Source organism: Triticum dicoccoides, chromosome 7B (assembly GCF_002162155.2).
Source record: "Triticum dicoccoides isolate Atlit2015 ecotype Zavitan chromosome 7B, WEW_v2.0, whole genome shotgun sequence".
In the NCBI taxonomy this organism is placed as follows: Eukaryota; Viridiplantae; Streptophyta; class Magnoliopsida; order Poales; family Poaceae; genus Triticum; species Triticum dicoccoides.
In genome coordinates, this window is record NC_041393.1 from 17042796 (window position 1) to 17114884 (window position 72089).

A 72089-nucleotide genomic window follows, 5' to 3' on the forward strand; every position below is an offset into this window, starting at 1 on the left:
TATTATGCTCAAATTGCAAATTCATAAAGCTTCTAATATTTGACTCAATCTCTTTGAACCTCCTAAGAAGGAGGTCGGTACTCTTAGGCAAGGCCATGAGGACAAACAAGCACACAAGCAAACAGAAAACGACAAATGGAAAAGAGAGGAGAAGATTGGGAAAGAGAGGGCGAATAAAACGGCAAGGGTGAAGTGGGGGAGAGGAAAACGAGAGGCAAATGGCAAATAATGTAAATGCGGGGGAGATGAGTTTGTGATGGGTACTTGGTATGTCTTGACTTGAGCGAAGACCACCCCGGCAACGGTGCCAGAAATCCTTCTTGCTACGTCTTGAGCTTGCGTTGGTTTTCCTTGAAGAGGAAAGGGTGATGCAACACAGTAGCGTAAGTATTTCCCTCAGTTTCTGAGAACCAAGGTATCAATCCAGTAGGAGGCTTCTCAACAAGTCCCACGAACCTACACAAACAAATAAAGAACTCGCAACCAACGCAATAAAGGGGTTGTCAATCCCTTCACGGCCACTTGCGAAAGTGAGATCTGATAGACATAATATGATAAGATATATATATTTTTGGTATTTTATAATATAAATGCAGAAAATAAAGATGCAAATAAAAGTAGATTGGAAGCAAATATGATAAGAGATAGACCTGGGGGCCATAGGTTTCACTAGTGGCTTCTCTCAAGAGCATAAGTATTACGGTGGGTGAACAAATTACTGTCGAGCAATTGATAGAAAAGCGAATAATTATGACGTTATCTAGGCATGATCATGTATATAGGCATCACGTCCGCAACAAGTAGACCGACTCCTGCCTGCATCTACTACTATTACTCCACACATTGACCGCTATCCAGCATGCATCTAGAGTATTAAGTTCATAAGAACAGAGTAACGCATTAAGAAAGATGACATGATGTAGAGGGATAAACTCAAGCAATATGATATAAACCCCATCTTTTTATCCTTGATGGCAACAATACAATACGTGTCTTGCAACCTTTCTGTCACTCGGTAAGAACACCGCAAGATTGAACCCAAAGCTAAGCACTTCTCCCATGGCAAGAAAGATCAATCTAGTAGGCCAAACCAAACCGATAATTCGAAGAGACTTGCAAAGATAACTCAATCATATAAAAGAATTCAGAGAAGATCCAATTATTATCCATAGATAAATCTGATCATAAACCCACAATTCATCAGATCTCGACAAACACACCACAAAAAGAGATTACATCGAATAGATCTCCACAATAGAGGGGGAGAACATTGTATTGAGATCTAAAAAAGAGAGAAGAAGTCAACTAGCTAATAACTATGGACCTGAAGGTCTGTGGTAAACTACTCACAACTCATCGGAAGGGCCATGGTGTTGATGTAGAAGCCCTCCGTGGTGGAATCCCCCTCCGGCAGAATGCTGGCGACGGCTCCAAGGTGGGATCTCGCGGATACAGAAGGTTACGGTGGTGGAAATTGTGTTTAGGTTGCTCCCTGGACGTTTTTGGGGTATGTAGGCTTATATAGGAGGAAGAAGTACGTCGGTGGCTGCCCGAGGGGCCCACGAGACAGGGGGCGCGCCCTATAGGGGGGCCTACCCTCTCGTGGCTGCCTCGGCTGCTTCTTGACTTGCACTCCAAGTCCTCTGGATCACGTTCGTTCCAAAAATCACGCTTCCGAAGGTTTTATTCCGTTTGGACTCCGTTTGATATTCCTTTCCTTTGAAATACTGAAATAGACAGAAAAACAGCAATACGGGTTGGGCCTCCGGTTAGTAGGTTAGTCCCAAAAATGATAATAATGTATAAAATAAAGCCCATAAACATCCAAAATAGGTAATATAATAGCATGGAACAATCAAAAATTATAGATACATTGGAGATGTATCACTTACCAGCATGTCATACTTTGGTTCGGCGGTATTGTTGGATGAAGCGGCCCGGACCGACATTATGCATATGCTTACGCGAGACTGGTTCTACCGACGTGCTTTGCACATAGGTAGCTGGCGGGTGTCAATTTCTCCAACTTTAGTTGAATCGAGTGTGGCTACGCCCGGTCCTTGTGAAGTTTAAACAGCACTAACTTGATGAAATATCGTTGTGGTTTTGATGCGTAGGTAAGAACGGTTTTTGCTCAGCCCGTAGCAGCCACGTAAAACTTGCAACAACAAAGTAGAGGACGTCTAACTTATTTTTGCAGGGTATGTTGTGATGTGATATGGTCAAGACGTGATGCTATATTTTATTGTATGAGATGATCATGTTTTGTAACTAAGTTATCGGCAACTGGCAAGAGCCATATGGTTGTCGCTTTATTGTATGCAATGCAATCACCCTATAATTGCTTTACTTTATCACTAAGCGGTAGCAATAGTCATAGAAGCAATAGTTGGCGAGACGACAACGATGCTATGATGGAGATCAAGGTGTCGCGCCGATGATGATGATGATCACGACGGTGCTTCGAAGATGGAGATCACAAGCACAAGATGATGATGGCCATATCATATCACTTATATTGATTGCATGTGATGTTTATCCTTTATGCATCTTATTTTGCTTTGATTGACGGTAGCATTATAAGATGATCTCTCACTAAATTTCAAGATAAAAGTTTTCTCCCTGAGTATGCACCGTTGCCAAAGTTCATCGTGCCGAGACACCACGTGATGATCGGGTGTGATAAGCTCTATGTTCATCTACAACGGGTGCAAGCCAGTTTTGCACACGCAGAATACTCAGGTTAAACTTGACGAGCCTAGCATATGCAAATATGGCCTCGGAACACTGAGACCGAAAGGTCGAGCGTGAATCATATAGTAGATATGATCAACATAATGATGTTCACCATTGAAAACTACTCCATTTCACGTGATGGTCGGTTATGGTTTAGTTGATTTGGATCACGTGATCACTTTGATGATTAGATAGATGTCTATCTAAGTGGGAGTTCTTAAGTAATGTGATTAATTGAACTTAAATATATCATGAACTTAGTACCTGATAGTATTTTGCTTGTCTATGTTATTGTAGATAGATGGCCCGTGCTGTTGTTCCGTTGAATTTTAATGTGTTCCTTGAGAAAGCAAATTTGAAAGATGATGGTAGCAATTACACGGACTGGGACCATAACTTGAGGATTATCCTCATTGCTGCACAGAAGAATTACGTTCTGGAAGCACCGCTGGGTGCCAGGTCTGCTGCAGATGCAACTGCAGACGTTGTGAACGTTTGGCAGAGCAAAGCTGATGATTACTCGATAGTTCAGTGTGCCATGCTTTACGGCTTAGAACCGGGACTTCAACGATGTTTTAAACGTCATGGAGCATATGAGATGTTCCAGGAGTTGAAGTTAATATTTCAAACAAATGCCCAGATTGAGAGATATGAAGTCTCCAATAAGTTCTATAGCTGCAAGATGGAGGAGAATAGTTCTGTCAATGAACATTTACTCAAAATGTCTGGGTATAATAATCACTTGATTCAACTGGGAGTTAATATTCCTGATGATAGTGTCATTGACAGAATTCTTCAATCACTAAAACCAAGCTACAAGAGCTTAGTGATGAACTATAATATGCAAGGGATGAACAAGACAATTCCCAAGATCTTCGCAATGCTAAAGGCTACGGAGGTAGAAATCAAAAAAGGAGCATCAAGTGTTGATGGTTAACAAAACCACCAGTTTCAAGAAAAAGGGTAAAGGGAAGAAGAAGGGAAACTTCAAGAAGAACAGAAAACAAGTTGCTGCTCAAGAGAAGAAACCCAAGTCTGGACCTAAGCCTGAGACTGAGTGCTTCTACTGCAAGCAGACTGGTCACTAGAAGCGGAACTGCCCCAAGTATTTGGCGGAAAAGAAGGATGGCAAGGTGAACAAAGGTATATGTGATATACATGTTATTGATGTGTACCTTACTAGAGCTCGCAGTAGCACCTGGGTATTTGATATTGGTTCTGTTGCTAATTTTTGCAACTCGAAACAGGCACTACGGATTAAGTGAAGAGTGGCTAAGGACGAGGTGACAATGCGCATGGGAAATGGTTCCAAAGTCGATGTGATCACCGTCGGCACGCTACCTCTACATCTACCTTCGGATTAGTTTTAGATCTAAATAATTGTTATTTGGTGCCAGTGTTGAGCATGAACATTATATCTGGATCTTGTTTAATGTGAGACGGTTATTCATTTAAATCTAAGAATAATGGTTGTTCTATTTATATGACTAATATCTTTTATGGTCATGCACCCTTGAAGAGTGGTCCATTCATATTAAATCTCGATAGTAGTGACACACATATTCATAATGTTGAAGCCAAAAGATGCAGAGTTGATAATGATAGTGCAACTTATTTGTGGCACTGCCGTTTGGGTCATATTGGTGTAAAGCGCATGAAGAAACTCCATACTGATGGACTTTTGGAATCACTTGATTATGAATCACTTGGTACTTGTGAACCATGCCTCATGGGCAAGATGACTAAAACGTCATTCTCCGGAACTATGGAGCAAGCAACAGATTTATTGGAAATCATACATACTGATGTATGTGGACCAATGAATATTGAGGCTCGCGGTGGGTATCGTTATTTTCTCACCTTCACAGATGATTTGAGCAGATATGGGTATATCTACTTAATGAAACATTAGTCTGAAACATTTGAAAAGTTCAAAGAATTTCAGAGTGAAGTGGAAAATCATCGTAACAAGAAAATAAAGCTTCTACGATCTGATCGTGGAGGAGAATATTTGAGTTACGAGTTTGGTCTACATTTGAAACAATGCGGAATAGTTTCGCAACTCACGCCACCTGGAACACCACAGCGTAATGGTGTGTCCGAACGTCGTAATCATACTTTACTAGATATGGTACGATCTATGATGTCTCTTACTAATTTTGGGGTTATGCTTTAGAGATGGTTGCATTCACGTTAAATAGGGCACCATCAAAATCCGTTGAGACGACGCCTTATGAAATGTGGTTTGGTAAGAAACCAAAGTTGTCGTTTCTTAAATTTTGGGGCTGCGATGCTTATGTGAAGAAACTTCAACCTGATAAGCTCGAACCTAAATCGGAGAAATGTGTCTTCATAAGATACCCAAAGGAAACTGTTGGGTACACCTTCTATCATAGATCCGAAGGCAAGACTTTTGTTGCTAAGAATGGATCCTTTCTAGAGAAGGAGTTTCTCTCGAAAGAAGTGAGTGGGAGGAAAGTAGAACTTGACACTAGTAGAAAAAGGGTTAATTGTCCCGGTTCATAAGGGCCTTTTGTCCTGGTTTGGGAACCGGGACTAAAAGGTCGTTACTAATGCCCCTTGGCCTTTAGTCCCGGTTCTTACACGAACCGGGATAGATGGGCCGCCACGTGGCCGCTGCGGCCAGCCCAGACAGGGGGGGGCCTTTGGTCCCGGTTGGTGACACCAACCGGGACCAAAAGGCATCCATGTGTCAGCAGCTGGCTGGAGCTGAGGTTTTTTTTGAAAGGGGCTGGTTTAGGGGTTAATTTAGGTTGTTATTAGCTAGCTAATAGAGAGAAGTGTCCTCTATTATATATCTCCATGCTTGGTTTACCAACACTACTGCTATGCTTAACGTTAACACGGCTTAGATTGAAGTGAAGGCAACATGTGGTGCATGTCGAAAGTAATACTAATCCTAACTTGATCAAGTTTGGATTGTACTACTTTTGACATGCACCACATGCATGTTGCCTTCACTTCAATCCAATCCATGTTCATTTCACCTGCTGATATATAATAACTCTTCATGCTCGCATCATGCATCATCATATATAATAACAAGTCCTACTAATTAATCATCATCATACAACTTCTACTCGTTATTAATAACAAGTCATACGATCATCATCCTCATAGTCATCGAACCAACCCTACTTAATTATTCTCAGCACATGATCATCAGTATTAGGTAGGACCTAATTAAATACCCTCTTTAAGGTAAAATAGCATAAAACAATATAGACCCTGACTCTCCATTATGGAGAATGGAGATCATCCTGTCTCCAATTCTTGCGCTTCGCTTCCTTTTGCTTCCAAGAACCTCCTTACGGCTGTCCATACATTTTTTCCATTCTTTGATTGTTATGTCTCCACTTCTTTTAGAAATTCGGTATGGACAGTTGAGATTCGTAGGACGACCTTGTATGTTCAAAACATCAAGGCAACTGTGTTGATACATCAGATGAGGCACACAATCATTCGGGATTATCTGTTGAAAAGCATAGTAATAACTTCGTAGGTAGCAATGATGTACTAGTTTAGAAGTATGCAAAAGATGCACGGATGTCGTAATAGTAAAAAAGCTTACCAGGGTATCTCCATGGTAGTTACTGTAGTTCAACACATGCACTAGTGGCACATATTGACCATAATGTTGAGGAGTTCGATTGTGGATATTTTAATTCTCAAGATCCGTATAAAATGCGATCAGATGATTTTTCTCCTGATAAGTTAATTCGGTACCATCGGTGTAGTGGGTTTTGTCTACCATCTTCCGCACATTCTTTGAAGAATGAAAATAAGCTGTCAATGGAAATAAGCTGTCAACTATTTTGAAACAAACGATATAAATTACTTAATAACTATGTTTGAGAAGCTCACATAGGGGAAGAATTGGAAGCGTATCAACAAGGACCCAAATATCCATATTGTCTTGCTTGATTTTAGGATCACCAAGATCCATGGTGACAAGCATACCCTCATCAAAACCATACATCTTGCAAAGTGCTTCCCAATTTTTGCAACCAAAATGGGTTACACTCTCAGAATTGTACAACTTTACTTCAAAATCCACACCATGATGGGTCCTTAGGTGAATTTTCTTTGTTTCCATACTTTCATGGTCTTCAAAACCCATCCTCTCCAAGACATAGCTTCTTGCATAGCATGGGATAAGCTAGTCGAATTGGAAAAGGTGAAAAGTACACATTGAAATAGTTGAAGTCATGCTTAATTAATTACGAAAAAACTCTTGTCATCATTGTGTACTATTTCAACATCGAAGGTCTCCTCGAGCTTAATGCTGAAGCGTCGATCATCGTCCAGCTCAAGGAACCTGTCGCACATACCTCGGTCATCTGGCACCAGTCGCACTCCCCCGGGCGGTTTTCATCGTCCGGGTACGACATTGCCTATGTTCATAATTCAAATATTAAACTTGTACAATTAAATATTAAACTTGCTACCCCCACGAGGACTCATATTATAGGACTCATATTGACATGGAGATTTGGCTGGTCTCACCTCGAGGTCGGAAGGGGGTTGGTGACGGGGACGACGGCGCGGATGATGGAGGGGGATCCTAGATTTCTATAAAAACAAAAACCCTATAAGCTATCAAGTAATTAAATGCATATGCCTTGCATATATAGTGCTCTCCAATTTTAGCATTCAAAGTAGGAGTACTTTTTCAATTAATTTGAGCATTCTCAATAAGCAAAACCAAATCGTAAAATAAAGTAGTATTCAAATTAGCATGCATTCAATTATAAGAAAAACTACATCATCTCTTGTGTCTGTACATCATCGAATATTATCACTAATACTCCTCGAATACTATCATACATATAGCATCGCTAATACAGCTAGAACCGTAGCGCCCGACGGGTATCATCGCGGGCGGTGGACACCCAAAGAGAAGGAACCATCACAGGATCATAGCTCCAGTGAGATCCCTGAAGAACCTGCCAGGTATTGTCGAACCTGCCCTCCAACGCAACCATGTAGCGACAGACGTGCTCGTCCTCCCCGCTGACACGGTGACGTACCACCTCCGCGGTGTCCGGAAGGCTCGGCACCATCACTGGCCCACGTGACCGCCACCAAACAAGGATTGGGTCAACGACGGGCTGGCTCCTCACCAACCTACGCCCCCGGAAGGTAGCACCTCCCAATACCAGCCCGGTGGAGCCCAGTCCCGGACATGGCCCCTCTGATCAAGCCGGCCTCCTCCGCCGAGTCGACAACGAGGATGCGGGATAGGCATCGTCGACGTCGATGCGAGAATAATTGCTTGAACTAAAAAAATAAACTAATCTAAAATACATGGAAAAACATCTAATTCAACTAATCTAACTAATTTTATTAAACACTTACTAGTATATATACATGGAAAAAATACATATACGGAAAAAATGAAAAAAAGAGGATCTGGGGCGGCGGCGGCTCAGAGCGGGGCCGATCGGCAAGGGCGACGGCAGGGGCGGCGACGGCGTCGACGACGGTGATGGTAAGGGCAGCGGACGGTGTTGGCGTGCAGAGGATCCGGGCGGGCGCGTGGAGCAGGGAACGGGTGACGGCGATGGCGTTAGCGGCGGACGGCAACGGCGTGGGCAGCGGACGGCGTCGGCGTGGGATCCGGGGCGGGGGTGACGGCGACGGCGTGGGCGGCGGACGACGACGGTGTCGGCGTGGGCTCCGGGGCGGGGGCGACGGCGACGGCGTCCGGCAGCCTGGCGGCATCCTCTCTGCGTGCGTCGTCAGGGGCGAATTGCAAGATGCAAACCAAAATTTTCACAAGTGTGCCTTATATACATGAAGCTTTAGTCCCGGTTCTTGTCACGAACCGGGACAAATGCCCCTCTTTGATCCCGTTTGGTACCATTAACCGGAACCAAAGGCCTCTTTTCAGCAGCCCAAAGGGCGGGAAACAGAGACCTTTGGTCCCGGTTGGTGGCACAAACCGGGACAAAAGAGGGGCATTGGTCCCGGTTGGTGCTAAAAATCGGTACCAAATCCTCCCATTAGTCCCGATTGGTGGCACCAACCGGGACCAAAGGTCGTGTGCTGGCGCGGTGTGGTGCTATGTTTAGTCCCACCTCGCTAGCCGAGAGGGGCTCGAAGTGATTTATAAGCCCTGCCGAACCAACCACTTCGAGCTCCTCTCTACTGCAGGCTTACGGGCCTAAATTCATTCTCTGTGCTTGTGGGCCTATTGGGCCTACTGCGGGCCTGCATCCTGGCCCTAGTACTGGGTTTCTAGTCGTATGCAGGCCGTGGTGGCCCTGTAGGTGGCACTTTTTTAAAAAAATTCTAGTTCTTTTGCTTTCTTTTTTGTTTCTAATTACTTATTTATTTTCTTTTATGATAATTCTTTTTGTTATTAAAGTTTGTAACAGAATTCTAATTACTTATTTATTTTCTTTTATGATAATTCTTTTTGCTATTAAAGTTTGTAACAAAAAAGTTTTTTATGAAAATTCTTTTTGCTTTTAATGATTTTGAACAGAAAATGAACTCTGAAAAGGTTGAAAGTTGGCATGGTATCATAATTTCACCCACATAGCATGTGCAAGAAAGTTGAGAGGGTTACGGCAAAAACTGGATGCACTTCGTGTACAAAACGGACAATCTCTTTTGAAGTATCAGGATTTCATACGGAAACTCGTCTATTACAAAGGGATTTCATTTTTTAAAACTTATTTGAACTCCTGACTTTTTATGTGTTCAAAATGCACCATTCAATCCCACATCATCAATTTTCAACCCTTTCTGACTTCATTTTTTATTTTTCATGCATTTACTAATTATTTTGAGCTATAAGACCCTGAAATTGAAAAGCATTTCAAATGAACTCTGAAAAGGTTGGAAGTTGTCATGGTATCATCATTTCACCCACATAGCATGTGCAAGAAAGTTGGGAGGGTTACGGCAAAAACTGGATGCACTTCATGTACAAAACGGACAATCTCTTTTGAAGTATCAGGATTTCATACGGAAACTTGTCTGTTACAATAGGCATTTCAAATGAACTACGAAAAGGTTGAAAGTTGGCATGGTATCATCATAATAGTTGTGGAGAAAGTCTTCACTTTTTCTTTGCTTGTGTCCTTTCCTTATTGCGTTGTAACCATGGATAATCTTCATCATTTATCAGGATGCTTGGGTCAGCCTTGACTTTGAAGGGAGGAATTTCATTGAACTTTTCATAATCTTCGGACATGTCTATATTGCCCTCCACTCCCAAGATGTCCCTTTTTCCTGAAAGAACTATGTGGCCATTTGGCTCGTCGTATGATGTATTCGCTTCCTTATCTTTTCTTTTTCTCGGTTTGGTAGACATGTCCTTCACATAGATAACCTATGCCACATCATTGGCTAGGACGAACGGTTCGTCAGTGTACCCACGATTGTTCAGATCCACTGTTGTCATTCTGCACTATGGGTCTACCTGTACCCCGCCTCCTGACAGATTGACCCATTTGCAGTTAAACAAAGGGACCTTAAAATCATGTCCGTAGTCAAGTTCCCATATGTCCACTATGTAACCATAATATGTGTCCTTTCCCCTCTCGGTTGCTGCATCAAAGCGGACACCACTGTTTTGGTTGGTGCTCTTTTGATCTTGGGGGATCGTGTAAAATGTATTCCCATTTATCTCGTATCCTTTGTAAGTCAATATAGTCGAAGATGGTCTCGTGGACAACGAGTATAGCTCAGCACAAACAGTGTTCTCACCTCTGAGACGTGTTTCCAACCAACTGCTGAAAGTCCTGATGTGTTCACTTGTAATCCAGTCGTCGCACCGCTTCGGGTGTTTGGAGCGCAGACTGTTCTTGTGTTCATCGACATACGAGGTCACCAAGGTAGAGTTCATTAGTACTGTGTAGTGTGCTTGAGACCAAGAATATCCGTCCCTGCATATTATTGAGTCCCCTCCAAGCGTGCCTTTTCCAGTCAGTCTCCCCTCATACCGCGATTCAGGGAGACCTATCTTCTTAAGGCCAGGAATGAAGTCAACACAAAACCCAATGACATCCTCTGTTTGATGTCCCATGGAGATGCTTCCTTCTGGCCTAGCACGGTTACGGACATATTTCTTTAGGACTCGCATGAACCTCTCAAAGGGGTACATATTGTGTAGAAATACGGGGCCCAGAATGACAATCTTGTCAACTAGATGAACTAGGATGTGTGTCATGATATTGAAGAAGGATGGTGGGAACACCAGCTCGAAACTGACAAGGCATTGCACCACATCACTCCTTAGCCTTGGTACGATTTCTGGATCGATCACCTTCTGATACATTGCATTAAGGAATGCACATAGCTTCACAATGGCTAATCGGACGTTTTCTGGTAGAAGCCCACTCAATGCAACCGAAAGCAGTTGCGTCATAATCACGTGACAGTCATGAGACTTTAGGTTCTGGAACTTTTTCTCTACCATATTTATTATTCCCTTTATATTCGACGAGAAGCCAGTTGGGACCTTCATACTAAGCAGGCATTCAACGAAGATTTCCTTCTCTTCTTTGGTAAGAGCGTAGCTGGGAGGACCTGTTGGGAAACGTAGTAATTTCAAAAAAAATCCTACACACATGCAAGATCATGGTGATGCATAGCAACGAGAGGGGAGAGTGTGTCCATGTACCCTCATAGACCGTAAGCGGAAGCGTTAGCACAACGCGGTTGATGTAGTCGTACATCTTCACAGCCCGACCGATCAAGCACCAAAAGCACGGCACCTCCGAGTTCTTGCCCACGTACAGCTCGATGATGTCCCTCGAACTCCGATCCAGCCGAGTGTCGAGGGAGAGTTCCGTCAGCACGACGGCGTGGTGACGATGATGATGTTCTACCGACACAGGGCTTCGCCTAAGCACCGCTACGATATTATCAAGGTGGATTATGGTGGAGGGGGGCACCGCCCATGGCTAAGAGATTAATGATCAATTGTTGTTCTATGAGGTGCCCCTTGCCTCAGTATAGAAAGGAGGAGATGAGGGGAGGGGCCGGCCCTCTCTATGGCGCGCCCTGGGGAGTAGGATTCCCCCCCTTCCATGTAGTAGGAGTAGGAGTCAAGGAAAGGGAAGAAAGAAGGGAAGGAAGGAGGGGGCACAGCCCCTCCCCCTAGTCCAATTCGGACTAGGCCTTGGGGGGGGGGGGCGCGGCCTGCCCTAGGCAGCCCCTCTCTCTTTCCCGTATGGCCCAATAGGGCCCAATACTTCTCCCGGCGAATTCCCGTAACTCTCCGATACTCCGATAAATACCCGAATCACTCGGAACCTTTCCAATGTCCGAATATAGTCGTCCAATATATCGATCTTTATGTCTCGACCATCTCGAGACTCCTCGTTATGTCCCCGATCTCATCCGGGACTCCGAACTCCTTCGGTACATCAAAACACATAAACTCATAATATAACCGTCATCTAACTTTAAGCGTGCGGACCCTACAGGTTCGAGAACAATGTAGACATGACCGAGACACATTTCCAGTCAATAACCAATAGCGGAACCTGGATGCTCATATTGGCTCCCACATATTCTACAAGATCTTTATCGGTCAAACCGCATAACAACATACGTTGTTCCCTTTGTCATCGGTATGTTACTTGCCCGAGATTTGATCGTCGGTATCTTAATACCTAGTTCAATCTCGTTACCGGCAAGTCTCTTTACTCGTTATGTAATGCATCATCCCGCAACTAACTCATTAGTCACATTGCTTGCAAGGCTTATAGTGATGTGCATTACCGAGAGGGCCCAAAGATACCTCTCCGACAATCGGAGTGACAAATCCTAATCTTGAAATACGCCAACCCAACAACTACCTTTGGAGACACCTGTAGAGCACCTTTATAATCACCCAGTTACGTTGTGACGTTTGGTAGCACACAAAGTGTTCCTCCGGTAAACGGGAGTTGCATAATCTCATAGTCATAGGAACATGTATAAGTCATGAAGAAAGCAATAGCAACATACTAAACAATCAAGTGCTAAGCTAACGGAATGGGTCAAGTCAATCACATCATTCTCCTAATTATGTGATCCCATTAATCAAATGACAACTCTTTGTCCATGGCTAGGAAACATAACCATCTTTGATTAACGAGATTGTTAAGTAGAGGCATACTAGTGACACTCAGTTTGTCTATGTATTCACACATGTATCATGTTTCCGGTTAATACAATTCTAGCATGAATAATAAACATTTACCATGATATAAGGAAATAAATAATAACTTTATTATTGCCTCTAGGGCATATTTCCTTCAGTCTCCCACTTGCACTAGAGTCAATAATCTAATTCACATCACCATGTGATTTAACACCAATATTCACATATGTATGTGATTAATACCCATAGTTCACATCGTCATGTGATCAACACCCAAAGGGTTTACTAGAGTCAACAATCTAGTTCACATCGCTATGTGATTAACACCCAAAGAGTACTAAGGTATGATCATGTTTTTCTTGTGAGAGAAGTTTAGTCAACGGGTCTGTCACATTCAGAGCCGTATGTATTTTGAAAATATTCTATGTGTACAATGCTCTGCACGGAGCTACTCTAGCTAATTGCTCCCACTTTTAATATGTATCCAGATTGAGACTTAAAGTCATCTGGATCAGTGTAAAAGTTTGCACCGATGTAACTTTTACGACAAACTCTTTTATCACCTCCATAATCGAGAAACATCTCCTTAGTCCTCACTAAGGATATTATTGACCGCTGTCCAGTGATCTACTATTAGATCAAAATTGTATTCCTTTGCCAGACTCAGAGCAAGGTATACAATAGGTCTGGTACACAGCATAGCATACTTTATAGAACCTATGACTGAGGCATAGGGAATGACTTTTCATTCTCTTTCTATTTTCTTCCATGGTCGGGTTTTGAGTCTTACTCAACTTTACACCTTGCAACATAGGTAAGAACTCCTTCTTTGACTGTTCCATTTTGAACTACTTCAAAATCTTATCAATGTATGTACTCATTGAAAAATCTTATCAAATGTCTTGATCTAACTCTATAGATCTTGATGCTCAATGTGTAAGCAGCTTCACCGAGGTCTTTCTTTTTAAAAACTCTTATTCAAGTACTCCTTTATGCTTTCTAGAAAAATCTACATTATTTCTGATCATCAATATGTCATTCACATATACTTATCAGAAATGTTGTAGTGCTCCCACTCACTTTCTTATAAATACAGGATTCTCAAAAAGTCTGTATAAAACCATATGCTTTGATCACACTATCAAATCGTATATTCCAACTCCGAGATGCTTGCACCAGTTCATAGATGGATTGCTGGAGCTTGCACACTTTGTTAGCACCTTTAGGATTGACAAGACCTTCTTATTGTATCATATACAACTCTTCCCATTAAGGAATGCAGTTTTGACATCCATTTGCTAGATTTCATAAAATGTGGAAATTGCTAACATGATTCGGACATACTTAAGCATCGCTACAGTTGAGAAAACCTCATTGTAGTCAACACATTGAACTTGTCGAAAACCTTTCACAACAAGTCGAGCTTTGTAGATAGTAACACTACTATCAGTGTCCGTCTTCCTCTTGAAGATCCATTTATTTTCTATGGCTTGCTGATCATCGGGCAAGTCAACCAAAGTCCACACTTTGTTCTCATACATGGATCCTATCTCAAATTTTATGGCCTCAAGCCATTTCACGGAATCTGGGCTCATCATCGCTTCCTCATAGTTCGCAGGTTCATCATGGTCTAGTAACATGACTTCCAGAACAGGATTACCGTACCACTCAAGTGCGGATCTCACTCTGGAAGACCTACAAGGTTCGGTAGTAACTTGATCTAATGCTTCATGATCATCATCATTAGCTTCCTCACAAATTGGTGTAGGAATCACTAGAACTGATTTCTGTGATGAACTACTTTCCAATAAGGGAGAAGGTACAATTACCTCATCAAGTTCTACTTTCCTCCCACTCACTTCTTTCGAGAGAAATTCCTTTTCTAGAAAGGATCCATCTTAGCAACGAATATCTTGCCTTCGTATCTATGATAGAAGGTGTACCCAACAGTTTCCTTTGGGTATTCTATGAAGACGCACTTCTCCGATTTAGTTTTGAGCTTATCAGGTTGAAACTTTTTCACATAAGTATCGCAGCCCCAAACTTTAAGAAACGACAACTTTGGTTTCTTGCCAAACCACAGTTCATAAGCCGTCGTCTCAATGGATTTTGATGGTGCCCTATTTAAAGTGAATGCAACTGTCTCTAATGCATAACCCCAAAACGATAGTGGTAAACCGATAAGAGACATCATAGGTCACGCAATATCCAATAAAATGCGGCTACGACGTTCGGACACACCATAACCCTATAGTGTTCTAGGTGGTGTGAACCGTGAAACTATTCCACATTGTTTTATATGAAGGCCAAACTCGTAACTCAAATATTCTAGTCCACGATCAGATCGTAGAAACTTTATTTTATTGTTACAATGATTCTCCACTTCACTCTGAAATTCTTTGAACTTTTCAATTGTTTCAGACTTGTGTTTCATTAAGTAGATATACTCATATCTGCTCAAATCATCTTGTGAAAGTCAGAAAATAACGATACCGCCACGAGCATCAATACTCATTGGACCGCGTACATCAGTATGTATGATTTCCAATAAGTCACTAGCTCATTCCATTGTTCCAGAGAACGGAGTTTTAGTCATCTTGCCCATAAGGCACGGTTCACAAGCATCAAATGATTCATAATCAAATGATTCAAAAAATCCATATTTATGGAGTTTCTTCATGCGCTTTACACTGATATGACCCAAACGGCAGTGCCACAAATATGTTGCACTATCATTATCAACTTTGCATCTTTTGGCATCAATATTATGAATATGTGTATCACCATGATCAAGATTCAATAAACCATCAACATTGGGTGTATGACCATAGAAGGTTTTATTCATGTAAACAGAATAACAATTTATTCTACATTTTAGATGAATAATCGTATCACAACAAACATGATCTAATCATATTTATGCTCAACACAAACACCAAATAACATTTATTCAGGTTCAACACTAATCTCGAAATATATGGAGTGTATGATGATGATCATATCAATCTTGGAACCACTTCCAACACACATCGTTACTTCACCCTCAACTAGTCTCTATTTATTCTGTAACTCCTGATTCGAGTTACTAATTTTAGCAACCGAACAAGTATCAAATACTCAGGGGCTACTATAAACACTAGTAAGGTACACATCAATAACCTGTATATCAAATATACCCTTGTTCACTTTGCCATCCTTCTTATCCACCAAATATTCAGGGCATTTCCGCTTCTAGTGACCATTTCCTTTGCAGTAGAAGCACTCAGTTTCAGGTTTTGGTCCAGCTTTGGGCTTCTTCACGGGAGTGACAACTTGCTTGCCATTCTACTTGAAGTTCCCTTTCTTTTCCTTTGCCTTTTTTTCTTGAAACTAGTGGTCTTATCTATCATCAACACTTGATGCTCTTTCTTGATTTCTACCTTCGTCGATTTCAGCATCACGAAGAGCTCGGGAATCATTTTCGTCATCCCATGCATTATAGTTCATCACGAAGTTCCACTAACTTGGTGATGGTGACTAGAGAACTCTGCCAATCACTATCTTATCTGGAAGATTAACTCCCACTTGATTCAAACGATTGTAGTACTCAGACAATCTAAGCACTTGCTCTAAGCACTTGCTCACTAGTTGAGCAATTCTCCTCCATCTTTTAGGCGAAGTATTTGTCAGAGGTCTCATACCTCTTGACACGGGCATGAGTCCGAAATATCAATTTCATCTCATGGAACATCTCATATGTTCCGTGACGTTTCAAAAATGTTTTTGTAGTCCCGGTTCTAAGCCATAAAGCATGGTGCACAAAACTATCAAGTAGTCATCATATTGAGCTAGCCAAACGTTCATAACGTCTGCATCTGCTCTTGCAATAGGTCTGTCACCTAGCGGTGCATCAAGGACATAATTCTTCTGTGCAGCAATGAGGATAAACCTCAGATCACGGATGTCCGCATCATTGCTACTAATATCTTTCAACTTAGTTTTCTCTAGGAACACATATAAAAACATAGGGAAGCAACAACGCGAGCTATTGATCTACAACATAATTTGAAAAATACTGCCAGGACTAAGTTCATGATAAACTAAAGTTCAATTAATCATATTACTTAAGAACTCCCACTTAGACAGACATCTCTCTAGTCATCTAAGTGATCACATGATCCAAATCAACTAAACCATGTCCGATCATCACGTGAGATGGAATAGTTTTCAATGGTGAACATCACTATGTTGATCATATCTACTATATGATTCACGTTCGACCTTTCGGTCTCCGTGTTCCGAGGCCATATCTGTATATGCTAGGCTCGTCAAGTTTAACCTGAGTATTCCGCGTGCGCAACTGTTTTGCACCCGTTATATTTGAACGTAGAGCCTATCACACCCGATCATCACGTGGTGTCTCAGCACGAAGAACTTTCGCAACGGTGCATACTCAGGGAGAACACTTCTTGATAATTAGTGAGAGATCATCTTAAAATGCTACTGTCAATCAAAGCAAGATAAGATGCATAAAGGATAAACATCACATGCAATCAATATAAGTGATATGATATGGCCATCATCATCTTTTGCTTGTGATCTCCATCTCCGAAGCACCGTCATGATCACCATCGTCACCGCCGCAACACCTTGATCTCCATCGTAGCATCGTTGTCGTTTCGCCATCTATTGCTTCTATGACTATTGCTACCGCTTAGTGATAAAGTAAAGCAATTACAGGGCGCTTGCATTTCAAACAATAAAGCGACAACCATATGGCTCCTGCCAGTTGCCGATAACTCGGTTACAAAACATGATCATCTCATACAATAAAATATAGCATCACGTCTTGACCATATCACACCACAACATGCCCTGCAAAAACAAGTTAGACGTCCTCTACTTTGTTGTTGCAAATTTTACGTGGCTGCTACAGGCTGAGCAAGAACCGTTCTTACCTATGCATCTAAACCACAACGATAGTTCGCCAAGTTATTGTTGTTGTAACCTTCTCAAGGACCGGGCGTAGCCACACTCGGTTCAACTAAAGTTGGAGAAACTGACACCCGCCAGCCACCTATGTGCAAAGCATGTCGGTAGAACCAGTCTCGCGTAAGCGTACGCGTAATGTCGGTCCGGGCCGCTTCATCCAACAATACCGCCGAACCAAAGTATGACATGCTGGTAAGCAGTATGACTTGTATCGCCCACAACTCACTTGTGTTCTACTCGTGCATATAACATCTACGCATAAAACCTAGGCTCGGATGCCACTGTTGGGAAACGTAGTAATTTCAAAAAAATTCCTACGCACATGCAAGATCATGGTGATGCATAGCAACGAGAGGGGAGAGTGTGTCCATGTACCCTCGTAGACCATAAGCGGAAGCGTTAGCACAACGTGGTTGATGTAGTCGTACGTCTTCACAGCCCGACCGATCAAGCACCGAAAGCACGGCACCTCCGAGTTCTTCCACACGTACAACTCGATGACGTCCCTCGAACTCTGATCCAGCCGAGTGTCGAGGGAGAGTTCCGTCAGCACGACGGCATGGTGACGATGATGATGTTCTACCGACACAGGGCTTCGCCTAAGCACCGCTATGATATTATCGAGGTGGATTATGGTGGAGGGGGCACCACACACGGCTAAGAGATCAATGATCAATTGTTGTTCTATGGGGTGCCCCTTGCCTCAGTATATAAAGGAGGAGAGGAGGGGAGGGGCCGGCCCTCTCTATGGCGCGCCCTGGGGAGTCCTACTCCCACTGGGAGTAGGATTCCCCCCCCCCCTCCATGTAGTAGGAGTAGGAGTCAAGAAAAGGGAAGAAAGAAGGGAAGGAAGGAGGGGGCACATCCCCTCCCCCTAGTCCAATTTGGACTAGGCCTTGGGAGGGCGCGCGGCCTACCCTAGGCATCCCCTTTCTCTTTCCCGTATGGCCTAATAGGGCCCAATACTTCTCCCCGGCGAATTCCCTAACTCTCCTATACTCTGATAAATACCCGAATCACTCGGAGCCTTTCCAATGTCCGAATATAGTCGTCCAATATATCGATCTTTACGTCTCGACCATTTTGAGACTCCTCGTCATGTCCACGATCTCATCCAGGACTCCGAACACCTTCGGCACATAAAAACACATAAACTCATAATATATCCGTCATCTAACTTTAAGCGTGCGGACCCTACGGGTTCGAGAACAATGTAGACATGACCGAGACACGTTTCTGGTCAATAGCCAATAGCGGAACCTGGATGCTCATATTGGCTCCCACATATTCTACGAAGGTCTTTATCGGTCAAACCGCATAACAACATACGTTGTTACCTTTGTCATCGGTATGTTAATTGCCCGAGATTTGATCGTCGGTATCTTAATACCTAGTTCAATCTCGTTACCGGCAAGTCTCTCTACTCGTTATGTAATGCATCGCCCCGCAACTAACTCATTAGTCACTTTGCTTGCAAGGCTTATAGTGATGTGCATTACCGAGAGGGCCCAGAGATACCTCTCCGACAATCAGAGTGACAAATCCTAATCTCGAAATACGTCAATTCAACAAGTACCTTCGGAGACACCTGTAGAGCACCTTTATAATCACCCAATTACGTTGTGACGTTTGGTTGCACACAAAGTATTCCTCCGGTAAACGGGAGTTACATAATCTCATAGTCATAGGAACATGTATAAGTCATGAAGAAAGCAATAGCAACATACTAAATGATCAAGTGCTAAGCTAACGGAATGGGTCAAGTCAATCACATCATTCTCCTAATGATTTGATCCCGTTAATCAAATGACAACTCTTTGTCCATGGCTAGGAAACATAACCATCTTTGATTAACGAGCTAGTCAAGTAGAGGCATACTAGTGACACTCAGTTTGTCTATGTATTCACACATGTATCATGTTTCCGGTTAATACAATTCTAGCATGAATAATAAACATTTATCATGATATAAGGAAATAAATAATAACTTTATTATTGCCTCTAGGGCATATTTCCTTCAGGACCTGCATACTACTTTGGAGGCATGCCATCTTTTTCGTGCAAACGTTGCAGGTCCTCCTGTGCTTCAGCTGTATCTTTTCTCTTCCCATACACGCCCAAGAAGCCTAGCAGGTTCACGCAAAGATTCTTCGTCACGTGCATCATGTCGATCGAAGAGCGGACCTCTAGGTCTTTCTAGTAGGGTAGGTCCCAAAATATAGATTTCTTCTTCCACATGGGTGCGTGTCCCGCAACGTCACTCGGAACAGATAGTCCGTCGGGACCCTTTCCGAAGATTACTTTTAAATCATTGACCATAGCAAGTATGTGATCACCGTTACGCATGGCCGGCTTCTTCTGGTGATCTACCTCGCCTTTGAAATGCTTGCCTTTCTTTCGACATTGATGGTTGGTCGGAAGAAATCGATGATGGCCCAGGTACACATTCTTCCTGCATTTGTCCAGGTATATACTTTCGGTGTCAGCTAAACAGTGCATGCATGCGTGGTATCCCTTGTTTGTTTGTCCTAAAAGGTTACTGAGAGCGGGCCAATCGTTGATGGTTACAAACGGCAACGCGTGCAGGTCAAATTCCTTCTGTCTGTGCTCATCCCACACATGTACACCATTTCCATTCCACAGTTGTAAAAGTTCTTCAACTAATGGCCTTAGGTTCACATCAATGTCATTGCCGGGTTTCTTAGGGCCTTGGATGAGAACTAGCATCATAATGAACTTCTGCTTCATGCACATCCAAGGAGGAAGGTTATACATACATAGAGTCATGGGCCAAGTGTTGTGATTGCTGCTCTGCTCCCCGAAAGGATTAATGCCATCCGAGCTTAAACCAAACCATATGTTCCTTGGGTCACGTGCAAACTCAGCCCAGTACTCTCTCTCGATTTTTCTCCACTGCAACCCGTCAGCAGGTGCTCTCAACTTCCCGTCTTTCTTACGGTCCTCACTGTGCCATCGCATCAACTTGGCATGATGTTTGTTTCTGAACAGTCGTTTCAACCGTGGTATTATAGGAGCATACCACATCACCTTCGCAGGAACCCTCTTCCTGCGGGGCTCGCCGTCAACATCACCAGGGTCATCTCGTCTGATCTTATACCACAATGCACCACATACTGGGCATGCGTTCAAATCCTCGTACGCACCGCGGTAGAGGATGCAGTCATTAGGGCATGCATGTATCTTCTGCACCTCCAATCCTAGAGGGCATACGACCTTCTTTGTTGCGTACGTACTGTCGGGCAATTCGTTATCCTTTGGAAGCTTCTTCTTCAATATTTTTAGTAGCTTCTCAAATCCTTTGTCAGGCACAGCATTCTCTGCCTTCCACTACAGCAATTCCAGTATGGTACCCATCTTTGTGTTGCCATCTTCGCAATTGGGGTACAACCCTTTTTTGTGATCGTCTAACATGCGATCGAACTTCAGCTTCTCCTTTTGACTTTCGCATTGCGTCTTTGCATCGACAATGAGCCGGTGGAGATCATCATCATCAGGCACATCATCTGGTTCCTCTTGATCTTCAGCAGCTTCCCCCGTTGCGGCATCATCGGGCACATCGTTTGGTTCCTCTTGATCTTCAGCAGCTCCCCCCGTTGCAGCATCACCGTATTCAGGGGGCACATAGTTGTCATCATCCTCTTCTTCTTTGCCGTCTTCCATCATAACCCCTATTTCTCCGTGCCTCGTCCAAATATTATAGTGTGGCATGAAACCCTTGTAAAGTAGGTGGGTGTGAAGGATTTTCCGGTCAGAGTAAGACTTCGTATTCCCACATTTAGGGCATGGACAACACATAAAACCATTCTGCTTGTTTGCCCCAGCCACTTGGAGAAAATTATGCACGCCCTTAATGTACTCGGAGGTGTGTCTCTCACCGTACATCCATTGCTGGTTCATCTGCGTGCATTATATATAATTATGTGTGCCAAAAGTAAGAAAATAAGACAAGTATCTATCTAAAGTAAGAAAATCAGACAAGTATCTATCTAAAGTAAGAAAATCAGAAAGAAGATAAGAACAAAAGGCTCACCATGGTGGTGCCGGCGGCGAGATCGGCGCGGGCGATCGACGGCGGTGAAAACAGGGACGGGGTGTGATGGACCGCTAAATCTAGACAAATCTCAGGAAAAATGGAGCTCCGAGGTCGAGCTTCGAGAGGAGAAAGCTTAACTAGTGTGGCTCGGGCATTTCATCGAACACCTCATGTGCAAAGGAGGTGAGCTAGAGCACCCAAATGCCCTCCCCTCGCCGGCCAGAAAAAACAGAGTGCTCTACCGCGGCGATGGGTATATATAGGCAAATTATTTGTCCCGGTTCGTGGCATGAATCAGGACTAAAGCCCTCCCTTCTATACCGGTTCAAGGCACGAACCGGTACCAATGGATGTGGGCCAGGAGCGCGGCCATTGGTCCCGCTTCGTGCCTAGAACCGGGACAAATGGGTCCAGACGAACCGGGACCAATGCCCACGAGGCCCCGGCCGGCCCCCTGGGCTCATGAACCGGGTCTAATGCCCACCATGGGTCCCGGTTCGTGAAGAACCGGGACTAATGGGCTGGCCAGGCCCTAACCAAAGCCCTATTTTCTACTAGTGTGATGAGGTAACTGTACCTGCTCCATTATTGGAAAGTAGTTCATCACAGAAACCAGTTCCTGTGACGCCTACACCAATTAGTGAGGAAGCTAATGATATTGATCATGAAACTTCAGATCAAGTTACTACCAAACCTCGTAGGTCAACGAGAGTAAGATCCGCACCAGAGTGGTACGGTAATCCTATTCTGGAAGTCATGTTACTTGACCATGACGAACGTACGAACTATGAGGAAGCGATGATGAGCCCAGATTCCGCGAAATGGTTTGAAGCCATGAAATCTGAGATGGGATCCATGTATGAGAACAAAGTGTGGACTTTTGTTGACTTGCCCGATGATCAGCAAGCCATCGAGAATAAATGAATCTTTAAGAAGAAGAATAAATGAATCTTTAAGAAGAAGACTGACGCTGATGGTAATGTTACTGTCTACAAAGCTAGACTTGTTGCGAAAGGTTTTCGACAAGTTCAAGGGGTTGACTACGATGAGACTTTCTCACCCGTAGCGATGCTTAAGTCTATCCGAATCATGTTAGCAATTGCCGCATTTTATGATTATGAAATTTGGCAAATGGATGTCAAAACTGCGTTCCTGAATGGATTTCTGGAAGAAGAGTTGTATATGATGCAACCAGAAGGTTTTGTCGATCCGAAAGGTGCTAACAAAGTGTGCAAACTCCAGCGATCCATTTATGGACTGGTGCAAGCCTCTCGGAGTTAGAATAAATGCTTTGATAGTGTGATCAAAGCATATGGTTTTATACAGACTTTTGGAGAAGCCTGTATTTACAAGAAAGTGAGTGGGAGCTCTGTAGCATTTCTGATATTATATGTGGATGACATATTGTTGATTGGAAATGATATAGAATTTTTGGATAGCATAAAGGATACTTGAATAAAAGTTTTTCGATGAAGACCTCGGTGAAGCTGCTTATATATTGGGCATCAAGATCTATAGAGATAGATCAAGACGCTTAATTGGACTTTCACAAATCACATACCTTGATATAGTTTTGAAAAAGTTCAAAATGGATCAAGCAAAGAAAGGATTCTTGCCTGTATTACAAGGTGTGAAGTTGAGTAAGACTCAATGCCCGACCACTGCAGAAGATAGAGAGAAAATGAAAGATGTTCCCTATGCTTCAGCCATAGGCTCTATCATGTATGCAATGCTGTGTACCAGACCTGATGTGTGCCTTGCTATTAGTTTAGCAGGGAGGTACCAAAGTAATCCAGGAGTGGATCACTGGACAGCGGTCAAGAACATCCTGAAATACCTGAAAAGGACTAAGGATACGTTTCTCATTTATGGAGGTGACAAAGAGCTAGTCGTAAATGGTTACGTCGATGCAAGCTTTAACACTGATCCAGACGATTCTAAATCGCAAACCGGATACGTGTTTATATTGAACGGTGGAGCTGTCAGTTGGTACAATTCTAAACAAAGTGTCGTGGCGGGATCTACATGTGAAGCGGAGTACATAGCTGCTTCGGAAGCAGCAACTGAAGGAGTCTGGATGAAGGAGTTCATATCCGATCTAGGTGTCATACCTAGTGCATCGGGTCCAATAAAAATCTTTTGTGAAAATACTGGTGCAATTGCCTTGGCAAAGGAATCCAGATTTCACAAGAGAACCAAGCAGATCAAAAGATGCTTCAATTCCACCCGGGATCAAGTCCAGGTGGGAGACATAGAGATTTGCAAGATACATACAGATCTGAATGTTGCAGACCGTTGACTAAGCCTCTTCCACGAGCAAAACATGATCAGCACCGAGACTCCATGGGTGTTAAAATCATTACTGTGTAATCTAGATTATTGACTCTAGTGCAAGTGGGAGACTGAAGGAAATATGCCTTAGAGGCAATAATAAAGTTATTATTTATTTCCTCATATCATGATAAAATGTTTATTATTCATGCTAGAATTGTATTAACCGGAAACATTGTGTGAATACATAGACAAACATAGTGTCACTAGTATGCCTCTACTTGACTAGCTCGTTAATCAAAGATGGTTAAGTTTCTTGACCATAGACATGAGTTGTCATTTGATCAACGGGATCACTTCATTAGGAGAATGATGTGATTGACTTGACCCATTCCGTTAGCTTAGCACTTGATCGTTTAGTATGTTGCTATTGCTTTCTTCATGACTTATACATGTTCCTATGACTATGAGATTATGCAACTCCCGTTTACCGGAGGAACACTTTGTGTGCTACCAAACGTCACAACGTAACTGGGTGATTATAAAGGTGCTCTACAGGTGTCTCCGAAGGTACTTGTTGGGTTGGCGTATTTCGAGATTAGGATTTGTCACTCCGATTGTCGGAGAGGTATCTTTGGGCCCTCTCGGTAATGCACATCACTATAAGCCTTGCAAGCAATGTGACTAATGAGTTAGTTGCGAGATGATGTATTACATAACGAGTAAACAGACTTGCCGGTAACGAGATTGAACTAGGTTTAAGATACCGACGATCGAATCTCGGGCAAGTAACATACCGATGACAAAGGGAACAACGTATGTTGTTATGCGGTTTGACCGATAAAGATCTTCGTAGAATATGTGGGAACCAATATGAGCATCCAAGTTCCGCTATTGGTTATTGACCGGAAACGTATCTCGGTCATGTCTACATAGTTCTCGAACCCGTAGGGTCCGCACGCTTAAAGTTCAGTGACGATCGGTATTATGAGTTTATGTGTTTTGATGTACCGAAGATAGTTCGGAGTCCCGGATATGATCAAGGACATGACGAGGAGTCTCGAAATGGTCGAGACATAAAGATCGATATATTGGATGACTATGTTTGGACTTCGGAAGTGTTCCGGATGAGTTCAGGCATATACCGGAGTACCGGGGGGTTATCGGAACCCCCCGGGGGGTTTATTGGGCCTCATGGGCCCTAGTGGAGAAGAGGAGGGGCGGCCAGGGCAGGCTGCGCGCCCCCTCCCCCTCTAGTCCGAATTGGACAAGGAGGGGGGCGGCGCCCCCCTTTCCTTCCTCTCCTCTCTCCCTTCCTTCCCCTCTCCTACTCCTACAAGGAAAAGAGGAGTCCTACTCCCGGTGAGAGTAGGACTCCCCCCTTGGTGCGCCCTCCTCCTGGCCGGCCGCCTCCCCCCTTGCTCCTTTATATACGGGGGTAGGGGGGGCACCTCTAGACACACAAGTTGATCTATTGATCTATTCCAGCCGTGTGTGGTGCCCCCCTCCACCATATTCCACCTCGATAATATCGTAGCGGTGCTTAGGCGAAGCCCTACGTCGGTAGCAACATCATCACCGTCACCACGCCATCGTGCTGACGAAACTCTCCCGTGAAGCTCTGCTGGATCGGAGTTCGCGGGACGTCATCGAGCTGAACGTGTGCTGAACACGGAGGTGCCGTACGTTCGGTACTTGGATCGGTCGGATCGTGAAGACGTACGACTACATCAACCGCGTTGTGCTAAGCTTCCGCTTTCGGTCTACGAGGGTACGTGGACACACTCTCCCCGCTCGTTGCTATGCATCACCATGATCTTGCGTGTGCGTAGGATTTTTTTTTGAAATTACTACGTTCCAGCCATGCTCGACTGCAAAGAGAAGTGCATCTCTACATGCTAATGCTTCTATGACAAATGGATCAGCAACTCCTGGGTATCTCATGCACCTGCCTGATAGGATTATACATTATACCCATACAATCTCGAGCAACATACTAGCGCCCACACACCCTTTTGCATCAACAACACCATCTGTATTTATTTTACACATCCATCCCCCGATGGTCGCCATCTAGCTCTCGCTGGTGGCATAGCATGGGAACTCGACGGGGTGTCAAACACTCTTATCAGCTCCTCTATCATCTCCATCGCCCGCTTCGGTTGATATACCATCTCTTTGTGAGTGTATTTATTTTGATTGTTCCAGATTGCCCATATCACGGAAATTGCAATGGCGGCGATATCTCTACTGATGAACGTGGGATCTAGCAGATCTTTGGCCCAAGCTAATGGGTGCAGTTGAGGAAGGTTTACACCAAAGAAACTCCTTGCTTTATCCTAGAACAGCAGGGCATGGTCACATTTATAAGCGCATGAAAAATCATCTCTTCACTATGCCTACATAAAAGGACATTGCAACTCCTCGCTAACATGTCTTCTGAATAACTCGGCATGCACAGGGAGGAAATTTTTGAGCACCCTCCACGAGAAGACCTTAATCTTAGGTTGAACATGAATTTTTTCGGCATTGCAATGTGATTTCGTTTTATGTCTCTAAATTGCTTCTAAAAAAAAGTCTAGAGTTCTAGACCAAGCCCAGCCCAGCACACATTCCAGTCACACACTACACCAACACAAAGCAAAACGGCCGAGGCCGTCACACTGTCGCGCACCCATCGCCCGCTCCGCTCCGCCACCACTCTACCTGCTCCGATCTGACGCCGCCGCTGCCTCGGCATCGCCCCGCCCACCGGTCGCAGCACGCGGCCTCGCCCCCCGCCCGCCGCAGCGCGCGCGGCGCAGCCGCAGCCATGCCCAGCTCGCCCAAGGTGTTCTCCTCCTCGGCCGCCGCAGCCTCCCGCCGCTCCTCGCTCCGCCACCTCCTCTCCTCGCCGGCCGTCTCCGCGGCCTGCCTCCTCTTCGGCCTATCCGGGTTCCTCGCCGCCGCGGTCTCCCTCTCCCGGGCGCCCGCCGAGGCCCCGCGCGGCCGCTGCCCGGACTCCTCACACCCGCTCTCCGTCTCCGTCGCCTGGGACCGGCGCCCCGGGGATGCAGCGGGCGGCGCCACCGACCTCCCGGCGGGCCTCGCCACCGGATCGCGCGGCAGGCACAAGGTCATGGCCTTCGTCGGGATCTTCACCGGGTTCGGCTCCGTCGGCCGCCGCCGCGCGCTGAGGCGGACGTGGCTCCCCTCCGATCGGCAGGGTCTCCTTCGGTTAGTTGTCGCTGGTACCACAGCTTCCTGGTTCATGTTCGCTTGCGTTGCTCGAGATCTAGCGTTAGTGCTGAACTGTTGATCTGGTTGGTTACCTAACATTCCGTTTGTCCATTTCTGTGATCTAGATTTTGACCGCGGTGTGTTCAAATCATCATGTGTCTATTAATTCTTAGTCACTAACATAAGTCATTGCTGGTCAATTGATTGTTAAGATCAACAGCTGGCTAATTCATTCGTCCATTCATATGGAAAGTTTCACTTTGTTTCTATATTTGCTGCTTGAGTTATCATCAGACTTGCTAATTCTTCTGCATTGGTGGTTCTCTAGACATAGCTCATGCGAGTTTGTGATATACTCATGATTTTAGTGGAATCATGCTACTACTCTAGAAGAACGTATTGATCCTTTTGAATTGCTGGACTCTGTCTCACTGGTACTGATAAATAGTGATTAGTTATTTTCTTTCTTGAGTTTGAAGAATGATGCATGGAGTTGGACAATTTATTGTTCTGTACAGGGATTTTGTACATTTGCTTCTAGAGTTATAGCGATAAACGTGCCCCCGATTCTGTTGCTTGATGATCGTCACAACTAGTTTTTATTTTGGTTTCTATCCAGCGATGATGTTGCTTAAGTGCTCTTGCAATTCTCATTATGTTCACTTTAATGCAGTTTGGAGGAAGCTACTGGTCTGGCATTCAGATTCGTGATCGGCAAAAGCAATGACAAGTCTAAGATGGCAGCTCTTGAAAGAGAGGTTGAAGAATATGATGATTTTGTGCTTTTAGATCTCGAGGAGGAGTATAGCAGGCTTCCATACAAAACGTAAACAGTATAACTAGTATCATATCATTATGTTACCTCTTCATATGGGAACTGATTTGATCTAATATTTTAGGTTAGCATTCTTTAAGGCTGCCTATGCGTTGTTTGATTCTGATTTCTATGTTAAAGCTGATGATGACATTTACTTGAGACCAGGTGAGCAAGAAACTGACAACATCCAAGATATATGATCTTAGTGGCTTTGACCAACATGCACAAATTTTCTTTTTGTAAGGTTGGCACTTTCATCATCAATTTCTAACCTGCAGATAGACTCTCCTTGCTTTTGGCCAAGGAACGTACACATACACAAACATACATTGGATGCATGAAGAAGGGGCCTGTTTTTACTGATCCCAAATTGAAATGGTTAGTTTCTTCTTTTCATTTTTTACCTAACACTTTTCCTTGTGAAGGATGTCTAACTCTAAGAAGCAATACATACAGTTACATGCTAAATATATGGAAAGTAGATAATACTGCAAAACCCGACCCATAAGTGAATTTTCTTTCTACAGCATAACAGTAGTCCATCAAAACTGTATAGTCTTATGGTCTCAGAAGCACTTGTGTTAAGCTTCGTAATAGTTGTCTGAAACCAAAATGATTGGATTGTCTGGTGGGCAAGGAGTGGTTCCGTCAGTGATCCTTATTTCACTATAATGGTGTCTCTGCATTGATTGTACACCACCTCCTGCTTTACATCATAGGATATATGAAAGTAGTGGAGCTCGCATGGATTGGTCTAGTGGGCAACATATGCCATAAGGGCCTACTTCTTTTTCTACGTTCAGCGCTGATAACTGTTTTGGATTAGGTCTAGTACTTTCATATCATAGGATATAAGAAAGTAGTGGGACTCACATGGATTGATCTAGTAGGCAACACTTGCTGGAACGGCCTAAACTTGTTTTTCTGTATTCGGTGCTGATAACTATTTTGGATTGGGTCTAGTACTTTCATATATGCATGGTTTTTCCTAGTTAAGTTCTGAGCTTCCTGAGATATGTGTCGTTGGGAGCCAACAATTGTGCTCGAGTATTGGAAGGGAATGCAATCGTTAGCATGGAATGAGGTACTGAACTGTTTATAATAGGTTAATGCTTCTGGATACAGAATATGTTCAGAGTTGGTTTGGCTTAAAGAATTTTCATGTTTGCTACCTTTATTTTGTCAAGTTCTGCTCCCTCCGATCCAATATACTTGTCTCTTCTGTATATTTTCTGCTTAAATATATCTAACTTTGATTGCTTATATATTTTTAAATGTCTGGATCAACTATAAGATAATGTCCGAGTGTAAGTAAGTTAGTAGTAAAAGTTAGAAATGGTAAAAATAAATAAATAATGCAAGTGAATGACAATGCTTCTTCAAGTGTTAGCTTCAGCTTACTTTGACATTGACATGCATTAATTTCGGAAAATAAAGCTTAATAACAATCTGTGGGTACAAACCTTATTGCCTAATCAGTTGTAGGAGGCCTAAGTGGTGTCGGGCAAAGTTTGCTAATGATCTCCTCTCGATCATTTTAGGAATATTAAGGAACTTGTTGTTCTCAGTGAATATGGTATATGCTGCTAGCTTGGACATGTATGTAATGTCCGGGAGAAAGTTAGTTATGTATCGATAATTGGATATATTCTATCATTCACGATAGTGAATTTTGCAAGTATGGTCAAAAGGTGAATGCACAGTGCAAAGAGAACTTTTCGAGCATCCAAAACTATAATATCTCTCTTCTGCCGCCCATATCTGTAGTTAAGGAGTGAAACTAGCTTATTTGATGACTTGATGTAAGCTCAACCGATATTAGCTAGCTACATGCTGTGATATGAGTAAATTGCCAAAACATGGGTGAAACATTTGTTGGAGTGAATTGTGCCATGAGTTCCTAAACCTGCATATCTGTGTTAGTTAGGTATCACTTGATATGATCCTATTGAACTTCTATTTGGTGAGTAATTCGCCAAAACATGGTTGAAACATGGGTGACCTTGCAATTTTATATGATCCTATGTCTGAACTTTATTTGTATCATTTGGATCAATACTTTTGTAACTCAATCTTCTATTTCACTAAATATTAACGGTTCTATCAGTTAGAATTCGAACCTTGCAATTTATTTGTGATACCTTAAGTTAAACAGTTTTCTCTACTGCTAACACACATTCGAAAAGCGGTCTGTAACAATTTATTTGTGTCTGATATTACTGATATATCAAAGTATCAAACACGATACCACATACCAGTACTTGGTGAACCTCTTTGCTCAGGGTTTAGAATAACAAAACAAACGTGGATGCAGTCATGCGAATTATGTACTTGGTGAATCCCTTTACTCATGGTTTAGAATAACAAGAACAAACCTGATGCAAAATGTGTAGTTGGTTCTGCCTAAATTTACAACAGTTGAATAATATCTGGACAAAAGGACCGGCTGCATGGGATCCAAAAACATTCCTGCAGGATTAAAATATTGCTCTGACAATATGACCATAAGGGTAAAGAGTCAGGATAAAAGGCCGAATTCGCATAAGCGCAAAGCTGCTGGTTAACAATTTGTAGTCGAGTTCATCCGTTCTTCTTGTATAAAAAAGTGAGGTTAAAGACCTAACAAATGGAACTGAAGGTTTAGTGGTATATAAAACATACGGTGTACAAGTTCAGGGACCTAGAGCGCAATTCATACCATATGCTTTTTGTATTTGCGAACGCTCTACCTGGGCAATTATACTGTGTAGCACTCGTCGCTGCCTACTTATTGTTTTTGATTGTGCTCTTTTGATGAACGCAGGTACGAGCCACAGTCCTTCCTACTTGGATCAGAATACTTCCTTCATGCATATGGGCCTATTTATGCTTTATCAGCTGATGTGGTGGCAAGCTTGGTTGCTCTGAGAAACAACAGGTAAATATTCTAAAACTCGCCATCTTACACATAACCATGTTTAACTGTACCAGTAGATATTCTTTTTTGGGTCTCAGCATGCCAACTGGTACCAAGATTTTTTTAACTTGGTACCACAGAAAGATGTATAACTAAAAAGTGCCCCGGGGCCACATGTTAGTGACACATGAACGGCACTTCACAACTTGAGTGATCTTTGCGATGGTGGGGAGCAATTCGCCCCTAGCACCAACTACCAAGTAGTCATGCTAATATGCTATAGTCATGAAGTGCCAGCAAAATGCCCTACTGCTTGGCAACGGGCTTAAAACATTTTTTCACTCCCCTGGTGTCTGTTTGAAATTGACTGCTTGGGAACGAGCTTAAAACATTTTTCAGTCCCTAGTGTCAGTTTGAAATTGAAAACAAGTCTTGACAGGGAACATTCCTCCTACAGGCTGGAATATTTTGAGATATGTTATTTATGGCCAGATTCCCTCATGCTGAAGGCATATGTCGAAGCGTGAAAGTTATACCTGACATGGATAGGGAGTGTGGTCATGTCTCTTTCATGTATTAGTAAATGATGTGGCTACGTGAACTTCCTTTTCCTGTGTCTGGTCTAGTTAGAGCCATAGGAAAGAGCCGCAATTGTTATGTTAAGGTTAATAATCCTCAAGACCTATGGTAGGTTATATTCGAATCAAGGAAATTGACAGTTTCTAACTTGGAAACTTTACAAAATATTGTGAACCGGATTCTCACATAGGAACAGCATCAAATTTGCATAATTGTGAAACCACAAACTGGACCATGTATCTGTTTGTCTAACATATTCTTACCCATGTTTGTCCAGTTTCCGGATGTTCAACAACGAGGATGTTACTATTGGATCCTGGATGCTCGCTATGAACGTCAACCACGAGAACACGCACGCTCTCTGCGAACCCGAGTGCACAGCGTCCTCAATTGCTGTCTGGGACATTCCAAAATGCTCAGGTAATTTCCTTAACTGCTCCAGTTTGTATCTTCAGCCGACTTTACCAGAGCAGAAGCGCTTGATGAAATATGGATCTTCCAGTCACATTTTATCTGCCCCAGGGCTATTGAACACGCATTCATAAATGCCAACGGGTTTCTATCTGCTTGTCATCCAGGGCTATGCCACCCGGAGGTAAAGATGCTAGAGCTTCACCAGCGGAAAGAGTGCACGGGTGGTCCAACGGAGGCCGCTGAAACCGATGACGAGTGAAGCTTCGTCAGGACACAGGGAGGCATGCATGGACACTGGACCAGGCGGCATGTCATGATGACACAAACGGTCGGTTGACCCAATAGATTCTTGGAGTGCCTGCACATCTGATTCGATCCGAACATCAGGTAGCACAATCATTGCCGTTTTGCAAGCATACCACCAAGCACGCTGACGAGGAACCCTACCGCAGCTGCAAGCACATTCTTACATGCCTTTTAACCACAACTGTATCATTTACCGCGCGCGAGGAGGTTTTGGTGTACAGAAGGGTGCGCTAGGTACAAATTGCTTTCCGCCAAGACGGTGCTAGACTAGAAACCAGCTCTTTCTTTTGTCAAACGATCTGGATTGCTCGATTGGATCTTTTAAGCTGAGATGCCATCCTCGAGTCCCCGACAACGGTATGCCACTGCCGTGTCGCCAACTAGAGAAGTAGAGTTGTTGGTGGTGGTATTGAATGGGAAGGAAGGATCCTCCTACTCGCAAGGATGATGATGGGTCTTGCAGTAGATTAGCTGTCTCTGGGGTCTCGCAAGTCCACGGACTCCAGCTTGGAAGAAAAGCCTAGTCCGCTTTCGCTCGCGTCGTCAGCCACTTGCGAAAGGCATTTAATTTCTCGCTTGTATTGAAGCCGATTCGACGTGGTAGCTGAGATTCGGCCGTCAAAGCGACCGGCCACATCAGCAGTCGCTGTCCGAATGGGCTGTTTATCCTGCCTCGCCTAACGAACGAATCTACTCCCTCCGTTCCAAAATAGCAAGTTTCATCCGTCGATCTCGCTTTAGATCATCCAAAAGGCTTTTCGCCGTGTTTCAGTACTACTAAAACGTTTCACGGAGATGAAACAGCTCTGTCGATCAGTCATCGAGCTGTTGTCGTTCACTGCTAGCAGCCTCTCCTGGCCGTTTCGCTGCCAGCCACGGTTTGTCCGTCGTCGTCACGGGCAATGCGCCGACGACGAGCGACCACAGTGGCTAGCAGTAGACTAGTCTCTAGTCCCGTCCCGGACAGGATGAGCATCGGAGGCGAGATTTGTGCAGTGTCTTTACCGAAAAGCTCCGACCACACATGACCCCGTGCGCGCCACGGCAGAAAGTTCCTTCCTTCCATTATTATCGTGTTTATTATTTCATTCCTTTTCATTCAACTGTACCACTTTTCCGTGGAACAAAACAATTATCAGGTTACAGGTTCTTTTTTTTTTTTTTTTTGCGGGGAGGTTACAGGTTCACAGCAACACAGGCAGTACTATTCCACGAGAGTTGCCGTCATTTTCCCCTCTTTCTTCATCACCACACACGCGCCCCGATTTTTTGCCACCGGACCAGACCAGGAACCCAGCCTTAGCCAGTCCCCAGAAACGTTTCCTAAAAATTAACCCGACTGAACAAATAATAATAATAATAATATAATAATAATCGATTGATTGATTGATTAATGATGGATCCATGGACGACGATGCATGAGCTGATTGATCGACCAGCGGGAGTGGCTGGCTAGTGGGTGATGCCTGGGTGGCAGAAGGCGCCGTTGAGCCAGCCGTCGGTGATCTGCTTGTAGGCGGCCTCGGTGAGGTGGATGCCGTCCCAGCTGAGGTGCGACGCCGGGCTGGCGCAGGCGGAGGCGCCGGACATGCCGCACCGCGCGCTGTTGGCGTAGTTGTACTTGCCTCCCCCCGACCCGCAGCACGCCTCGAACACCGAGCTGAACCCTGCATCCACATCCACACACACACACACACACGAGCGAGATCAGATCAGATCATATCACCCCACAGTGTTACGTTAGTTGGTTCATCGTTTTGGCCCCTTCCCGTTCCCTGCTAGTAGTACATCCATCTGCCATGATGGACCCGTGACCTCCTGTGTAGTACGAAGATTCCGAGGGATAGTTTGCCGATCGGCAACGTGCTGGAGCAGTGGCGTATGTCCCGGCGTTAACCACCCACCGGGGCGGCACGCATGTGTTCCAGAGCACCGGCTGTTTGCTTCTGCAAGTAGCGCCGGTTAGGAGGAGCAGCGCCTACCAAACCCCATTATTTTCCCCAGTGACGGGACGTCGTTACCCGCTCGGGATCCCCGTATGAGACGCCCGTCACGAGCGCGAGCCCGCCATCTCGTTTTCTGTTCACCGGCGATCGACCGCGTGCAGGACAGGTCAGGACTGGGCGCAGGACACGATCACGTTCCCACGGCCGGCGCCGGCGCGAGCCAGAGCGGCGCAACGGCAGGAAATCCCTACGGCCGGCGCAGCGCACGCACATGGACGGACGGACGCACGGACGGGCATGTGGTGACCACGCTACTGGTGCACCAGTGCAGCACTGCAAGCTCACTGCCTGCTGCTGCTCGATCGTGCACGAGCCTTAAACACCGAATAATCCTACATTTAATCACGTCCCCATGCTTGTCCCGTGCTAGACTGCTGGTACTGCCAGGACGTACAGAGCGTGGCGTGCGCGTCCAAAAACGCTCTGCGATGCCGACGACGGAGGGGGGTCCAGCGCAGTCACGGCGAGTTTGAAATCTAGCCACCAACACTGCCGCTACGAGACTAGCCGCCAAACCCCAGCCCGTGCGTCCGTAAAGAGTACGTGTACATGAAATCATGTACGTATGAACGTACGCACGTACCGTATTTGCTGGGGCTCTGGACCATGTCGTACACCCCGGCGTAGAAGTCGGCGTACATGATGCGCGCCGACTTGTACTTGGCCTGGAGCGCCGACACCTTGGCCTGCAGCAGGCTGTTGTGGTACGTGGAGAGGTCGTTGAACTTCTTGAGGCAGCCGAGGGAGTCGTAGTCGGCGGCGCTGGAGGTGCCGTAGATGGTGAGGTAGATGGGGAAGCAGCCGATGGGGAGCACCCCCGGCACCACCACGTCCACCGCGCCCATCGCGACCAGCTTCTCCACGCCGGCGCCGATGGTGTCCACGATCTGCGGCGCGTACGTGCTCGCCTGGTCCGTGTTGTAGTTGCCGAACAGCATCGCGTTGTAGTCGTTCCCCCCGAACTCCCCGAAGATGAAGAGCGAGTTGGCCAGGTAGCTCTTGCAGCCTGCAAAAATAGTGATGGCACGTACACACACGCATGAGCGAATCAATTCGCCAGGCCCCATGGAAAGCAGTAAAGCTCTTATCAATGGCGGCAGCGGCATGGCAGTGGCAGTGGCGACAGCTGGATGGAGCAGGAAATCATGCTGCTGCTGGTGTATTAAGGGAGGAGCAGAGCATGCAGACATGGTGGGCTGGGCTTTGAAGGAAGTGAAGAAAAGAAAAGAAAAGAAAAGAAAGAGCAAAGCACTCACTGCTGCCGCAGACGGAGGAGGTGATGGTCTGGAACCACTGGAGCTGGAAGCTGATGGGCCCGTTGTTCCAGATCTTGTCCGAGAGGCCGAGGGAGCGGAAGAAGGGGGCGTCCATGGCGGTGGCGCCGGTGATGGCCATGTTGGCGCCCTTCTTGAAGTCGGCGGAGGTGGACTTGGAGGGGGGCAGGAAGGGGAGGCCGTACTTGGTGCTGAGGAAGTCGACGATGACCCGGCCGTCGGAGCAGCGGCAGGTGGGGCTCCCGAAGTAGGTCTCGCCGTAGGGCGGCTGCGTGAAGGTGATCGCCGAGGGGCGGCCGTTGGTGCACAGGTTGCCCGTGTCCGTGATCGAGTCGCCGAAGCTGTACACCGCATTGTACTTCTGCGCCGCCGCCTGCAGGGCCAGCGACGACAGCAGCACAAGCAACAGCGGCAGCCTCGTCGCCATCGGCGACGACGACGGCCTCGCCATCGTCTCACTCGCAAGCGAGGCGGCGGGAAGAGCCGGCAGGCTACGGGGAGGAGGAGGGGTCGAAGGTGGTGTGCTCGCTGCGACGCTGCCTCTGCGCGCGGAGATGAGCCGGCGGGCGGGGCAGAGAGCAGAGCACTTTGAATGGATGGAACGGATGACGAGGGGCGGGCATTTTATAGGCCCGTGGCCGTGGCAGAGGCTGTCCGGCCATGGTCAGACGCGCATATACAGGTAGATAGGCCAGGCGTGTGGAGGAGTGTATGCAGCAAGTTGCAAGGGATTCCCCTTTTACGTGCCGCCGGCCCGGTACATGGCAATGGCAATGGCAATCAACGCTGCTGTTGGACTCGTGTCGCCGGACGCCGGTCCAGTGTGAGTGAGCGAGTTTCTTGTTTTTCTTTTTTCTTTTTGGAAAGGTAGGAGTTTCTTGTTTTTCTTTTCTTATCGGTTTTTTCCTATTCTTTTGAATACAGTACAGTCAAAGTCGCTCATATACATGAGTATATACTCATCCCTATGAAAGCACAACATACTCTATCCATACGAGCACCTTTGAGAGAGTGAGCTGCCATAACATCTCGAGATTGACGAAGTACACCAGAGACGCCTCGTAGTCGAGGTGAACGTTTTCTCGCACTGAACAAACATCGCCCAAAAGCCTGAAATAAATACATGAAAATGCGATCACCAATGTCAAGTCAAGTCTAGAACTTAAATCCTGATGCCTTGGGAATACCACAGTTCTCCTAACCATCCAACCACTTATTGGTTTACCCTTTCTCTAATTAGAAATATAGTAGTTTCTTGTTTTTTATCAGTTTTTTTAGAAAGATGGGAGTTTCTTGTTTTTCTTTTTTTCTTTTTAGGAAGGTAGGTGTTTCTTGTTACAGACCTTGCTAGCCCGACGCGAGTATTTGCGAAAAAACTATCACATTTTACGTTTCCGTCCCACAGAACTACCACATTTTCAAAACTGACCAATAACTCTAGATTAGTGCTGATTTCTTGACAAAAAAGAAAAAACTACCAAGTCGAGTTGAAGACAGATTTAACTCGTTTAAACACTTTTCTAATAGGGCTGGCCCACCTGTCAGGACAGCGGCCGCGCTAACGGCTAACGGCGCTCGCTGCTGCCCGTTAGGCACGCGCGTCGGTCGTACCCGGTCGGACCAGGACTAACCTGGCCGACCGGCTCGCTCGTCGCCGTCCCCCCCTCACTCCCCCCCCGAGCTCACTCACTAGCCCTAGCCGTCTTCGTTCATGGCGGCGGCGGATCCAAACTCCGGCGCCGAATCGCTTGGAGGAGCCCCCCTGACGTGCTGGGCGACGGGATGTCGGCTTCCTTGAGGTTGATAACTGGCTAGGCAGCAGTATCTTTGCGGTCGAACACCATTCCTAGTCTCAATCTCAGCCATCCCAGACGTTTGTGAGGCCGCCTAGGATGCGGCAAGCGAGGCAGGAGGAGATTGGAGCAGCGTCGATGAGAAGAAGCGTACCTCGAGGCCAGTGCAAGCTTCCTTGTCCCACTGGTGGTGCGAGGTATGGCAACAGATCTGAAATTGTTTTTCTGAAATTTGTTGTTTTGTTAGGAATCACGATATATAGGTGTCAGTGTCAAAACCGGCGGATCTCGGGTAGGGGGTCCCGAACTGTGCGCCTAAGGCTAATGGTAACAAGAGATTGGGGACACGATGTTTACCCAGGTTCGAGCCCTCTCGATGGAGATAATACCCTACTTCCTGCTTGATTGATCTTGATGATATGAGTATTACAAGAGTTGATCTACCACAAGATCGTAGAGGCTAAACCCTAGAAGCTAGCCTATGATTATGATTGTTGTCATCCTACGGACTAAACCCTCCGGTTTATATAGACATCGGAGGGGGCTAGGGTTACACAGAGTCGGTTACAGAGAAGGAGATCTACATATCTGAATTGCCAAGTTTGCCTTCCACGCCAAGGAGAGTCCCATCCGGACACGGGACGAAGTCTTCAATCTTGTATCTTCATAGTCCAACAGTGCGGCCAAAGTATATAGTCCGGCTGTCCGGGTACCCCCTAATCCAGGACTCCCTCAGTAGCCCCTGAACCAGGCTTCAATGACGATGAGTCCAGCGCGCAGATTGTCTTCGACATTGCAAGGCGGGTTCCATCTCCGAATACTGCATAGAAGATCTTGAATACGAGGATCGTGTCCAGCTCTGCAAAATAAATTCCACATACCCCCGTAGAGAGCATAATACTCCACAAATCTAATTTGCTGACAACTTTTCCTAGCGTGACATCACGCCGCGGCCCGGTCATTACGAACCGTTTTTCCCAGCCTGCCACTACACGTGTTGCGAGACGGTTTTATTGGCGCGTCTTGTCGAAGTAGAGATCATGTTTCCCTTATCGCGGGATTCTCATCAATACGGGTGTGGGTAACCCAACTACGCCTGTTGGTATGACTCCTCGATTTTAGGCAAGTCCCAAACGGTCAAGCTGAGGACGCTTGATATTCATCCCCTTTATAGAGGGACCGAGGCCTGTCCCTTTCTTCCCACGCTTGCTCCTTCCCCCACCTCGAGTTCCAACACCCAAAGCTCAGGCTTAAGTACTTCAGACCTTCAATCATGTCCGGATCCAACCTTCAGGGTCGGTGGATGGCCTCCTCTTTCATAGAGGAGGACATCGAGAAGCTCAGGGAGGCCAGGTATCTGACCGCCGAAATCCAGCACAGGCTTCTTGCCCAAGGGCAGGTCATCCCCACTCCTGAACCAAATGAGAGCGTCGTATTTGTTTCCCACTTCCTCCAAGGTTTAGGCTTTAGTCCTGATCCCTTTGTGAGGGGGATCATGTTCTATTACGGGCTAGATTTTCATGATCTAGCTCTGGATTCCATCCTTCACATCTCATCGTTTATCGTCGTGTGTGAAGCCTGTTGGAAATATGCCCTAGAGGCAATAATAAAAGAGTTATTATTATATTTCCTTGTTCATGATAATTGTCTTTTATTCGTGCTATAACTGTATTATCCGGAAATCGTAATACACGTGTGAATACATAGACCATAACATGTCCCTAGTGAGCCTCTAGTTGACTAGCTCGTTGGTCGACAGATAGTCATGGTTTCTGACTATGGACATTAGATGTCATTGACAACGGGATCACATCATTAGGAGAATGATGTGATGGACGAGACCCAATCCTAAGCATAGCACAAGATCGTGTAGTTCATTTTGCTAGAGCTTTTCCAATGTCAAGTATCTCTTCCTTAGACCATGAGATCGTGTAACTCCCGGATACCGTAAGAGTGCTTTGGGTGTACCAAACGTCACAACGTAACCGGGTGACTATAAAGGTGCACTACAGGTATCTCCGAAAGTGTCTGTTGGGTTGACACGGATCGAGACTGGGATTTGTCACTCCGTATGACGGAGAGGTATCTCTGGGCCCACTCGATAATGCATCATCACAATGAGCTCAAAATGACCAAGTGTTTGGTCACGGGATCATGCATTACGGTACGAGTAAAGTGACTTGCCGATAACGAGACTGAACGAGGTATTGGGATACCGACGATTGAGTCTCGGGCATGTAACGTACCGAATGACAAAGGGAATTGTATACGGGGTTGTTCTAATCCTCGACATCGTGGTTCATCCGATGAGATCATCGAGGAGCATGTGGGAGCCAACATGGGTATCCAGATCCCGCTGTTGGTTATTGCCCGAGAGCCGTCTCGGTCATGTCTACGTGTCTCCCGAACCCGTAGGGTCTACACACTTAAGGTTCGGTGACGCTAGGGTTGTATGAGTATGAGTATGCAGTATACCGAATGTTGTTCGGAGTCCCGGTTGAGATCCCGGATGTCACGAGGAGTTTCGGAATGGTCCGGAGGTAAAGAATTATATATAGGAAGTGGTATTTCGGCCATCGGGAAAGTTTCGAGGTCACCCGGTATTGTACCGGGACCACCGGAAGGGTCCCGGGGGTCCACCGGGTGGGGCCACCCATCCCGGAGGGCCCCATGGGCTGAAGTGGGAGGGGAGGCAGCCCATAGTGGGCTGGTGCGCCCCCCTAGGCCCACCCCCTGCGCCTAGGGTTGAAACCCTAGGGTGGGGGGGGCGCACCACATGCCTTGGGGGGCACTCCTCCCCCCTTGGCCGCCACCCCCTTGGGAGATTGAATCTCCCAGGGCCGGCGCCCCCCCTGGGGGCCTATATAAAGGGAGGGGGGAGAGGGGCAGCCGCACCCTGAAGTCCTGGCGCCCCCTCCTCCTGCTACAGCTCTTCCTCCTCCGTCACGTGCTTGGCGAAGCCCTGCCGGAGTGCTGCTGTTCCATCACCACCACGCCGTTGTGCTGCTGCTGGAGCCATCATCATCAACCTATCCTTCCCCTGTGCTAGATCAAGAAGGAGGAGACGTCACACGCTCCGTACGTGTGTTGAACGCAGAGGTGCCGTCTGTTCGGCGCTAGGATCTCCGGTGATCTGAATCACGGCGAGTACGACTCCATCATCACCGCTCCCTTTAATGCTTCCGTACACGATCTACAAGTGGTATGTAGATGCAAACTCACTCCCTTGACTCATTGCTTAGATGAACTCTTAGATGGATCTTGGTGAAACCGTAGGAAAATTTTTAATTTTCTGCAACGTTCCCCAACAGTGGCATCATGAGCTAGGTCTATGCGTAGTTCTCTATTGCACGAGTAGAACACAATTTTGTTGTGGGCGTAGATCTTGTCAACTTGCTTGCCGCTACTAGTCTTATCTCGCTTCAGCGGTATTGTGGGATGAAGCGGCCCGGACCAACCTTACACGTACGCTTACGTGAGACCGGTTCCACCGACTAACATGCACTAGTTGCATAAGGTGGCTGGCGGGTGTCTGTCTCTCCCACTTTAGTTGGAGTGGATTCGATGAAAAGGGTCCTTATGAAGGGTAAATAGAAGTTGACAAAATCATGTTGTGGTTATTCGTAGGTAAGAAAACGTTCTTGCTAGAACCCAATTGCAGCCACGTAATAGATGCAACAACAATTAGAGGACGTCTAACTTGTTTTTGCAGCAATTGTCATGTGATGTGATATGGCCAGAAGTTGTGATGAATGATGAACGATATATTGTGATGTATGAGATCATGTTCTTGTAATAGGAATCACGACTTGCATGTCGATGAGTATGACAACCGGCAGGAGCCATAGGAGTTGTCTTTATTTTTTTGTATGACCTGCGTGTCATTGAAGAACGCCATGTAAACTACTTTACTTTATTGCTAAACGCGTTAGTCATAGAAGTAGAAGTAGTCGTTGGCGTGACAACTTCATGAAGACACGATGATGGAGATCATGATGATGGAGATCATGGTGTCATGCCGGTGACAAGATGATCATGGAGCCCCGAAGATGAAGATCAAAGGAGCTATATGATATTGGCCATATCATGTCACTACTTTATATAATTGCATGTGATGTTTATTATGTTTTATGCATCTTGTTTACTTAGAACGACGGTAGTAAATAAGATGATCCCTTACAACAATTTCAAGAAGTGTTCTCCCCTAACTGTGCACCGTTGCTAAAGTTCGTCGTTTCGAAGCACCACATGATGATCGGGTGTGATAGATCCTCACGTTCACATACAACGGGTGTAAGATAGTTTTACACATGCAAAACACTTAGGGTTAACTTGACGAGCCTAGCATGTACAGACATGGCCTCGGAACACGGAGACCGAAAGGTCGAACACGAGTCGTATGGAAGATACGATCAACATGAGAATGTTCACCGACGATGACTAGTCCGTCTCATGTGATGATCGGACACGGCCTAGTCGACTCGGATCGTGTAACACTTAGATGACTAAGGGGATGTCAAATCTGAGTGGGAGTTCATCAAATAATTTGATTGGATGAACTTAACTATCATGAACTTAGTCTAAAACTTTTTGCAAAATATGCCTTGTAGATCAAATGGCCAACGCTCATGTCAACATGAACTTCAACGCGTTCCTAGAGAAAACCAAGATGAAAGATGATGGCAGCAACTATACGGACTGGGTCCGGAACCTGAGGATCATCCTCATAGCTGCCAAGAAACAATATGTCCTAGAAGCACCGTTAGGTGACCCACCTGCTCTCCCAGCACTGCAAGACGATTTGAATGTTTTGCAGACATGTGCTGATGATTACTCCCTCGTTCAGTGTGGCATGCTTTACAACTTAGAACCGGGGCTCCAAAAGCGTTTTGAGCAACACGGAGCATATGAGATGTTCGAGGAGCTGAAACTAGTTTTCCAAGCTCATGCCCGGGTCGAGAGATATGAAGTCTCCGACAAGTTCTATAGTTGTAAGATGGAGGAAAACAGTTCTGTCAGTGAGCATATACTCAAAATGTCTGGGTTACACAGCCGCCTGTCCCAGCTGGACATTAACCTCCCGGATGAGGCGATCATTGACAGAATCCTTCAGTCGCTCCCACCAAGCTACAAGAGCTTTGTGATGAACTACAATATGCACGGGATGGTGAAGACCATTCCTGAAGTATTTTCAATGCTGAAGTCAGCAGAGGTTGAAATCAAGAAAGAGCATCAAGTGTTGATGGTCAATAAGACCACTAAGTTCAAGAAGGGCAAGGGTAAGAAGAACTTCAAGAAGGACGGCAAAGATGTTGCCGCGCCCGGTAAACCAGTTGCCGAGAAGAAGTCAAAGAATGGACCCAAGCCTGAGACTGAGTGCTTTTATTGCAAGGGGACGGGTCACTGGAAGCGGAACTGCCCCAAATACTTAGCGGATAAGAAGGCCGGCAACACTAAAGGTATATTTGATATACATGTAATTGATGTGTACCTTACCAGTACTCGTAGTAACTCCTGGGTATTTGATACCGGTGCCGTTGCTCATATTTTAACTCACAGCAGGAGCTGCGGAATAAGCGGAGACTGGCGAAGGACGAGGTGACGATGCGCGTCGGGAATGGTTCCAAGGTCGATGTGATCGCCGTCGGCACGCTACCTTTACATTTACATACGGGATTAGTTATAAACCTTAATAATTGTTATTTGGTGCCAAGTTTGAGCATGAACATTGTATCTGGATCTCGTTTGATACGAGACGGCTACTCATTTAAATCCGAGAATAATGGTTGTTCTATTTATATGAGAGATGTGTTTTATGGTCATGCCTCTATGGTCAATGGTTTATTCTTAATGAATCTCGAGCGTAATGTCACACATATTCATAGCGTGAATACCAAAAGATGTAAAGTTGATAACGATAGTCCCACATACTTGTGGCACTGCCGCCTTGGTCACATTGGTGTCAAGCGCATGAAGAAGCTCCATGCTGATGGACTTTTGGAGTCTCTCGATTATGAATCATTTGACACATGCGAACCATGCCTCATGGGCAAAATGACCAAGACTCCGTTCTCCGGAACAATGGAGCGAGCAACCAACTTGTTGGAAATCATACAAACCGATGTGTGCGGTCCAATGAGTGTTGAGGCTCGCGGAGGATATCGTTATGTTCTCATTCTCACTGATAACTTGAGTAGATATGGGTATGTCTACTTGATGAAACACAAGTTTGAGACCTTTGAAAAGTTCAAGGAATTTCAGAATGAAGTAGAGAATCAACATGACCGAAAGATAAAATTCTTACGATCAGATCGTGGAGGAGAATATTTAAGTCACGAATTTGGTACACACTTAAGAAAATGTGGAATCGTTTCACAACTCACGCCGCCTGGAACACCTCAGCGAAACAGTGTGTCCGAACGTCGTAATCGCACTCTATTAGATATGGTGCGATCCATGATGTCTCTTACCGATTTACCGCTATCATTTTGGGGATACGCTCTAGAGACAGTTACATTCATTCTAAATAGGGCACCGTCTAAATCCGTTGAGACGACACCGTATGAATTATGGTTTGGGAAGAAACCTAAGCAATCGTTTCTAAAGTTTGGGGATGCGATGCTTATGTCAAGAAACTTCAACCTGAAAAGCTCGAACCCAAGTCGGAAAAATGCGTCTTCATAGGATACCCTAAGGAAACCATTGGGTATACCTTCTACTTAAGATCCGAGGGCAAGATCTTTGTTGCCAAGAACGGATCCTTTCTGGAAAAGGAGTTTCTCTCGAAAGAACTAAGTGGGAGGAAAGTAGAACTCGATGAAGTACTACCTCTTGAACAGGATTGTAGTGCAGCTCAGGAAAATGTTCCTGTGATGCCTACACCAACTGAAGAGGAAATTAATGATGATGATCAAGGTACTTCGGATCAAGTTGCTACTGAACTTCGTAGGTCCACAAGGACACGTTCCGCACCAGAATGGTACGGCAACCCTGTCCTAGAAATCATGTTGTTAGACAACGGTGAACCTTCGAACTATGAAGAAGCAATGGCGGGCCCAGATTCCAACAAATGGCTAGAAGCCATGAAATCCGAGATAGAATCCATGTATGAAAACAAAGTATGGACTTTGACTGACTTGCCCGATGATCGGCGAGCGATAGAAAACAAATGGATCTTTAAGAAGAAGACAGACGCGGATGGTAATGTCACCATCTATAAAGCTCGACTTGTCGCTAAGGGTTATCGGTAAGTTCAAGGGATTGACTACGATGAGACTTTCTCTCCCATAGCGAAGCTTAAGTCCGTCCGAATCATGTTAGCAATTGCCGCATACTATGATTATGAAATATGGCAGATGGACGTCAAAACAGCATTCCTTAACGGTTATCTTAAGGAAGAGGTGTATATGATGCAGCCGGAAGGTTTTGTCGATCCTAAGAGCTAACAAAGTATGCGAGCTCCAGCGATCCATTTATGGGCTGGTGCAAGCATCTCGAAGTTGGAACATTCGCTTTGATGAGATGATCAAAGCGTTTGGGTTTATGCAGACTTATGGAGAATCCTGCGTTTACAAGAAAGTGAGTGGGAGCTCTGTAGCATTTCTCATATTATATGTAGATGACATACTTTTGATGGGAAATGATATAGAATTCTTGGACAGCGTTAAGGCCTACTTGAATAAGTGTTTTTCAATGAAGGACCTTGGAGAAGCTGCTTACATATTAGGCATCAAGATCTATAGGGATAGATCGAGACGCCTCATAGGTCTTTCACAAAGCACATACCTTGATAAGATTTTGAAAAAGTTCAAAATGGATCAGTCCAAGAAAGGGTTCTTGCCTGTATTGCAAGGTGTGAGATTGAGCTCGGCTCAATGCCCGACCACGGCAAAAGATAAAGAAGAGATGAGCGTCATCCCCTATGCCTCAGCCATAGGATCTATTATGTATGCCATGCTGTGTACTAGACCTGATGTAAACCTTGCCGTAAGTTTGGTAGGAAGGTACCAAAGTAATCCCGGCAAGGAACACTGGACAACGGTCAAGAATATCCTGAAGTACCTGAAAAGGACAAAGGACATGTTTCTCGTTTATGGAGGTGACGAAGAGCTCGTCGTAAAGGGTTACGTCGATGCTAGCTTCGACACAGATCTGGATGACTCTAAGTCACAAACCGGATACGTGTATATGTTGAATGGTGGAGCAGTAAGCTGGTGCAGCTGCAAGCAGAGCGTCGTGGCAGGATCTACATGTGAAGCGGAGTACATGGCAGCCTCGGAGGCAGCGCATGAAGCTATTTGGGTGAAGGAGTTCATCACCGACCTAGGAGTCATACCCAATGCGTCGGGGCCGATCAAACTCTTCTGTGACAACACTGGAGCTATTGCCCTTGCCAAGGAGCCCAGGTTTCACAAGAAGACCAGGCACATCAAGCGTCGTTTCAACTCCATCCGCGAAAATGTTCAAGATGGAGACGTAGATATTTGCAAAGTACATACGGATCTGAATGTCGCAGATCCATTGACTAAACCTCTCTCGCGAGCAAAACATGATCAACACCAGAACTCTATGCGTGTTCGATTCATCACAATGTAACTAGATTATTGACTCTAGTGCAAGTGGGAGACTGTTGGAAATATGCCCTAGAGGCAATAATAAAAGAGTTATTATTATATTTCCTTGTTCATGATAATTGTCTTTTATTCATGCTATAACTGTATTATCCGGAAATCGTAATACACGTGTGAATACATAGACCATAACATGTCCCTAGTGAGCCTCTAGTTGACTAGCTCGTTGGTCGACAGATAGTCATGGTTTCTGACTATGGACATTAGATGTCATTGACAACGGGATCACATCATTAGGAGAATGATGTGATGGACGAGACCCAATCCTAAGCATAGCACAAGATCGTGTAGTTCATTTTGCTAGAGCTTTTCCAATGTCAAGTATCTCTTCCTTAGACCATGAGATCGTGTAACTCCCGGATACCGTAAGAGTGCTTTGGGTGTACCAAACATCACAACGTAACTGGGTGACTATAAAGGTGCACTACAGGTATCTCCGAAAGTGTCTGTTGGGTTGACACGGATCGAGACTGGGATTTGTCACTCCGTATGACGGAGAGGTATCTCTGGGCCCACTCGGTAATGCATCATCACAATGAGCTCAAAATGACCAAGTGTTTGGTCACGGGATCATGCATTACGGTACGAGTAAAGTGACTTGCCGATAACGAGACCGAACGAGGTATTGGGATACCGACGATCGAGTCTCGGGCATGTAACGTACCGAATGACAAAGGGAATTGTATACGGGGTTGTTCTAATCCTCGACATCGTGGTTCATCCGATGAGATCATCGAGGAGCATGTGGGAGCCAACATGGGTATCCAGATCCCGCTGTTGGTTATTGCCCGAGAGCCGTCTCGGTCATGTCTACGTGTCTCCCGAACCCGTAGGGTCTACACACTTAAGGTTCGGTGACGCTAGGGTTGTATGAGTATGAGTATGCAGTATACCGAATGTTGTTCGGAGTCCCGGTTGAGATCCCGGACGTCACGAGGAGTTTCGGAATGGTCCGGAGGTAAAGAATTATATATAGGAAGTGGTATTTCGGCCATCGGGAAAGTTTCGGGGTCACCCGGTATTGTACCGGGACCACCGGAAGGGTCCCGGGGGTCCACCGGGTGGGGCCACCCATCCCGGAGGGCCCCATGGGCTGAAGTGGGAGGGGAGCCAGCCCATAGTGGGCTGGTGCGCCCCCCTAGGCCCACCCCCTGCGCCTAGGGTTGAAACCCTAGGGTGGGGGGGGCGCACCACATGCCTTGGGGGGCACTCCTCCCCCCTTGGCCGCCGCCCCCTTGGGAGATTGAATCTCCCAGGGCCGGCGCCCCCCCTGGGGGCCTATATAAAGGGAGGGGGGAGAGGGGCACCCGCACCCTGAAGTCCTGGCGCCCCCTCCCCCTACTACACCTCTTCCTCCTCCGTCACGTGCTTGGCGAAGCCCTGCCGGAGTGCTGCTGTTCCACCACCACCACGCCGTTGTGCTGCTGCTAGAGCCATCATCATCAACCTCTCCTTCCTCCTTGCTGGATCAAGAAGGAGGAGACGTCACACGCTCTGTACGTGTGTTGAACGCGGAGGTGCCGTCCGTTCGGCGCTAGGATCTCCGGTGATCTGAACCACGGCGAGTACGACTCCATCATCACCGCTCCCTTTAACGCTTCCGTACGCAATCTACAAGTGGTATGTAGATGCAAACTCACTCCCTTGACTCGTTGCTTAGATGAACTCTTAGATGGATCTTGGTGAAACCGTAGGAAAAATTTTAATTTTCTGCAACGTTCCCCAACAAAGCCTTCCTCCACATCACCCCACACTTCGGTCTATGGCTCAAGACCTTCAATGTAAAGCCGAAGGTGATCGACAGGTGTCATGCAAAGTGTGGAGGCGCTATAATAAGCAAAATCACCGATGCCCCATGGCCAGAGGGTTCCTTCCCGGAGGTGTCTGATTTATGGCAACAGAGGTGGTTCTATATCACAGCTCCCCGAGGCACAAAGTGGGTGGCCGCCCCTGCCTCCCGCTCGGGCCCTCCGCCTCAAATGGTGTCATGGGTCAACAAGGGACTAGACTGGGGGCCTGCTAATGATGTACCGGCATTGCAGAGCCGCATTCGAGATCTTCTTGAGAGGGACGACAGTCTCATCAAAATAATTCAGGTAATGCTAGTCCGTCGGGTCCTGCCGTGCAAACTTCGACCTCTCCGGATGTGGGAGTTCAACCCAGAAGGACCGCAAACTATTCAGCACTTCTTTGGCATGACGCTCGAAGGGATGTATCGGTTATTCTTCGGATCACGAATAAAGTGTCCGGACACCACCGAGGATGTGGGCTTGAACTGCAATCATCCAGATACCCAAGTAAGTAACTCTGCAACCGAACACGCTATTTATGTTTATCATAACATTATTCTGAAAACTATCCGCGGCCAGGATTGGCTAAGTAAGGCAGAGAGGATCAGGTGTTTGGCCCCTCTTCCCGAAGGCTCGCCGAATCCTGCATTAACCAGGATGCTTAAACACGCACCATATCAAGTACCATCAGGGAAGGATGAAGGGAAGAGTAGAGAAGCCGAAAGTGAGCTTCATACATTGCACATCCAAACCGGGGGAATTAATGTCTCCACGAAGGAGGATAATTGGGTAGGTGAATCTAAAATTCCCTCCCCCCGCGGGAAGAAAAGGGCCGCCTCCGAAGACTTGGAAATGGAGGTGCCCAAACAAGGGAAGAAACCCTCGCCAGGGAGTCCTGCCCCAGAGGGCGTCCTCACTGCACAGCGCACGCAAACGGGCCAGCCCTCCACCGAGCTATAAGTGAAAAAGTATTGTGATAAATATGTCCTGCTTTATCTCTGAGAATAATAACCGAGATCTATCTTGCAGTCCGGATCATAGCCCTTCCCAACAGAGTTCGTCTTCTAGGGATCTTCTTCTGGAGATGATGGAGAGCGAAACGCCTCCGCCTGCCTCCCCGCCCCATGGGGCGGACGACCCCGAGGTGTCGTCACGGAGGATTTCTCCTGATCCGCTAAGGCCAGAAGTTAATGCTTCGGCCGCCCGAAGCCTGGAGTATTCGGCTCCCAGGGAGAGCAACAAGAAGAGTCCGGGATTGTCCGACACCGAGCCGGACACACTGACAGGCCTCCTGGAGCGAGCGACTATATCTGAGGCGCACCATACTTTAATGAGTATGGTGTTTGAGAGGATTTCATCCACCAAAAGCGGGTTGAATGAAGCTTTTACGAGCCTGCTCAAAGGCTTTGAGGTACGCAAAGAAATATGTAAACTGTCAGTTGTACCGCACATGCTAGGTGTGCTCTGTATAGATAGTAGCCCCTGAGACTCTGGTTGCCAGCCCGAGGCGGCAAACAAAGGATCATACTCCCAAGTAATGATCGCACTGCGTTATGTGCAGACGGCTAAGTGTCCGACGGTTGACCGGACTGCTGAATTCGCCGAACTGAGGCGACAGCTTGATGTGGCGGATGCCGACATCGCGCTTGTGAACAAGCGGCTTGACGAGGCACAGGGTATGTGTTTCCTCTTTTTTGTATTGTCAGCAAATGTTAAGAGGAGCATGATGCTAGTAACTATAATATGCTGTGGCTGCAGATGGAGCTGCTGCCGTGGAGGCCCTTAGGGCGGAACTTTCCCTAGCCAAGGAACAAGCCAGGATAAGTGATGCGGCTTCCCGAAAGGCGGCCGGAGGAAGAATCAACGCGAAACGGTGTCCGAGGTGGCACGAGACAGGGGTGCGCGCCCCCTACCCGTGGGCGCTCCCTGGGCTCTCGTGGGCCACCCGTAAGGCGGTTGAGGCTCTACTTTTGCCGCAAGAAAGCTAATTTTATGAGAAAAATCAGGGCGAAAGATTCACCCCAATCGGAGTTACGTATCTCCAGATATAAAGGAAACGGTGAAGGGGCAGAAACAGAGAACGCAGAAACAAAGAGATAGATCCAATCTCGGAGGGGCTCTCGCGCCTCCCAAGCCATGGGAGCTAAGGACCATATCGGAAACTCTTCTCCCATCTAGGGAGGAGGTCAAGGAAGAAGAAGAAGAAGAAGGGGGGCTCTCTCCCCCTTGCTTCCGGTGGCGCCGGAACGCCGCCGGTGGCCATCATCATCACCGCGATCTTCACCAACACCTCCGCCATCTTCACCAACATCTCCATCACCTTCCCCCTTCTATATCCAGCGGTCCACTCTCCCGCATCCCGCTGTACCCTATACTTGAACATGGTGCTTTATGCTTCATATTATTATCCAATGATGTGTTGCCATCCTACGATGTCTGAGTAGATTTTCGTTGTCCTACCGGTGATTGATGAATTGCTATGATTGGTTTAATTTGCTTGTGGTTATGTTGCTGTCCTATTGTACCCTCCGTGTCGCGCAAGCGTGAGGGAGTACCGCTGTAGGGTGTTGCAATATGTTCATGATTCACTTATAGTGGGTTGCTTGAGTGACAGAAGCATAAACCCGAGTAAGGGGATTGTTGCGTATGGGATAAAAGGGGACTTGATGCTTTAATGCTATGGTTGGGTTTTACCTTAATGAATCTTTAGTAGTTGCAGACGCTTGCTAGAGTTCCAATCATAAGTGCATATGATCCAAGAAGAGAAAGTATGTTAGATTATGCCTCTCCCACATAAAATTTGCTATCGGTCTAGTAACGTAGTCATTTGCTTAGGGACACTTTCACAACTCCTACCACCACTTTTCCACACTCGCTATATTTACTTTATTGCTTCTTTATCTAAATAGCCCCTAGTTTTTATTTACGTGCTCTTTATTATCTTGCAAACCTACCCTACAACACCAACAAAGTACTTCTAGTTTCATACTTGTTCTAGGTAAAGCGAACACTAAGTGTGCGTAGAGTCGTATCAGTGGCAGATAGGGCTTGAGAGAATATTTGTTCTACCTTTAGCTCCTCATTGGGTTCGACACTCTTACTTATCGAAAGAGGCTACAACTATCCCGTATACTTGCGGGTTATCAAGACCTTTTTCTGGCGCCGTTGCCGGGGAGTCATAGCGTGGGGTGAATATTCTCGTGTGTGCTTGTTTGCTTTATCACTAAGTAATTTTTATTTGCTATTCTTTGTTGTTTTCTATCTTTAGTTATGGGTAGGAAATGCAAAATACCAAAAAAATTAGTTGTACCTACCGCTCCAATGGTTGAAGAACCACTCAAAATCTATCACACTACTGAAGCTTTTTACTTGGATCATCTTTGATCCCTATGTGCTCGTGCTGAAACCCCAACTAGCTTAGTTGAGGGCAAATCTTTAGATGAGCATGCTCGTTATGTGCGACACCGTATATCTGAAAAAGGGAAACTATTATGGGATCAAATTCAACGTTTGCAATGCTATGCTTGGAATTTATGTGAAATATATGATGTTACTTGTTGTTCTGAAAACCCTAAGAAACACCTTCCTTACCAATGTGAGTTTATTGATAATGGAATCGTATCTTCGTATGCTAAGGGTGTTTATAATTACTATGATGTTCAACAAATTGAAGAATTTGTTGCTTTTAAGGGTGCTTTTGAAATTGCTTCTTTGATTGAAAAGTATGATGCTACTCTTTACAAATCTGAAAGTTTTGCCATACTTGAATATTGTTATGATAATTATGCTTCTAATGCCTATGTTAAAGCATATATTGAGAAATTCTCCGCTGTCCAAGAAGAGACTAATATTTTGCAGGAAGCTATGGAAGAAGAAATTGATGAAACTGTGAGCTCATTGGATGAAAAAGATGATGAGGAGAGCGAAGAACAAAAGGAGGAAGAGCGGATTAGCTACCTGTGCCCACCTTCTAATGAGAGTAACTCTTCAACTCATACATTGTTTAATTTCCCTTCATGCTTACCGAAGGATGATTGCTATGATGATTACTATGATGATTGCTATGATGATTGTTATGATCCCGTTGATTCTCTTGAAATATCCCCTTTTGATGATGCTTGCTATGCTTGTGGCCAAGATGCCAATATGAATTATGCTTATGGAGATGAACTTTCTATAGTTCCTTATGTTAAACATGAAATTGTTGCTATTGCACCCACGCATGATAGTCATATTATCTTTTTGAATTCTCCCAACTACACTATATCGGAGAAGTTTGTGCTTATTAAGAATTATATTGATGGGTTGCCTTTTACCATTGCACATGATGATTTTGATGAATGTAATATGCATGTGCTTGCTGCTCCTACTTGCAATTATTATGAGAGAGGAACTATATCTCCACCTCTCTATGTTTCCAATACGATAAAATTGCAAGAAACTGCTTATACTATGCATTGGCCTTTACTATGTGTGCATGAATTGTTCTTTTATGACATGCCGATGCATAGGAAGAGAGTTAGACTTCGGTTTTGCATGATATATGTTACTTTGTGCTCACTACTAAATTACAAATCATTGTTAATTAAAATTGTCTTTGATATACCTTGGGATCCGGGTGGATTCATTACTTGAGCACTAAATGCCTAGCTTAATGGCTTTAAAGAAAGCGCTGCCAGGGAGACAACCCGGAAGTTTTATAGAGTCATTTATTTATGTTGAGTGATTTTATATAGTTTAAAAACAAAAAAAATAAAGAGGGGAACCTAAAACTTTTCAAAAAGGGAAGTGAAAGTGAGAGAGACAAGCATTGTTGAAGTGGGAGCTAGCCTTGAACTTTGTTCATGCTCACGGAAACTTTGTGAATCTTGATTACAGAAAATTTTCATCAAAATTAATTATCCCCTTGTACAATTCCATTGTATTATAAAAATAATGTGCCAAGGTTTGCCTTTAGGATGTTTACAATGCTTGTTGGTTTGTACGGTGCTGGACAGAAACTTTGGCTGTAGTGCGCGATTTTACATTTTTAATTGGAAGGTCAATTGGTTCTGATTCCTTTTGCACTGTATTTCTATAGAACTTGTTTATTTTTCCTAATTGTTGTAGAATTGTTGGGGTAACAGAAGTATGGTGGATGTTCAGATTCCTACAGACTGTTCTGTTTTTGACAGATTCTGTTGTTGATGCATAGTTTGCTCGTTTTGATTGAAACTATCAGTTTATATTAATGGATTAAGCCATGGAAAAGCTATATTACAGTAGAAAAAATGCAGAAACAAAATATGAATTGGTTTGCTACAGTACTTAGAGTGGTGATTTTCTTTATTATACTAACGGATCTTACCGAGTTTTCTGTTGAAGTTTTGTGTGGATGTAGTGTCTAATCGAGGATGTCTCGATATGAGGAAAAGGAAGAGAGGCAAGAGGTCAAGCTTGGGGATGCCCGAGGCACCCCAAGTAAATATTTCAAGGAGACTCAAGCGTCTAAGCTTGGGGATGCCCCGGAAGGCATCCCCTCTTTCTTCAACAAGTATCGGTATGTTTTCGTATTCGTTTCGTTTATGCATTATGTGCAAGTCTTGGAGCGTCTTTTGCATTTAGTTTTCAGTTTTCTTTTATGCACCATGCTGGTATGAGATAGTCCTTGGTATTTATAGAATGCTCATTGCACTTCACTTAAATATTTTGAGTATGGCTTTATAGAATGCTTCATGTGCTTCACGTATATCGTTTGAAGTTTGGATTGCCTATTTCTCTTCACATAGAAAACCGCCATTTGTAGAATGCTCTTTTGCTTCACTTATATTTGTTAGAGCATGGGCATGTCTTTTGTAGAAAGAATTAAACTCTCTTGATTCACTTATATCAATTTAGAGAGATGACAGGAATTGGTCATTCACATGGCTAGTCATAAAATCATACATAAACTTGTAGATCGCTGAATATGATATGTTTGATTCCTTACAATAGTTTTGCGATATAAAGATGGTGATATTAGAGTCATGCTAGTGGGTGGTTGTGGATTGTAGAGACGCTTGTGTTGAGGTTTGCAAGTCCCGTAGCATGCACGTATGGTAACCGTTGTGTGACAAATTTGAAGCATGGGGTGTTTCTTTGATTGTCTTCCTTATGAGTGGCAGCCGGGGACGAGCGATGGTCTTTTCCTACCAATCTATCCCCCTAGGGGCATGCGTAGTAGTAGTTTGCTTCGAGGGCTAATAAACTTTTGCAATAATTATATGAGTTCTTTATGACTAACGTGAGTCCATGGATCATACGCACTTTTACCTTTCCATCATTGCTAGCCTCTTTGGTACCGTGCATTGCCCATTCTCACCTTGAGAGTTGGTGCAAACTTCGCCGGTGCATCCAAACCCCGTGATACGATACACTCTATCACACATAAACCTCATTATATCTTCCTCAAAACAGCCACCATACCTACATATCATGGCATTTCCATAGCCATTCCGAGATATATTGCCATGCAACTTCCATCATCATCATATACATGACTTGAGCATTTATTGTCATATTGCTTTGCATGATCGTAAGATAGCTAGCATGATGTTTTCATGGCTTGTCCGTTTTTTGATGTCATTGCTACGCTAGATCATTGCACATCCCAGTACACCGCAGGAGGCATTCATATAGAGTCATATCTTTGTTCTAGTATCAAGTTGTAATATCGAGTTATAAGTAAATAAAAGTGTGATGATCATCATTATAAAGCATTGCCCCATAAAAAAAGAAAAAAAGAAAAAAAAGAAAAAAAAGGAAAGGCCAAAGAAGCCTAAATACAAAAAGGGGGCCAAAGAAGCCCACCGATAAAAAAAAGAAAAAAAAAGAAAAAAAAGAAAAAAGAAAAGAAAAGGGGCAATGTTACTATCCTTTTTCCACACTTGTGCTTCAAAGTAGCACCATGTTCTTCATATAGATTGTCTCCTATGTTGTCACTTTCATATACTAGTGGGAATTTTCATTATAGAACTTGGCTTGTATATTCCAACGATGGGCTTCCTCAAATGCCCTAGGTCTTCATGAGCAAGCAAGTTGGATGCACACCCACTTAGTTTCTTTTGTTGAGCTTTCATACACTTATAGCTCTTAGTGCATCTGTTGCATGGCAATCCCTACTCCTCACATTGAAATCATTTGATGGGCATCTCCATAGCCCGTTGATTAGCCGCGTCAATGTGAGACTTTCTCCCTTTTTGTCTTCTCCACATAACCTCCATCATTATATTCTATTCCACCTATAGTGCTATATCCATGGCTTGCGCTCATGTATTGCGTGAGGGTTGAAAAAGCTGAAGCGCGTTAAAAAGTATGAACCAATTGCTTGGCTCGTCATCGGGGTTGTGCATGATGGGAGCATTTTTGTGTGACAAAAATGAAGCATGGCCAAACTATATGATTTTGTAGGGATAAGCTTGCTTTTGCCTTGTTGTTTTGAAAAGACATGATTGCTTTATTGGTAAGCTCGAGGTATTATTGTTTTTTATGTCAAATGATAGACTATTGCTTTGAATCACTCGTGTCTTAATATTCATGCCATGATTAGATACATGATCAAGATTATGCTAGGTAGCATTCCACATGAAAAATTATCTTTTTTATCATTTACCTACTCGAGGACGATCAGGAATTAAGCTTGGGGATGCTGATATGTCTCTGTTGTATCTATAATTTTTGATTGTTCCATGCCAATATTATTCAACTTTCATATACTTTTGGAAACTTTTTATACTATTTGTTGGGACTAACATATTGATCCAGTGCCTAGTGACAGTTCCTGTCTGTTGCATGTTTTTTGTTTCGCAGAAAACCAATATCAAACGGAATCCAAATGGGATAAAAACGGACATAGAATTATTATGGAATATTTGGGATTTTCCGGAGGAAGAATCAACGCAAAGCGGTGTCCGAGGTGGCCACGAGACAGGGGGGCGCCCCCCCTACCCCTGGGCGCGCCCTGGGCTCTTGTGGGCCATCTGTAAGGCGGTTGAGGCTCTACTTTTGCCGCAAGAAAGCTAATTTTACGAGAAAAATCTGGGCGAAAGATCCACCCCAATCGGAGTTATGGATCTCCAGATATAAAGGAAACGGTGAAGGGGCAGAAACAGAGAACGCATGAACAGAGAGATAGATCCAATCTCGGAGGGGCTCTCGCCCCTCCCAAGCCATGAGAGCCAAGGACCATAGGGGAAACCCTTCTCCCATCTAGGGAGGAGGTCAAGGAAGAAGAAGAAGAAGGGGGGCTCTCTCCCCCTTGCTTCCGGTGGCGCCGGAACACCGTCGGGGGCCATCATCATCACCGCGATCTTCACCAACACCTCTGCCATCTTCACCAACATCTCCATCACCTCCCCCCTTCTATATCCAGCGGTCCACTCTCCCGCATCCCGCTGTACCCTCTACTTGAACATGGTGCTTTATGCTTCATATTATTATCCAATGATGTGTTGTCATCCTATGATGTCTGAGTAGATTTTCGTTGTCCTACCGGTGATTGATGAATTGCTATGATTGGTTTAATTTGCTTGTGGTTATGTTGCTGTCCTATTGTGCCCTCCATGTCGCGCAAGCGTGAGGGAGTATCGCTGTAGGGTGTTGCAATATGTTCATGATTCGCTTATAGTGGGTTGCTTGAGTGACAGAAGCATAAACCCGAGTAAGGGGATTGTTGCGTATGGGATAAAAGGGGACTTGATGCTTTAATGCTATGGCTGGGTTTTACCTTAATGAATCTTTAGTAGTTGCGGACGCTTGCTAGAGTTCCAATCATAAGTGCATATGATCCAAGAAGAGAAAGTATGTTAGCTTATGCCTCTCCCACATAAAACTTGCTATCGGTCTAGTAACGTAGTCATTTGCTTAGGGACACTTTCACAACTCCTACCACCACTTTTCCACACTCGCTATATTTACTTTATTGCTTCTTTATCTAAACAGCCCCTAGCTTTTATTTACGTGCTCTTTATTATCTTGCAAACCTACCCTACAACACCTACAAAGTACTTCTAGTTTCATACTCGTTCTAGGTAAAGCGAACACTAAGCATGTGTAGAGTCGTATCAGTGGCAGATAGGGCTTGAGAGAATATTTGTTCTACCTTTAGCTCCTCGTTGGGTTCAACACTCTTACTTATCGAAAGAGGCTACAACTATCCCGTATACTTGCGGGTTGTCAGCCGCCATTGTCCTTGGCTTTTCTTGGCCGAGGTGTCTGGCAAGCCATTCGTCTCAGATACTGTGCTTGAAGCCTACTAAGGCTTCGGCATCCGGACAGTCGACAATTTGATTCTTCTTAGTGATAAATCTGTTCCAAAGCTTACGGGCTGACTCTCCGAGTTGTTGGATTATGTGACTTAAATCGTCTGCATCCAGAGGTCGGACATAGGTCCCTTGAAAATTGGCCCTGAAAGCAACCTCAAGTTCCTCCCAACTTCTAGTTGAGTTTTCGGGGAGGCTTTTCAACCAATGCCAAGCTGGTCCTTTCAACTTGAGGGGCAGATATTTAATGGCGTGGAGATCATCTCCGCGAGCCATGTGGATGTGAAGGATAAAGTCCTCAATCCAGACCCCGGGGTTTGTCGTTTCGTCGTATGCCTCTATATTCACGGGTTTAAATCCTTATGGAAATTCATGATCCAACACTTCATCGGTGAAGCACAGGGGGTGTGCAGCGCCCCTGTAATTGGATGCATCATGGCATGCTATTGATGGTTGTTGTGTTCGGGGTTGATTCCGAACTGGTATTCGATCAGTATGATCGTTTTTGTGGCTATGATCTTGCGCCGGAGCACGTCCTCTAGATCCATACATGGACCTGGTCGCACCGGCCTTTTTGTCCAGGAGCTCACGTAAATCATGTGCTGACTTGTGTGCGGCATCATTAGCCACTCTGTGGCGGCCACGAGGTGGTCGGTCTGGCTGATCGGCCGTATTGTTCTTCGGCGGAATGGGCTCTATGGCCTCGTCATCAAATTCGGGCAGCAGCTTGCGCTTTGGGTAGCTTTTTGTGTGGCGATCGTCTCCGTATTTTTTTTCAGTGTCTAGCACTTTGTTCCATCTGCGGTTGAGCGTATCCTGCACGGTCTTAAGCCTTTGCTTCTGCTTCTTCAGGGTCCTCGCGGTGTCCATAAACCTTCTGTGGAGGTTCTCTTGTTCCAAATGTTTTTCCGGGATGAATGCATCATCATCCAGATTGTCCTCCTCTCCGGAGGCAGGTTGATGTGTTTGACCCTCGGGATCGCTGTGATCGGGCATCTGCTCCGGGCTATGTTCGGCGTGCCCTGGCTCATCCTGCTCCATCGCTGGGTCCATGGGCTCGTCGTTTCGTCCATGGATGTGATTTTCATATCAGTTCATCTAAGATAGATCATGAAAAAACTTTCTACATCAAGAAGTGTGATATGCTCCATACATGTGGAGCATGTGCAGAGTCCACAAAGGTTACTACAAATTGGCTGTCCAAATCAGTACAACCAGCATTGAGAGAAAACATTAGATCTCATGTGGATGCATTAATAAAGAAGACTAAGACTAAATTTTCAGTTGATGTTTCAAGAAGTGTTTCCTATATGGCAAGGAGGAAGGCTGTTGGTGTGGTGCAGGGTGACCACAAGCAGCAGTACTTGAGGCTGAGGGATTATCTTCAAGCTGTTCTTGATACAAACCCTGGAAGCAGATGTATTGTAACAACATTTGTTGACCCAGAAAACCTTGCACCTACTCCTAGATTCAAGTACATGTTCTACTGTTTGGCAGCTTCAAAGGAAGGGTTTCTTAATGGTTGTAGACCATTTATAGGTAAATATTTCTTGATTGTGTTGTACATATTTGTGTGTCAATTTTCTTCTGTAGCTAATGTGTGACTCCATCCAGGGCTTGATGGATGTTTCATCAAGTTAACCACTGGACAACAAATTATTGCCGCCACAGGAAGAGATGGCAACAACAACATCTACCCCATAGCTTTTGGTGTGGTTGACAAGGAAGATGGAGACAGTTGGACTTGTGTTTTAACTCAGTTGAGATGCTGCATTGGTAGTGGCAACAAATTTGGAACATACCAATAATATCGGGTAGGCAAAATGCTAGAAACTAAATCACTGATCATAGTTGCTATAGTAATTCAGTGAATTATGTGAGTGTTTTCATATGTAGAGCTATTTTGTGAATGTACATGGTTTACTTAAGGCAATAAATGAAGTGTTCCCTGATCCACCACAAAGATATTGTCTTGGGCACATATATGCCAACTTCCAATCAGCTGGTTACAGAAGCAAAGAACTAAAGAAGTGTGTTGACAAGGCTAGCTACTCTTACACTAGACATGGGCATGAATTAGGGATGGCAGAGCTGAAAGCACAATCTGAGGATGCTTGGAAATGGCTTAAAAATATAGAAGTCTCTGCTTGGGCGAGGTATGCTATTGATCATACTTGCAAAACAGATCTAGTTGTGAACAACCTTAGTGAAGTCTTTAACAAGATGATACTTGATGTTAGATCCAAACCAATAAGGACAATGTTTGAAGGGATCGGGACCAAGAAGATGATCAAGATGCAGCAGACTAGGGAGAAGTTATAGAATTACAGGTGGACAATCACACCAAATTACTCAGAGATTTTAGAGGAGAATAAAAAATATGCCAAGTACTGCCAGGCTGACAGAGCTGGTGAAACAATTTGACAAATAACAAGCAAAGAAAAACAAACACCAGGTAATTACCAAGCTTGGAAAAAATCTCACACTTTTGAGTGAGTACACTTTTTAGAAACAAAAGTTATGTTTGACATGCAGGAAAACAGGGCAATTTACTCTGACTTGCCTGCTGCAAGAACAACATCAGTCCCTGTTGCAAGAGGCAGAAGAGGAGCACAAGCTTCACGTAGACCTGCTTCATCTCAACCAGGTCCTTCTTCTTCTGCACCAGGCCCTACACCAAGAGCTAAAAGAGGTAGGACTGCAGGTGGAGGGATGAATCATGGATTCACTACACCAAGAGCTGCAACCACTTTAGATATTCAAGTTGGTACAAAGAGGAAGGGGACCCCAAGCTCAAAATTTTCTACTGCAGTGGTAACTACTAAAACCTGTCCGCACTGTGGTTGGTTTTATGTGCACTTTATGAATTTGTTGTGCACTTTCTTAACCTGTTGTGCACTTTCTGAAACTGTTTTGTTCAAATAACTATGGAAATGGGCCTCAGAATGGGCTCTCATATTGGACCACAGTCCATGCTACCTCTTCAGCTTGCGTTGGTTTTCCCTTGAAGAGGAAAGGGTGATGCAACAAAGTAGCGTAAGTATTTCCCTCAGTTTTGAGAACCAAGGTATCAATCCAGTAGGAGACGATGCACAAGTCATCGAATACCTACACAAACAATCAAGAACTTGCAACCAATGCAAAAGGGGTTGTCAATCCCTTCACGATCACTCGCAAAAGTGAGATCTGATAGAGATAGATAAACAGTAAAGTAAATATTTTTGGTACTTTTGGTTTATAGATTGGAAAGTAAAGATTGCAAAATAGTAAATTGGAAACAAGCAAGATGTAAATGAGTTTCAATATAATGGAAAAGAGATTCAATATAATGGAAAAGAGACCCGGGGGCCATAGGTTTCAGTAGTGGCTTCTCTCGAGATAGCATATATTACGGTGGGTGAACAAATTACTGCCGATCAATTGATAGAAAAGCGCATGCTTATGATGACATCTAAGGCAATGATCATGAACATAGGCATCACGTCCATGTCAAGTAGACCGACTCCTGCCTGCATCTACTACTATTACTCCACACATCGAGCGCTATCCAGCATGCATCTAGAGTATTAAGTTCATGAAGAACGAGTAATGCATTAAGCAAGATGACATGATGTAGAGGAATTAACTCAAGCAATATGATGAAAACCCCATCTTTTTCTCCTCGATGGCAACAATACAATACGTGCCTTGCTGCCCCTACTGTCACTGGGAAAGGACACCGCAAGATTGAACCCAAAGCTAAGCACTTCTCCTATTGCAAGAAAGATCAATCTAGTAGGCCAAACTAAACCGATAATTCGTAGAGACTTGCAAAGATATCAAATCATGCATATAAGAATTCAGAAAAGAACCAAATAATATTCATAGATAATCTTGTTCATAAATCCACAATTCATCGGATCTCGACAAACACATCACAAAAGAATATTACATCTAATAGATCTCCAAGAACATCGAGGAGAACTTTGTATTGAGAATCAAAGAGAGAGAAGAAGCCATCTAGCTAATAACTATGGACCCGAAGGTCTATGGTAAACTTCTCACACTTCATCGGAGAGGTAATGGTGTTGATGTAGAAGCCCTCCCTGATCGAATCCCCCTCCGGCAGATCGCCGGAAAAGGCCCCAAGATGGGATCTCATGGGTACAGAAGGTTGCGGCAGTGGAAAAGTGGTTTCGTGGCTCCCCCTGACATTTTAAGGGTATAAGAGTATATATAGGCGAAGGAACTAGGTCATGGGAGCTACGAGGGGGCCATGAGGGTGGGGGCGCACCTACCCCTCCTGGGTGCGCCCTCCTGCCTCGTGGCCGCCTTGTTGCCTCTCCGTGTTCATCTCCAAGTCTTCTGGTCTGATTTCAGTCCAAGAAAGATCATCGCGAAGGTTTCATTCCGTTTGGGCTCCGTTTGGTATTCCTTTTCTGCAAAACTCTAAAATAGGCAAAAAAACAGAAACTAGCACTTGGCCTTTGGTTAATAGGTTAGTCCCAAAAATAATATAAAAGAGCATATTAAAGCCCATTAAACATCCAAAACAGATAATATAATAGCATGGAACAATAAAAAATTATAGATATGTTGGAGACGTATCAAGCATCCCCAAGCTTAATTCCTACTCGTCCTCGAGTAGGTAAATGATAAAAATAGAATTTTTGATGTAGAATGCTACCTAACATATTTATTCATGTAATTTTCGTTATTGTGGCATGAATGTTCAGATCCAAAAGATTCAAGACAAAAGTTTAATATTGACATAAAAACAATAATACTTCAAGCATACTAACAAAACAATCATGTTTTCTCAAGATAACATGGCCAAAGAAAGCTATCCCTACAAAATCATATAGTCTGGCTATGCTATATCTTCATTACACAAAATATTTAATCATGCACAACCCCGATGACAAGCCAAGAAATTGTTTCATACTTTTGATGTTCTCAAACTTTTTCAATCTTCATGCAATACATGAGCGTGAGCCATGGACATAGCACTATAGGTGGAATAGAAGGGTGGTTGTGGAGAAGACAAAAAAGGATAAGATAGTCTCACATCAACTAGGCGTATCAACGGGCTATGGAGATGCCCATCAATAGATATCAATGTGAGTGAGTAGGAATTGCCATGCAACCGATGCACTAGAGCTTTAAGTGTATGAAAGCTCAACAAAATAAACTAAGTGGGTGTGCATCCAACTTGCTTGCGAAGACCTAGGGCACTTTGAGGAAGCCCATCATTGGAATATACAAGCCAAGTTCTATAATGAAAAATCCCACTAGTATTTGAAAGTGACAACATAGGAGACTCTCTATCATGAAGATCATGGTGCTACTTTGAAGCACAAGTGTGGAAAAAGGATAGTAGCATTGCCCCCTCTCTCTTTTTCTCTCATTTTTTATTTGGCCTTCTCTCTTTTTTATGGCCTTTTTTTCGTTCGGAGTCTCATCCCAACTTGTGGGGGAATCATAGTCTCAATCATCCTTTCCTCACATGGGATAATGCTCTAATAATGAAGATCATCGTACTTTTATTTACTTACACCTCAAGAATTACAACTCAATTCTAGAACAAAATATGACTCTATGTGAATGACTCCGGTGGTGTACCGGGATGTGCAACGAATCAAGAGTGATATGTATGAAAAATTATGAACGGTGGCTTTGCCACAAATACGATGTCAACTACATGATCATGCAAAGCAATATGACAATGATGAAGTGTGTCATAATAAACGGAACGGTGGAAAGTTGCATGGCAATATATCTCGGAGTGGCTATGGAAATGCCATAATAGATAGGCATGGTGACTGTTTTGAGGAAGGTCTATGGTGGGTGTATGGTATTGGCGAAAGTTGCGCGACACAAGAGAGGCTAGCAATGGTGGAAGGGTTGAGAGTGCGTATAATCCATGGACTCAACATTAGTCATAAAGAACTCACATACTTGTTGCAAAAATATATTAGTTATTGAAATGAAGTACTACTCGCATGCTCCTTGGGGGATAGATTGGTAGGAAAATACCATGGCTCGTCCCCGACCGCCACTCATAAGGAAGACAATCGATAAATAAATCATGCTCCAACTTCATCACATAATGGTTCACCATATGTGCATGCTACGGGAATCACAAACTTTAACACAATTATCTCTCAAATTCACAACTACTCTACTAGCATGACTCTAATATCACCATCTTCATATCTCAAAACAATCATAAAGAATCAAACTTCTCATAGTATTCAATGCACTTTATATGAAAGTTTTTATTATACCCGTCTTGTATGCCCATCATATTAGGACTAATTTTATAACCTATGCAAATTACCATGCTGTTCTAAAAGACTCTCAAAATAATATAAGTGAAGCATGAGAATTCAACAATTCTATAAAATAAAACCACCGTCGAGCTCTAAAAAGATATAAGTGAAGCACTAGAGCAATATTGTCTAGCTCAAAAGATATAAGTGAAGCACATAGAGTATTCTAATAAATCACTATTCATGTGTGTCTCTCCCAAAAGGTGTGTACAGCAAGGATGATTTTCGTAAACTAAAAATCAAAGACTCAAATCATACAATACGCTCCAAGCAAAACACATATCATGTGGTGAATAAAAATATAGCCTCAAGTAAGTTACCAACAGACGAAGACGAAAGAGGGGATGCCTTCCGGGGCATCCCCAAGCTTACGCTTTTGGTTGTCCTTGAATTTTACCTTGGCCTGCCTTGGGCATCCCCAAGCTTACGCTCTTGCCACTCCTTATTCCAAAGTCCATCAAATCCTTACCCAAAACTTGAAAACTTCACAACACAAAACTTCAACAGAAAATCTCACGAGCTCCGTTAGTACAAGAAAATAAATCACCACTTCAAGGTACCATAATGAACTCATTCTTTATTTATATTGGTGTAAAACCTACTGTATTCAAACTTACATATGGTTCATATCCCCCGATACTACTCATAGATTCATCAAAATAAGAAAACAACACGCGAAAAACAGAATCTATCAAAAACAGAATAGTCTGTAGTAATCTGTAACTTTCGAATAGTTTTGTAACTCCAAAAATTCTGAAATAAATTGGTGAACGTGAGTAATTTGTCTATTAATCTTCTGCAAAAACCTAAAAACATTCTTTTGCAAAAAATGACAGCTATTCTCGTGAGCGCAAAAGTTTCTATTTTTTACAGCAAGATTGCATTGACTTCACCCAAGTCTTCCCAAAGGTTCTACTTAACACAAACACTAATTAAAACATAAAACCACATCTAACCAGAGGCTAGATGAATTATTTATTACTAAACAGGAGCAAAAAAGAAATAACAAAAATAAAATTGGGTTGCCTCCCAACAATCGCTATCGTTTAACGCTCCTAGCTAAGCATAAAAACATGAATAGATCTAGGTATTGCCATCTTCGGCATGCAATTCTTTCCTCATCAAATCCTCCAAAACTCATCTTAACAAATCTATTCTTTCCCTTATTTACCTTTTAGAAGAAGAACTTAAATCATGGAAAGGGCTTTGATTTGTAATTTTAACATTCATAAACCCATAGTCGGGATCATCACCATATATATCATCATATAAAATGCGTAGTTCATTTCTAACAGGTTCCTTCATCATTTTATTCAACCAAATCCTATTGAATCCTACATAAATTCCTCTATTAATCCAGTCAAACTCCTCAAAAGCCTCAAGGTACAAAGATTGAGATATTTCAGAATGGTGAACTCTCTTCCTAAGATTTTCACTATAAGATTGATAATCTGTAGCTTCCAAACTGCGCATGGTTTCTTTATCGTACAAAATATCTATAATCGGAGGGTGTTCAACATCTTTTTTATAGAAAACAAAAATATCCCTAGCTTCTTGTATTATAAAATCGAATTCGCGCATAAGGATAATAGTGGCAATCTTTTTAGCTATAGGGTGATTGATATTGGGAAGTTCATAAAACATGTTTTGCAAAGCAGGATGTATATGCACAAATTTTCTTTCTAATTTCTCAATAAGCATAACAATGGCATCAGCATAACAGTTGGTCTCAAGAAGAATATACTTTTTATTAATAGGCATGGATCCTGTGTAATCCAAGAATTCTTCGATAATACTTTATCCAATAGTATTACCGTCCCCCACACGAAAGATTTTTGTTTTGTAATTAGGTGGAGTTTCAGTTTCATGATTCAGAGAACAAGACTCAAGTGCTTCTTCAAGATTTTCAACGATAACCTCCCCAATTTCAGACATGATGGAAACAGACCGCACTAACAAATGAGCACACAAGAAGCAAGCAAAAAGAGACGAATGGAAGAGGGGAGAAGAAAATGGCAAAGGTTTTCAAAAATCATTTTAGAAGTGGGGGAGAGGAAAACGAGAGGCGAATGGCGAATAATGTAATGCAAGGGAGAAGAGTATATGATGGGTACTTGGTATGGCTTGACTTGGTGTAGATCTCTGATACGTCTCCAACGTATCTATAATTTATGAAGTATCCATGCCATGTTTACAATAGTTTTATATGATTTTGGTATGATTTGATTAGAACTAACCCAGACTGACGTTGTTTTCAGCAGAACTACCATGGTGTTGTTTTTTGTGCAGAAATAGAAGTTCTTGGAATGTGCTGAAAATCAACGGAGATGTTTTTTGGAAAATATAAAAAATACTGGAACAAAAAGTTATCAGAGAGGAGTCCCGTGGGGGCCACGAGGGTGGGGGGCGCGCCCACCCCCCTGGGGCGCGCCCTTGTGCCTCTTGGACTCCTCGTGGATCCCCCTAACTTGTTCTCGACGCCAAACCCTCCTATAAATACCCAAAACTTCCAAAAAGAAACCTAGATCGGAAGTTCCGCCGCCGCAAACCTCTGTAGCCACGAGAAATCAATCTAGGCCCTCTTTGACAGCCTACCGGAGGGGGCCATCATCACTGGAGGCCATGGAGGAGGATCTCGGAGGGGCCATCATCGCCTTGGAGGCCAAGGTCTAGAGGGAGAACCTCTCCCCATCCAGGGGGAGGCCATGGAGGAGGAAGCACAAGGGGGAGAACCTCTCCTCCTCTCTCTCGGTGGCGCCGGAGTGCCATCGGGAGGGGAATCATCGCCGCGGTGATTGTCTTCATCAACATCACCATCATCATCACCATCCTCATCTCTTTTATGCGGTCCACTCTCCCGCACCCCGCTGTAATCCCTACTTGAACATGGTGCTTTATGCCACATATTATGATCCAATGATGTGTTGCCATCCTATGATGTTTTGAGTAGATATCCTTTGTCTTTAGGTTGATTGATGATCTAGATTGGTATGAGTTGTATGTTTTATTTTGGTGTTGTCCTATTGTGCCCTCCGTGTCGCGCAAGCGTGAGGGATTCCCGTTGTAGGGTGTTGCAATACGTTCATGATTCGCCTATAGTGGGTTGCTTGAGTGACAGAAGCATAAACCCGAGTAAGGGGGTTGTTGCGTATGGGATAAAGGGGACTTGATATGTTAATGCTATGGTTGGGTTTTACCTTAATGATCTTTAGTAGTTGCGGATGCTTGCTAGAGTTCCAATCATAAGTGCATATGATTCAAGAAGAGAAAGTATGTTAGCTTATGCCTCTCCCTTATATGAAATTGCAATAGTGATTACCGGTTTTGTTAACAATTGCCTAGGATAATTCCGCACACCGACCCATCATTATTCCACACTCGCTTTTTATAATATTTAGTAATATATTCTAAATTTATGATAACAACACCTACTTTTATATTTTAGCTCTCCGATATCATGCAAAGTTATCCTCTTCATACCCACAACGTAGTTTTATTTCTCGTTTCTAGTTGGAAGCAAATGTTTGGTGTACGTAGAGTTGTATCAGTGGTAGATAGCACTTGAGAGAATATTGATCTTGCCTTTAGCTCCTTGTGGGTTCGACCTCCATACTTATCATTTCTACCTTTGGGAATTGCTATGATGATTCCCTGCACTTGGGGATTATCAAGCTCTTTTCTGGCGCCGTAGCGTGGGGTTGATATTCTCGTGTGTGCTTGTTTGCTTTCTTCACTAAGTAGATTTTTGTTTTCCCTTTTTGTTTTTGTTTTTCTTAGTTGTGGGTGAAACGTACAAAAAAATCAAAAAATAAAAATAAAAATACAAAAAGATGCACTTGCATCATATGCCTAAAAAGTTTTTCAAAAAGAGAAGTGATTGCAAAGTTATGCATTGGAGAAGTGAGGGTCGACCTTGAGCACTTGTGTTCATACTCATGGAAACAATGTAGAATTTTCCATGGAAGTTTCTCTATAAATAATTATCCCCTTGTATATATCCATTGTATTATAAAAATAATGTGCCAAGCTTTGGTTTTAGGATGATTAGATTGCTTGTTTACTATGTGAAGTACAGAAACAGAAACTTTGGCTGTAGCGCGTGAATTTAAATTTTTTACTAGAAAGTCAAATGGGTCTGAAACGTTTTGAACATTACTTCTGTACAAATTGTTTAAATTTTCATATTTTATTTAGAATTGTTGGAGTTACATAAGTTTACTAAATTTCCAGATTACTACAGACCGTCCTGTTTTTGACAGATTTTGTTTTCTATGTGTTGTTAGCTTATTTTGATGAGTCTATGAGTAGTATCGGGGGGTATGAACCATAGAGAAGTTGGAATACAGTATATATTACACCAATATAAATTAAGAATGAGTTTTCAACAGTACCTAAAGGTAGTGATTTGCTTTATTATACTAACGGATCTCACAAAGTTTTTGTTAAGTTTTGTGTGGATGAAGTGTTCGAAGAACGAGGAGTTACCGATGTGAGAAGAATAAAGAGAGGCAAGAGTTCAAGCTTGGGGGTGCCCAAGGCACCCCAAGTAAATATTTCAAGGATACTCAAGCATCTAAGCTTGGGGATGCCCCGGTTGGCATCCCATCTTTCTTCTTCAAAAATTATCGGTATACCTCGATTTTTGTTTTGTTCACATGATTTGTGTCCTTTGTGTTTTTCTTTTTCTTGAAGAACCATGCCAGTATAAGATAGCCCTTCATTGATTTATAGAATGCCTCATGTGCTTCACTTAAATCTTTTAAGTATGACTTTACAGAATGCTCTTTGTGCTTCACTTAAATCTATTGAGTATGGTTTTATAGAACGCTTCGTGTGCTTCACTTGTATATTTTGAGCTTGGATATTGGTTAGTCTATATTAATTGTAGAATGCTCCATGAACTTCACTTATATCTTTTGGAGTATGAATAATACTATCATCAAAAGTGGGTTTGGAAGAGTGTCAACTTTAGGAATTAGTGATCCCACTATTTTGGAGGGTGTTGAATCTTAGTGTGATATTTATGGAAGTGGATTTGGAGAGGTCTTGACTTTAGTTAGTAATGATTCCACTATTTCAGAAGAGGTTCCAATTGATTATGATAACAAAGTTGCTATCTATTGTGATGACATGTATGCTATAAAGAATAATGTTAACCATGAAACTTGTCATCATGATTTTAATTTTCAATTGGATTATGCCTCACATGACTGTTATTTTGTTGAGTTTGCTCCCACTATTCCGAATGAGAAGAATTTTGCTTATGTGGAGAGTAGAAAAATTTATATGCTTGTAGATCATGAAAAGGATGCTTTATGTTATGGTTATATTGTTGAACTCATTCATGATGCTACTGAAAATTATTATGAGGGAGGAATACATGCTTGTAGGAGTTGCAATAATATCAAGTTTCCTCTCTATGTGCTTAAAGTTTTGAAGTTATACTTGTTTTGCCTTCCTATGATAGTTGATTCTTGTTCCTATAAATTGTGTGCTCACAAAATCCCTAGGCATAGGAAGTGGGTTAGACTTAAATGTGCTAGTCATATTCTTCATGATGCTCTCTTTATGTTTCAATTCTTATCTTTTATGTGAGCATCATTGAAATCACCATGCCTAGCTCAAAGGCATTAAAAAAAGCGCTTGCTGGGAGACAACCCAAGACTGTTTTTGAGTTTTCACATGATTAAGCTACTGTAGTAATCATGTTTTATAGCTTTTGTTTCAATAAAGTGCCAAGTAAGACCTTTGGGAAGACTTGGGTGAAAGTTAATGTGATCTTGCTGTAAAAAACAGAAACTTTAGGCTCACGAGATTAGCTGACATTTTTTTACAGAAAAATGCTTTTGAGTTGATTCTTTTTGCAGAAGATTAATAGAAAAATTCCTCACGTCCACCAGTTTATTTCAGAATTTTTGGAGTAGCATACGTATGGTTGTTGTTCAAATCATTACAGTCTGTTCTGTTTCTGACAGATTCTGTTTTCATTGCATAGTTTGCTTGTTTTCTAGTTTCTATGGCTTATATTGCTCAATATAATTTGTAGAAATGATATGGTACTGTAGGCATTGTGTGATAACAATTATGAATCTTGTCTTTGACAGTACCAAAGTGAATGATTTACTCTTTATCATACTAACCCATCTCACGAAGTTCCGTTAAGTTTTGTGTGATTGAAGTTTTCAAGTTTTGAGTGAGATATCGATATGAGGAGAATAGGGAGTGGAAAGACCCTAATCTTGGGGATGCCCAAGGCACCCCAAGGTAATATTCAAGGAAGACTCAAGCGCCTAAGCTTGGGGATGCACCGGAAGGCATCCCATCTTTCGTCTTCAAAACTATCGGTATACCTTACTCGGACTTATATTTTTATTCGTCACATGATATGTGTTTTGCTTGGAGCGTATTTTCAATTTTACTTGCTGTTTGAATAAAATCATTGGATCTTAAATCTTGAATGAAAAAGAATCCTCCAATGTCTACTTAATTAGTTGACTACTCAGTGTTCTTCACTTATATCTTTTTGGAGTAGTTTGTCATTTACTCACGTGCTTCACGAATATCCTATGAGTAAATGGTTGAATAAATTGAATATCATAAATCTAAATTTATATATGTTTCATATGCTTGTACCATGGGGAGTAATGACTTCACACATAATAAGTATAGGTGGTAAACTTATTGAAAGTTAGCAAACGTAGTATTGGTCGCTTGAACAATTCATGAAAGAATATTAAAGGAAGAGAGATTTCACATATAAATATACTATCTTGGACATCTTTTGTAATTGTGAGCACTCACTAAAATATGACATGCTAAAAAGTGATGTTGGACAAAGAAGACAACTTAATGGGTTATGTTTTCCTATATCCGAAATGTTATATTGTCTTGGATCATCCAACATGTTGAGATTGCCTTTCCCTCTCATGCTAGCCAAATTCTTTGCACCTAGTAGAGATACTACTTGTGCTTCCAAACATCCCTTAACCAGTTTTGCCATGAGAGTCCACCATACCTACCTATGGATTGAGTAAGATCCTTCAAGTAAGTTGTCATCGTGCATGCAATAAAAATTGCTCCTTAAATATGTATGATCTATTAGTGCGAAGAAAATAAGCTTTATACGAACTTGTGATAGGGAAGAAATAAAAGTGACGGACTGCATAATAAAGGTCTTTATCGCAAGAGGCAATATAAAGTGACGTTCTTTTGCACTAAGATTTTGTGCATCCAACCATAAAAGCGCATGATAACCTCTGCTTCCCTCTGCGAAGGGCCTATCTTTTACTTTTATCTTCTACCCTTATGCAAGAGTCATGGTGATCATCACCTTTCCTTTTTACACTTTTTCCTTTGGCAAGCACTTTGTGTTAGAGCGATCCGGACATATATATCCACTTGGATGTAGGTTTTGATAAATTATTATTGTTGACATTACCCTTGAGGTAAAAGGTTGGGAGGCAAAACTATAAGCACCTATCTTTCTCTGTGTCCGATTGAAACTTTGAACCCATAAATATCACATGAGTGTTAGCAATTATGAAAGATTAAATGATAGTTGAGTATGTGGAGTTTGCTGAATCAAAGCTCTTACATAGACCCTTCCCGAAAATAAGATGAATTGCAATTGTTTGATGACTAAGAGCATGGTTTGTTAGTTTTCAAGAAAGTTTATGATCTATACTTTAACATGTGAATAGCTTGTTACTTGATCATGAGAAGTTTTATGAGTTGAGCTACTGTTATATAATGATGCTAGAAAAAGTGATTGGAACTATCATTGATCAAACTTAAACACTTGCTAGCATTCAGACTTCATAAATTATTTCTTTTATCATCTACCTACTCGAGGACGAGCCGGAATTAAGCTTGGGGATGCTGATACGTCTCGAACATATCTATAATTTATGAAGTATCCATGCCATGTTTACAATAGTTTTATATGATTTTGGTATGATTTGATTAGAACTAACCTGGACTGATGCTATTTTCAGCAGAACTAACATGGTGTTGTTTTTGTGCAAAAATAGAAGTTCTTGGAATGCGCTGAAAATCAACGGAGATTTTTTCTGGAAAATATAAAAAAATACTAGAACAGGGCGCGCCCACCCCCCTAGGGCGTGCCCCTGTGCCTTGTGGACTCCTCGTGGGTCCCCCCTAACTTGTTCTCGACGCCAAACCCTCCTATAAATACCCAAAACTTCTAGAAAGAAAACTAGATCAGGAGTTCCGCCGCCGCAAACCTCTGTAGTCACGAAAAATCAATCTAGGCCCTCTCTGGTAGCCTGCTAGATGGGGCCATCATCACCGGAGGCCACGGAGGAGGATCTCGGAGGGGCCATCATCGCCATGGAGGCCAAGGTCCAGAGGGAGAACCTCTCCCCATCCAGGGGGAATGCCATGGAGGAGGAAGCACAAGGGGGAGAACCTCTCCTCTCTCTTGGTGGTGCCGGAGTGCCATTGGGAGGGGAATCATCTCCGCGGTGATTGTCTTAATCACCATCACCATCATCATCACCATCCTCATATCTTTTATGCGGTCCACTCTCCCGCACCCTGCTGTAATCCCTACTTGAACATGGTGCTTTATGCCACATATTATGATCCAATGATGTGTT

The 72089-nt window shown here is 44.0% G+C and overlaps 2 protein-coding genes across 2 annotated transcripts; one reads left to right on the plus strand and one right to left on the minus strand.

The window, feature by feature from the left end:
• Positions 1-26854: 26854 nt before the first annotated feature.
• LOC119338992 (probable beta-1,3-galactosyltransferase 14) lies at positions 26855-32741 on the plus strand. Its single transcript, XM_037611186.1, has 7 exons — positions 26855-27374; positions 28051-28203; positions 28277-28359; positions 28473-28572; positions 30998-31111; positions 31947-32089; positions 32248-32741. The coding sequence occupies exons 1-7, from the start codon at positions 26971-26973 to the stop codon at positions 32340-32342; spliced, it is 1092 nt and encodes a 363-aa protein (XP_037467083.1). The 5' UTR covers positions 26855-26970; the 3' UTR covers positions 32343-32741.
• A 716-nt stretch (positions 32742-33457) lies between these two features.
• Positions 33458-36255, minus strand: LOC119336463 (GDSL esterase/lipase At5g45910-like). The gene is made up of 3 exons (XM_037608502.1): positions 35652-36255; positions 34979-35401; positions 33458-34056 (listed from the first exon to the last, which is right to left on the minus strand). Exons 1-3 carry the CDS (start codon positions 36118-36120, stop codon positions 33842-33844), a joined length of 1107 nt encoding a protein of 368 aa, XP_037464399.1. The 5' UTR covers positions 36121-36255; the 3' UTR covers positions 33458-33841.
• Between the last annotated feature and the right edge of the window lie 35834 nt (positions 36256-72089).

Excerpts from the sequence above, each read along its gene's own strand:
- LOC119338992 (XM_037611186.1), top strand. The coding sequence starts at position 26,971 with ATGCCCAGCTCGCCCAAGGTGTTCTCCTCCTCGGCCGCCGCAGCCTCC. Across the intron at positions 27,375-28,050 it reads GATCGGCAGGGTCTCCTTCG|TTTGGAGGAAGCTACTGGTC; the intron begins GTTAGTTGTCGC and ends ACTTTAATGCAG. Across the intron at positions 32,090-32,247 it reads GGACATTCCAAAATGCTCAG|GGCTATGCCACCCGGAGGTA; the intron begins GTAATTTCCTTA and ends CTTGTCATCCAG.
- LOC119336463 (XM_037608502.1), bottom strand. The coding sequence starts at position 36,120 with ATGGCGAGGCCGTCGTCGTCGCCGATGGCGACGAGGCTGCCGCTGTTG. Across the intron at positions 35,402-35,651 it reads CTCCTCCGTCTGCGGCAGCA|GCTGCAAGAGCTACCTGGCC; the intron begins GTGAGTGCTTTG and ends CTATTTTTGCAG. Across the intron at positions 34,057-34,978 it reads CCAGAGCCCCAGCAAATACG|GGTTCAGCTCGGTGTTCGAG; the intron begins GTACGTGCGTAC and ends ATGTGGATGCAG.